General features: G+C 29.0%; 5 protein-coding genes and 1 non-coding gene across 7 annotated transcripts; 3 read left to right on the top strand and 3 right to left on the bottom strand.

Moving 5' to 3' along the window:
• Positions 1-8,863: 8,863 nt before the first annotated feature.
• LOC124937850 (DNA-directed RNA polymerase III subunit RPC5) lies at positions 8,864-14,301 on the bottom strand. Its single transcript, XM_047478180.1, has 11 exons — positions 13,878-14,301; positions 13,624-13,797; positions 13,475-13,546; positions 12,307-12,450; positions 11,840-11,946; positions 11,656-11,727; positions 11,011-11,062; positions 10,069-10,682; positions 9,642-9,851; positions 9,438-9,558; positions 8,864-9,219 (listed from the first exon to the last, which is right to left on the bottom strand). Exons 1-11 carry the CDS (start codon positions 14,262-14,264, stop codon positions 9,148-9,150), a joined length of 2,025 nt encoding a protein of 674 aa, XP_047334136.1. The 5' UTR covers positions 14,265-14,301; the 3' UTR covers positions 8,864-9,147.
• Positions 14,302-16,077: 1,776 nt separating this feature from the next.
• Positions 16,078-16,530, top strand: LOC124939307 (uncharacterized histidine-rich protein DDB_G0274557-like). Its single transcript, XM_047479792.1, has one exon. It carries the CDS (start codon positions 16,078-16,080, stop codon positions 16,528-16,530), a length of 453 nt encoding a protein of 150 aa, XP_047335748.1.
• Positions 16,531-37,058: 20,528 nt separating this feature from the next.
• LOC124940105 (LRR receptor-like serine/threonine-protein kinase HSL2) lies at positions 37,059-40,104 on the top strand. Its single transcript, XM_047480589.1, has 2 exons — positions 37,059-39,675; positions 39,745-40,104. Exons 1-2 carry the CDS (start codon positions 37,092-37,094, stop codon positions 40,065-40,067), a joined length of 2,907 nt encoding a protein of 968 aa, XP_047336545.1. The 5' UTR covers positions 37,059-37,091; the 3' UTR covers positions 40,068-40,104.
• Positions 40,105-41,187: 1,083 nt separating this feature from the next.
• LOC124939914 (malate dehydrogenase, glyoxysomal) lies at positions 41,188-44,191 on the bottom strand. Of its 2 annotated transcripts, none has more exons than XM_047480375.1 (9): positions 44,006-44,191; positions 43,635-43,853; positions 43,205-43,519; positions 42,190-42,279; positions 42,030-42,113; positions 41,911-41,946; positions 41,739-41,828; positions 41,560-41,654; positions 41,188-41,412 (listed from the first exon to the last, which is right to left on the bottom strand). In XM_047480375.1, the coding sequence occupies exons 1-9, from the start codon at positions 44,075-44,077 to the stop codon at positions 41,340-41,342; spliced, it is 1,074 nt and encodes a 357-aa protein (XP_047336331.1). In that variant the 5' UTR covers positions 44,078-44,191; the 3' UTR covers positions 41,188-41,339. The 2 variants fall into 2 exon arrangements, with proteins under 2 accessions (XP_047336331.1, XP_047336332.1); XM_047480376.1 differs by having other exon boundaries at positions 43,635-43,850; positions 44,006-44,190.
• An 8,063-nt stretch (positions 44,192-52,254) lies between these two features.
• On the top strand, positions 52,255-52,608 carry LOC124939306 (non-specific lipid-transfer protein 6-like). The gene has a single exon (XM_047479791.1). It carries the CDS (start codon positions 52,255-52,257, stop codon positions 52,606-52,608), a length of 354 nt encoding a protein of 117 aa, XP_047335747.1.
• Positions 52,609-64,459: 11,851 nt separating this feature from the next.
• Positions 64,460-64,531, bottom strand: TRNAQ-UUG. Its single transcript has one exon. It is a non-coding gene; the product is annotated as a tRNA-Gln (tRNA).
• Between the last annotated feature and the right edge of the window lie 7,558 nt (positions 64,532-72,089).

Below are 72,089 nucleotides of genomic sequence, written 5' to 3'. Positions count from 1 at the left end.
CTCGAATTTGATTTTGACCGAACACGAATCAAACTTTGACCGAGCCACTCACGAGCAACTCACAAGCTACTCGGCTCATTTACACCATTAGCTCATATATAATACTTTTAACCAAATAAATAATTTTGTTTAATTTATTTATAATAATATAATTTTTGAAAATCATTTCAAAATATATTTATACTGAAATATTATTCAATATATAACATCTCTACATTATCAATAGGATTAAAAAAATCCAACCAAATTTTCAATCTCTTAGAGTGGTGGAAAGGAAGTGAAACTTGGTATCAATTCTTTTCAATTATTGTCAAGGATATTTATGCAATCTCATCCTTAAAAGTTATTAGTGAGTCTACTTTCAACTTGGGTAAAAGGATAGTGAATCATTTTAGGAGCAATTTGAATCCTAAAAGGGTGTAAACGTTGGTGTACACAAATGATTAACTAAAAAGAGAATAATTCAATTTATGTAAATACATTCGGATGATGAACTTGAATTGTTTAAGAAAATTGAAAAAAAAAATAAAAAGTGTGATTTGTTTTATTAATTAAGTCTAAATTAACTAATATTTATTATTATTATTATCGAACCCTAATTGTATTATCAATTTATAAAACAAATTTGCAGATGTAAATACGATTGAAGACCTGAATTACATTTTCTTGCCTCCACTTTAGTCTAACTTTAAGACCATACTTATATTTATTCTGGTTAACTCCAATTTTTTTAAGTAGTTTTAATTTTTAATATTAGTTAGTTTTTCTAAATGTTGAATTTTAAAATTAATATTTTATTTTATGATATATATCTTTATTTTTTAGTTTTGTGTAATGTTTAAGTAGTAACTATATTAAATTGTTTTTTATTTAAGTTAATATATTTTTTAGATATCAAAGGTATAATATTATCGAACCAAAATTAAGATATACCGAAATCAATGTAAGGTAAATGTATGAATTTTTGTATACTAAAATTTTCGGTAAGATATAAAGTATGGATAAAAAAATTAAAGTATATTGTACTGACCCACTCTATTCATACCAAGCTAGTCGTCGCCTTGCATTTGTTGGAGTTCCATTGAAAAGTCAAACTCAACCACTACTAGATGAAAACTTAGCAGGTAGATTTCAACAATAATTTTTTTTTTTAAAGTAGATTTCAAAAATATTAGTTTACTTTAAATAAAATCTTTTATTTCTAATTAGTCGTAACTCAATTTTTTTGAAAAAATAATTATAAATATACCCGAATAAATTACTGAGTCACCACAAACTACTTTTGTAATGTACTTATTAAGATATTTATAATCTATTAGTCTCACTTTTATAAGTAATTCTTATTTAACTAGAATGATTTATGTATATAAACGGACAAATATATAAGAGAAATAATTAAACATAAAATAACAAAATAAAAAAATTCTAAAAAGATTCTAAAAAAATAATTGTAAAATATTTTGATGATGGCTATATATATTCAATAGTTTTAAAAAACTTAATCAAATACAATAAAAATAAATTTTCACTCTAACTAAATTTTGTTATATAAAAAAATGATACATTTAAGTTTTTTTTTATTTACAACTTTACAAATAATTTATAAAAAATTAATAATTATTTAAATTTTATTCTATAAATTTTATTGTGTTTAACATGAATTTCATAATATAATAATTGTTAGACAATATTTATATAAAATATATAAGTTTGAGAAATTTTAATCTTGTGTATGTTGTTTTTTTACTTGTTTTATTTTTTTAATATTGTGTGAAGTTGTCTAATCTCACTTTTGTTATAAATTCTCTTGTATAGATTTTTTAGATGGAGATAACTGATATAAAATCTTGTAAATATGGTCATTTTTATTCAAAATTTTAGTTTTTTTTCTATTGATTTAATTTTATTTTTCTATTTTTTTAACGTGAATAATCATATTATCTTAAATTGGCGAAAATAATTTTTGAACGGAATATATGTTTATGTCTTTTATCTCTTGTACATAATTGTTTCAGCTTCTATTATAATCTCTTAAAAATTTCGGAAACAATTTATTATCCATTAAAATCAAAATATTAATTAAAATATATGTGAAATGTCTGTTAAAAAATAATATTCAACCATCTTTTTTACGTGAACACCATAAAATTATTATTACAAAACTATATATATATATATATATATATTATATTATATATATAATTTTTTTAAATAAGTAAAAAAATAAATATGTGTTTTATTATTTGAATATTATATATATTAGTTTATTATCTTTTGTGTATTAATTATATATATATATATATATATAATTAAATTAGTATTAGTATTCTTTAAAATGCAATGTTACTTATAATTTTATTATAAAATATTTAATATGAAAAAAAAAGAAATAATATTTAAATAAAAATCTAATTAATTTGTAATTTAAAAAAAAAATTATTAAAAAACTAATATTCTTTTCAAATTAATATTCATTTTTTTTTTAACCAAAAATTAATTTAGACTTACTCCTTGTAATTGTATGATTACAACCATCAATCTCGGATTTCGATTTTTTAAATCATTTTATAGTGAATTTTTATCCTCGTTTATTATTAATCTTTGGCTCCTTTAAAATATTATTTTACTTATTAGATTTTTATTATAAAATATCTTATAATCTAATAAAAACTAATTAATAATAATGATTAAATAAAAATAGTTAAATTTCTATTTAAAAAAATTATTATTCATTTGTATTTAAAAACTAATTATCATTTTTTATCACTTAAATTAAATTTCAACCTATTAATTTTATCTATTAATTTTATGACTTTACTTCAAACATTCTTCACTTTAGGACTTCATTATTAATTTTATTACCTCACTTTAGAACATTTTATAATGACCTTTTACTCTATCTCATTACTAATTTTTAGTCATTTAAAATATTATTTTAGCTATTAAATTTTATTGTAAATATATTATCATCTTATGAAAAAAATAATATTAATAATGATTAAATAAATAAATAATTAAACTTTTTATTTAGAAAGAATTAGTAAAAAACTAAAATTCATTCTATTTTAGAAAATGATATTAATCATTATTTACCATCCAAAATAAATTTAAGATTTATTAATGTTTTGACATTACTTCAAATATTTCTCAATTAACCTTATATTATCCGTTATTTCACTTCAAATATTTTGTAATGACATTTTACATTGCTCATTACTAATATCCAGATTATTTAAGATGTTAGTTAATTAATAATTTTTTATTATAAAATATCTTATCATTATGTAAGACAATAATAGTAATAATATGGTTAAACAAAAATATAATTAAAATTTTAATTTAAAAAATTAATATTTCATCAAAAACATTTTGACTTATTTGTGACCTCGCATTAAAATTTAAACAATATCTAATTATCTCTCATTAAACTTTACTTTGAGCATTTTATACCGATCTTATCCTTATTTTTGGTCTTCAAAAATTGACCTCTCGTATTATTAATCTCGTGACTAACACTCACTCTCTCAATTCGAACTATAATTCCCCAATTCCTCAAATTATAACTCAAACATATTATTATATTTTATCTTTCAAAGATAATATTGATAATGATTAAATAAAAATATAGTTTAAGTTTTAATTTAAAAACAACTAATATTCTACCAAAAATAAATTTATAACTTACTAATATTTTGACCTCACTTTAAACATTGTTTAATTGATCTCTCATTAGGCTTTACTTCGAGCACTTTGTACCGATCTTAACTTTACTTTTGACATTTCCTAATTGACCACTCATATTACTGATCTCGTAAGTCATGACTAACACTAAATAAAATATATTTGAAATTTTAATTTAAAAATAACTAATATTCCACCAAAATAAACTTAGACTTACTAATTTGTTACCTTATTTTAAACATTCTTTTAAGTAATTTGTACAGATCTTACCCTTATTTTTGACCTTCACACACACATTTACATAGGGACTCACATATGTCATCTAACAATTATTTTTGGATTCACACACGCATTTACGTAGGCCTTCTCCATCGATCACAAATTCACACGACATTAACGTGTCCTTTTAATACGAACAATCATTCTCTCATCCCTCAAATTTGCATTTCACACTCCACATGCACCATCATTTTCATTTTAATATTTATAAATTCGTCTCAATTTAGACTCGAACTCTGGTCTCAAATATGAAATATAAACACTTTAACCACTAAATCATTTGTGATTGTTGAATTTAATTTAAAATTTTATGTATACATAAATATTTAATCATTGTTATTAAATAATAAATAAAATATATAATGAATAAAAGAAACTTAATTAATTATATAAATAATAAATATAAAAATAAGGTAATAAAATATTTTTTTTAATAAATTATTTGAATTTTTGAATTAAAGAATAAAGTAAAAATATTTTTAAAATCTAATACATATAACTATATTAAATTAATAAAATAAAATTAAAATAATGGAATAATAGATAAAAGATATAATGAATAAAATTAATTAATTAGAAAAGGTATTATTTTTTTATTAAATTATTTTAAATTTTAATTAAATACTGAGGTAAAATTATTTTTAAAATCTAATATAAAATTATATTAAATAAAAAAAGAGTTAAAATAATGGTGTATATAATAAAAATGGAGAGAAGATAATATATATATATATATATATATATATATATATATATATTAATCAAAATAAAAAAATCAATTTAATAAACATATAGACTAATAATTTAATTAAAAAAAACTCATCTTCTTTTAAATAATCTTTTAGTTGGTAACTCTTCCTATTATTTCATAATCCTTTTGTATGATTCGTATGTTAACGAATTTCTTAACCCGACCTGTTTTGTCCGCGGTAGTGCGGGACCCATTAATTTAAAACTTTTTAAACTTAAACGTTATTATATATATATATATATATATATATATATATATATATATATATATATAACTAATTTTTTTAATTTCTCTATCATTGTAAACATATTTTATATATAATTTTTTATTTTCTTTTAATTTAGTGAATGATTGCAGTGAGTTTAAATTTTATTATATATATATATATATATATATATATATATATATATATATATATATATATATATATATATATATATATATATATAATTTTCGATGGGAACATAAGACCCTACGGATTAATATATATTTATTTAAATAAATAAGTTAAATTTATTTTAGTGTTATTTATTTATTATTATTATTATTTAATTAATTTTATAGTTAAATATATAAATTTTAAAATTAAACTTTTATAATTTAAAATAAACTCTAGATTTTATAGAGTTAAACTTTATAAAAAATTTTGAGTAAAATATTATTTTTCATAAAAATATATTCATCATAAAATTAAGGAAAAACAGGAAAATAAAGAAATTCTAATTATAATGATCAAACAAAAAGTTCTTTTAATCCAAATACAGCTATGACATTTTAATTGATGAAATTTATTTGATTACAATTATTCTTATTAAACAATATTAATGATTTAAAAATATTAATTTTTTTTCTAGAATTTTTTTTAATAAGAGCTGGATACTAACTCTAAATTCTGAGTTCGGGTCCGTTAGACGGCAAGTTCTGCGCTTTGTTAAATACACTGATAAAAAATTGACCTTTGACGACAAATATTATCGAAGATTGTATAAAATTTTCGAAAATGATCTCGAGAGGAACAAATCTTTCGTTATTAAAATTTGATTCCGAGAGTCGTGTAAAACCTTCAGTTTTACAAATTTTTATCAAAAGTTTTACAAAGAACTTTCGGTTTTGCCTTTAAAAAAACAGAATAAATCTAAATGTTGGAAATGTGGTAATTGCGAAGGTTATTAAAAGAATTCTCTGGTTTACCTTTCCTGAAATTGTTAATTACAAAGGTTTTCCAATAAACCTTCGGTTTTGACTCATCCCAAAAAAAATGAAAAATAATTTTAATTTTGGGAATGATTAATTACGAAGGTTTTCAAATAAACCTTCGGTTTTGACTCATTATAACATTTTTAAAAATAATTATAAGTGTTGTGAACGATTAATTCCTAAGGTTTTCTTATAAACCTTCGGTTTTGACTTAGGTTCAAAACCGAAAGTAATATGAAAACTTTTGGTAATGACCTTTATAAATACTAAGCCCTACCTTTCTCTTCTTGTTTTCGCCTTTCTATTTTCCCTCTCTCTCTCTTCCTCCCGCGCCGCCGCCTCCACTTCTTCTTATTCTTCTCTTCTTCCTCTCTTCTCCTTCTCTTCACCGTCTCGCCTTCGCCGTCGCCAATTCAACGTTAGATTTTATTTTATTTGGTTATGTTAGATTTAGATTTGTTATTGGTTAGTTTTAGGTTTGCTAGATTAAGGTTAGTTTAAATTTGATTTTGTTTGTTAAATATATGTATGATCGATTTTGTTAAATTTTAAAGTATATGTACGTATGATTTTGTTTGATATATGTTTGGATTATGTTATAATTTTTTTGATATATTTTGGATTTCAGTTATTGTGTTTGATTTAAGTTATATTAGATTTGAATTATGGTTATTTGGTTTGATTAGTAGATTCATAAATTTATTAATGAAAAGCATTCAGAATGAGTGAATGGAAGCGTATTCGGAAAACACCAGAGAAACTGTCCCTGCCATTCCAGAACTTGATAGCAGCAACAAGAGCAAGAGTATCAAGTTCTGACTTAAGGTCGGTCGCGGAGGAAGAGGCGAGACAAATAGCGTTGGAATTGGAGCAAATCCGATTGAGGGACACGGAAAGAGCTCAATTGGTTACTGAACTAAAAGCGGAGAAGATTCAAATGAAGCAAAAACTGGAGAATCTGGAACAACAAGTTGATTTCTTCATGAGGCATAATCAACCACCCCCTCCTGCCCCATCTACTAAGTAGATTTAAGTGTTTGAATAATTATGTGTAATCTTTTTCGTTCGACGGATAACATGTTTGGGATAATTGGGTACTAGTTGACTTTTGTTTTTGTTTTAAAATTATAATTATGTTTTGATTTATTAATGTCGTTTATGAATGTTTTTCTATATGTATTTGTTTTCCTTTATTTGAGAATTTCATTGAAAATTTTCGATTAGCCATAGTCCAAACAATGGGGAAAATATGGTAATTGCGAAGATTACCCCTTCCCAACACTTAGAAGGTCAAAAGCGAAAGTTTTTCAAAAACTTTCGCTTTTGACCCTGGAAGAGTTATTTACGAAAGTTTATTAGAAAACTTTCGCTTTTGACCATTCCTTAAAAAAATCTGAAAATTTTTTAAGTGTTGGAAGGTGTATTTGCGAAAGTTTATTGAAAAACTTTCGCTTTTGATCCTAGGAAGAAGTATTTGCGGAAGGTTTTCAGAAACTTTCGTGTTTGACCCTAGAAGGTTATTTGCGAAAGTTTATTAGAAAACTTTCGCTTTTGCCCCTTTCTTAAAAAATTTGAAAATTTTCTAAGTGTTGGGAAGGGATATTTGCGAGAGTTTATTGAAAAATTTTAGCTTTTGACCCTGGAAAGGGTTATTTGCGAAAAAATTTCAAAAACTTTCGCTTTTGACCCTGAAAGGGTTATTTGCAAAAGTTTATTAGCAAACTTTCGTTTTTGATCCTTTCTTAAGAAAATTTGAAAATTTTCTAAGTGTTGGGAAGGGGTATTTGTGATAGTTTATTAGAAAACTTTCGTTTTTGACCCTGGGAAGGTTATTTGCGAAATTTTTTCAGAAACTTTCGTTTTTGACCCTGAAAGGGTTATTTGCGAAAGTTTATTAAAAACTTTCGTTTTTGACTCTTCCTTAAAAAATCTGAAAATTTTCTAAGTGTTGAGAGGGGTATTTGTGAAAGTTTATTAGAAAACTTTTGCTTTTGACCCTGGGAAGGGTTATTTGCGTAAGTTTTTCAGAAACTTTCGATTTTGACTCTGGAAGGGTTATTTGCGAAAGTTTTCTATTTGCGAAAGTTTATTAAAAAACTTTCGCTTTTGACCCTTCCTTAAGAAAATCTGAAAAAAATTTAAGTGTTGGAAAAAGGTATTTGCGAAAGTTTATTGGAAAAGGGAATTGTTTAGCCATGTCGAAGCCCCTCGGCTAGGGTATCCTCATGCACATCATCTCCACGCCATTGGAATTGGACATCATCGTCCCCAAGCTTCCCGTGACTACGGACACTTGTATCACTGCAACCAGAGTTGGCCCCGAGTTTTAGTCTACCAGTTACCGGTAGAAAAATAATAATATTTTTTGTTGTTGTTTTAGGTTTAGTTTTTTATTAAAAAAATTATTATTTTTTATAAAATTTGTAAATATAACTAAATAAAAATATTAAGTTTGTATCTTAAACCACTAAATTATAACCTTTTATGTTTAAAGAATCATAAATTTAATTAAATATTTATGTTTTATTAAATAAATTGCCTTGTTGCCCGAGGACTTACCTGACTACGACAGTCATAGTCGATTAGAGGACATCATCAATAATAATGACTCTTATATTCGACATCATCAATAATAGTGACTTATATGCGCTTGAATTTTGGATGACTTATATGCGCTTGAATTTAGGGGTATTGTTATTGTGATATTATGCTGAATAAAAAACACATTTTATATATTATAGAGAACTAAGTATCGTGAATAAAAATATTCATTTTATATATTATGGTGATGCTTGTATAAAAGATTATATATAATTTAGATTTTGTAGTTGTTTATTAAATTAACCCTGGCTAGTAAAGCCAATCGAAGTCGAAGAAGATCAAACGTGCATTAAGATCATCATCTAAATGGACATTTTAACAAAACACTTAATAAGTAGAGTGAAATAGTATTAAACACAATCGATATAGCCGACATTTCATTCCATTTTTAATGTAAAAGGTATTAACAGCAAAAATAAGAGATCAATTATATATGTGGTATTTCATGACATTGACAACCCCACAAACCTCTTACACAATGAAAGCTACTACTAAAAGAAGTGACCAATTCTTCAGAAATCCTAAACTAAAGCAGCCAAAGTTTTGTACAAGTAGAAAACCAGAATCTCGATATATCCTCCATTAATTGTAAAATCTAACCTAGATAAAACTATCCATGGATTTAGACTTGGGACTTGCTATTTGGAACTTCCGCTACTGTTCTTCAAAACCCATATTGGTCCACTAGATGTGCATAAATCATTCATGACCTGGAGTAAATTGAACAAAGAGTGGGAATGGTGATGACAACAACAAAAATCACACTTAATATTGGCAAATTTATAGAATATTATACAATCTGTGATGAATTTTGTTTGGCAAAATTGTGATTTTCATGATTTTTTGACATTATTAAATTGGTTATTTAAAAAATATATACAAAGTTAAAGTTGGGCAAAATATGATGATAATAAGATTCTTATCTGACCATTTGGTATTCATTGGGAGTAACATCTCTGCCAAGTTGCATTTTTGCAGCTTCCATAATGGTTGCTTTCCTAAGCTTTGCATTTGCTCCTTCAACAATAAGAAGACCAATGACAACATTCCTGTAGAAAGCAACGAGTAATAAATTAACTTGTTCCATAATCACCAGATCAATAGTGTCATAATAAGAGAAATTTCAACTAACCTGAAAGAATCATACTCAGGGTGATCATATGATGTCTTTGGAACATAAACACCATGAATATCTATAGCAACTTGCCCAATCATTTCCACAAGTTCAGATCGAGGGGCGTCAACACCATTTGCTGCAGCTATTGCTTCCTTAGCCATCCCTTTTGGACGAGTAGATTCTGAAACTGCCATTTCACGCAGACGTTGGCAAATCTGTTGAAAGCTGCCCAGGACAAAATAAACCCTTCAAATGTCAAATTCCTTTCATTTGAAGTTATTCTTTTTTTTTTGCATTTGGGATTAGAATGATGTAAATGATTGGAGTTATGTGGTGTTTGGGATTAATTGAAAAAATCCCAAATAAACCAAACCCAAAGTTTAACATAAGCTTAAGATAAAAAACAAAACAAAAAATGACTATCGGAATTCCTAAATCATACCTGCAATGTTTGTGTGTCTGAAAAAGTTTATTGAGAGCTTTTGGAAGCGCTTCTCGTGTCTCATTTGACATTGTAGCCTTGGAGGCTGCTCCAGCTGGATTATTTGGCATGTTTTTGGTGGGATTATTGACTGCTCCAGGTTTATCAGGCGCAGCCTTTGCAGAACCCTTCAGACCAAGCTCGCCCTTCTTTTGGAAAACACTAGAAATAATTGTTTTTTCTATACGCTCCCAATGTTGATCCTGCTCCTTCACAATATTAGAGTGACTTTTAATAAATGACACATCTGGAGCCTCTTTAAATTTCCAGTCTTGCAAGGAAGGTCTCTCAATAGCCAAATCAATCAACGCTTCTTTCATAAATTTCCCTAAAGGGCCTGCCTCCTTTACTTGGTCATAGCTGACAAGAATATTTTTTCTAAACAGAAGAATAACATAGTCTCTAGCTAGAGGTTGTTTATTAGATCCTTTGAGAAAATCCTTTAACAATGAAGTTTTTGTAACCCATAGACCTTGTACCAAGGTAGCATACTTCAGTAGGACTTTTAGGACATCTTCATCAGTTTCATTTGGAGCAAGGTGCTTCAGAGTATCAAATCGATTAATATGAGGTCCCTATCAAGAGAAAAATAAAATAAATTGAACCATTAATCATGTAAAGACAAGTATAATCTGCACCTAAATTTATTCTGATATCCGATTTTATCCATCCATTTGATATAAGTTCGGATAAGTAATGGACCTTTATGATATTACAAAGAAAACCTGAAGAACAAAGTAAAACAATCAAAGAAAATGTAAGGACAAAACCGGAAGAAGGGAAGGAAATCAAGGAAACCTTGATATGGTTCCCAACATAACTTTGACGAATTTGATAACGAAACAAACAAGATGTGCTTCCAACACAACAGTTACGACAAATGGGTTAGTGAAAATGACAAACCTTAGTAAGCCATGTGCTGTAGCGTTCTTCTAGTGGCAATGAAAACATATCCCTGATAAAACATGAAGTAAAGTGATTCAGAACTTTTCTTATTAAAATCAATATAATAATCTTCTCATTTACACTATATTTTGTATCTACAAATTTCCTGACCTAAGAAAATAATGGGGCCAATTTTAAAACACTTTTTTTTGTTACTGGAACTGGATTCCAATTCAGAAACATTTGGAACCTAAACATAATCAGATATAGATACAGAAACTAAATTTTGTTTGTTTCTGTAATGAATCTAGATATAGAAACAGATTTAAATATTGTTTCCAAATGGTAAGTCAATTTGTTCCTTGAGTGAGTACAACCAATTAATATATATAGTGAATATCCAATTCAGAAACATTTGGAACCTAAACATAATCAGATATAGATACAGAAACTAAATTTTGTTTGTTTCTGTAATGAATCTAGATATAGAAACAGATTTAAAAAGTGTTTCCAAATAGTAAGTCAATTTGTTCCTTGAGTGAATACAACCAATTAATATATAAAGTGAATATCCCAAACGAATGATACATCTACAAGCATCTAAGAAAGTATAGTTTGTCAAAATAATAGAAGGAAATTCAATGAGCAACAGAATGAGAATACCTTCTTGAAGGACCCTTTGGCTTGCTGTTGTTATTAACTGATGCAGGACAAAGTGAACCAATGTAGTCACCCCTTCAGGTTGCATAAAAACGAATTTAGTCAATCAATAAATGATATTTACCATATATCACAAAATCAAAGTAAGAACTATCAAGAAAAATTGAGTATCATGATGCATGCATACGGGCTCATAGAAAATTGGATGGCAGAAGCTTCATGTAGCGCCATCTTTTTTAGATAACTAGATGAGTTGTCACTCCTTGCACCAAGATATTTAAGTGCAATCCAGTCCTGGCAAAGAAAGGAAATGAAACTGAAGATGCATCTTCTTGAGAAAAATACAGTCAAAGTTTGCAAACATCAATCTACCAATTTCTGGATGTTATGAATTTATCAATCTATGTACAGGTCACTAGATGATCTTACATTCTAGCAGTAAGCTACATTTCTTTATAATCATTTTGAAGTTTAAAATGACTAAACAGGTCCAAACAACACTTAGTCTTCAAATTTTCAGAATAATATGAAACTCATGATACCTTCATAGAATAAACTACACTACTTACAGAAGCTATGTAACACGAATATGTAGAGCATACAGAAACTAAAAATATCATGCTGAATGGAAACTCGCTTATTTGATGAACCTACAGAATTTTCATCCTTGTCATCTTCTGACTTTATTGCACCTTCCGCACTAGTACTGGCAACATTGACCTTCTTCTTAGATCCACCAGCATGATAATCCAATGACGGTCGCATCTGCACAGCAGCATGCATAGGATAGATACATAGCTGCAACGCAGAAGATAAATTAGACATTTCAGAAAATGTGAGAAGCTGAATTGAAAATATCCAATTCTTAACCATATGTTTCATTGTTTCAATAAGCATTCTCTGACTGTAAACAGATTTGTAGACGCCATGATCTATCATATTCCCTCAGCACATAATATGTTCTCAAGAATCTCAACTCAATTAGCAAGGAAAACAAATTTATTCTTTCAAATATACTACTGATGTTTGAAACACTTCAATATTCAGCGGTGTGTACAAGAAAAGTTGTATGAAAGTCGAAGAAGAAGGAACACAGATTGGAAGAGAAATTATATTAAGAATCTAAAAGGTATATAAATTACTAAATCAAGTGGAAAGTTACTGATATAAACAGCAAACTAATCTTTCTGGAGAATCTTCAAAGGAAGACAAAGAAATCCACAAAAAACAAGTTTTGCTACAGCTTTTTAACTCCAACCAAACAGTTTATATCATGATAATTATAAAAATAATGAGTTTCCCTACAGAAACAGATTTCATGTTGCATCACTTTAGATAATTTTTCTCTGCAACATACATAATTTAGACCTTATCATCAATTACATCATTTAAATCATCAACCAAAATACACTCAGTTTCTGTTTATATATTTATACCCCTTTGTGTTTTTACCCAAATAACTCACTTTAACATAAACCCAAAATAACAACCTTGTTATCCAAATAACCAGGTTTCAGACAAGACCTTAGGAAGTTTCAAACTCTCAATGTTCTAATTAAAAAATGCTCATTTTTTTGCACACGACAGTTTATCACAAAATGCACAGGTACATGTTAACGGTTGTTATATAACAGTGAGAAACTAAGTACAAAAAACATTAGCATCACCATTCCATTGCAAAGGGTCATTCATCATCGAGACAAACTAGGTCTTTGGACAACAGATATTTACATTTCACAAATAATAAACGTAGATCATGAGTGGTGAATAAGGTGAAATCTATTATTGATCAGTGTTAAGAAGTTATATAAGGAAACAATACCTTATTGTCAAATAATAGTCCAACAACATGAGCAGCCCCTGTCTCCTCTGAACTCATTAAAGAAGTCAATGTCTGTGACAATCATGAAACTCAAATATCAAAGGCCATAACAATGCTTAATCCAAAATTCAATTCAATTCAAAACTTACAAGTGTTGGCGGCAGCTTTTGATGAGAACTATCATCGTAATTTTTTGGATTTGTATCAACAGACAAATCAATCTCAACACCCAATTTCGATGAATGCACTCTAACCTCTTCACATCGTTCATCCATATCATAAGGACGCCAAGATGGCCTCAATGGATACTGAAAAACATAAAGCTACAACAAAAAAAAAGTACCCCAAATTACATCATCAATTAAAATAAAACTGCATTTAAAAATATAAACGAGTTGATTACCTTGGTATCAGGATCAATTTTTGGTTTAAAGAAGACATCGATTTCTCTCAAAACTCTATCTTCTTTCTTCTTCTCAATTTCATCTTCTTCCATTATATCGTCCTTCTTTTCTTCGAGTTTAACATCATCAATTTCCATTTTAACTGAATCGTCTTCTGCACACGGCGGCGATTGAGGTTTAATCTCGAGAACTTCATTCTTAGTGGTATGACCATTAATAGAACTGGTGGTGGTGATTCCTTGAGATTGTTCTTGATCAAGTAATTCTGTATCTAACTTCGTCTTCAGCTTAGGTTGCTGTGGTTTTGGTTTGGAGTTTCTTGGAGCAAACCTTGCTCTGGATGGTGCTGGTTTTGGTGCGCCTACTAGGTCATCAAGTTCGTCCATTATCACTCTCTTTCTCTCACTAAAGAAGAAGAAGACGGTTATTATTTGCAGCTCAGTTACGAGTTTTTAAGGAAGAAGAAGAGAAACCTAGGGTCTGATTGGCCGTGGGCTTCAACCGCCGCCAAGTTTTTACAGGGCCCAAAAAAGTAAATTTAATTTAATTACATGTTATAATGATGGGCTTGCGGTAAATTTGTTGTTTTATAGATGAAATTTATTCTCAATATTACGATGTGGGAATAGTTTTTTATATAAAGTTACTTTTTTTTTACCTGGAACTTGATGCACAAGGGCGGATTCATATTCATTACTACCTTAGCTAGAGTGTTCCATTGAAAACTTAGACTTTGTTCGGATTGGGGTTATTGTAATAACTTAGAGGGGGAAAATAAATGATTGGTGATGATTTTGAAGTAGTGAGAATATTTTTGGTAAAATTACTTAAAAGGTGTTGAAAATAATAATAAAATAATAAATAGTAATTTAAAATATAAGGTATTTTAGTATTTTGGGTAATGAATTGAGTGATATGATTGATAAGAGAGGGAGTGAAAAGATGTTTGAGTGAGTTGGGTTATTTAAATAACTCAAACCGAACAAGGCCTTAATTAAAAATTATTTATACTCTATTAGTTTGAAAAATTGAAATTCATTATCTTACTGAATTTCTATAATTTTTAGGACGAAAGCGGAGGGTCGTGTTCTTATGAAATTCTGATAGGCCGGGTAGATTTGTTTTTGTGAAAAAAATTTAGTTCGAATAGATTTCAAATTTTTGCTCGTTATGGGTTGATGTTTACCAATACAGTGATTATATATATATATATATATATATATATATATATATATATATATATATATATATATATATATATATATATATATATATATATATTATGTTAAGAGAGGCTTTCATAATGATCATGCCCAAGGTCCCCGTGACTATGGATGTTTTTTATGTGTAATTGGTAACTCTGTCTAGCCAATGATTGTGATTTTTTTTTTTTAATGATTCATTTAATTAAAAAATTTATTTAAGTATAACTACAAAAACATAATATAATAATGAATATTAATTACACAGAAACACTTAAGTGACTCGAAGATTTTAAAGCAGAGGAATAAGGTCTTCACACGAAGATATATGTTTTCTAGATTTAATCTCTGACATCGAGTCAAAATTTTTAATATTTTGTTAGAATAAGCACTTTTTTGTTTGTAAAGATACTTGTAAGAGTAAAGATAGTTGGAGAAACCTATTTATGAAATTGGTGTTTTTTGGATTTTGTTGTATTGGCTTAATTATAATGGTTAAATTATTGTAATTATCAATTCATAATTTTATATAAATTATGGCGACACCAATTTTCAAATCATGACATAAAAATATTTTCTCTCATTTGGTTTTTCAAGGTATATGTAGTTTTTAGTTAAAAATAATTTTATTTTTAAAATATATGTTTGTAAAAAAAACTATGAATATAAAATTATAAATGACATATTGATAAAGATGGTTTTGGATGTAATCACTACTACCATTCAAACCTATAAAAGATATCTTTGTCACTAAGTTTTGACCATTTCCTTACTTATCTTATCTTTGCAACTTAGATACATATTAATTGAATACAATGAATAGAAAAACTACTTGGTTGCCAAGAAAAGCAATAACCCTAACCGAGTACACACTAGATACCCTTGGCCAACACGTAAATCTAACTCTATAAATTGATAACATTATTATTCTCATCACCAAAACATTACTCTATTCCATCTAATTTCTCTCTTTTTATTCATCATCCAAGTGAAGAAAATGACTTTCATTCATCAACGTCGTCCTCATCATCAACCTGATCAACTCGATATGTTTAGCCATGTCGCTTCGTTTGGCTTGGGATACCATCATCCGCATGCCCATCCTCGACACACCTTTGGCTTCGAACACCACCATCATCATCAAGCAAATGGTCCCCATGCCTTTGGTTTTGGACACCATGGACGTCGCCATCACCATCACCATCGCCATCATAATGATCATGCCCAAGGTCACCATGACTTTGGACACCTTCATCGCGGTCGAGGCTGTGGATTTGACCCTCACGAGGCTGGAGATGATCAAATCTTGATCGTCATGGCCACAAGAGATCTAGACCACCGTAGACACGGTCATCATGGCAGGCACCATGGCCATTGTCATCGCGTTCCTCATGACCAAAACCTAGATTTTGGAGGACAACACCATGGGCATGGTGGTGGATGCCATTAATTAATTATCGATTCGACGACTATGTTTAATATGGCTTTCCTACCACCGTTTTTATTGGCTCTATTATGGATGTGTGCGATGTGTAATTGGTAACTCTAAGTTAGCTCGTGATGTTATGTTAAATAAAGCACCTTTATTTTTTATGGTGCTTGTAAGTGAAGATCAATAAAGAAGCCTATTTATATATGTACTCTCTCTATTTGTTGGTGCTTAATTTGTGGATTTTGTAATACTGGCTTAATTTATAAAGGTTAATTCTAAGTTTCATGCTCCCTTCATAAGTTTATTAAAAATATTATGCCACCATGGGTTGTTGGTTAATAATCAAAGATGCAATTAATTTCATGATTTTATTTTATTTTTAAAAAGAGATATAAAAAAGAAAAATTGTATTAATAAGCAAAATAACACAATATCCTATTTGAAGATGGAGCATACACAAAATAGATAAGTGAGGGGAGAAAAGTGGAAACAAATACAAAAATTCCCACAATACAATAATAAGTCTAATGAAAAATACCATAAAAACAAAATTAATTATCAGTCACCTATTATTAATTTAATTCTCTAATTCAATAACCAATACTAAAAAAATCAATATGAACGTGAAAACAATCGAAGTCGTCATTCTGATTTCTGATGATCACCACCAAATTACCAATACTGTTATCAGAAGTAACCCATCACTAATTAATTTGTTACTCTTGATATTATTATGTCAGAGAAATATAAATTAATTAAGAAAGCTAATAAAATTGTAAAGTTTTTTTTTTTTTTTTTTTTTTAGAGAAAATAAATAACAAACACTTGAATCAAACAATTCTCCACTATAATTAAATTTTAAGTGTCAAAGTCAAGGCTCCTTTTCATCGTTGGCAAATATGTTAGAATTATCCTAATTTAGTGTGTGAGAAATTAAAATTTGAATATGTGAGACGCGTACCTTAATTCATTAATTTGAATCTTCTATTTCCTTATAATAGAAAAAGTCTTTAATTCTCTATTTCTTTAGACTTTCTTTATGGGATGGTTCTTCCAATTTGATGATGAGTACGTCAATGATTTTCTCTCTCTGTTAATGAGGACGCAAAGGAGAATTATCCGTACTTCAAATGAGGACCATTACCGTTACATATAACCAACATTAAGTTAGTTATTATCGTTATGTCATTTCTAATTTAGCCCCTTCATAAAATTAGAAATGTCACTTAGGTATCCTCACTTTATATTCATGACAAATACACCCTGTTAGGATCTAGGTCGCGACTGGAGGACCGGGGTTGGGCCGGTTAGCGCGTCTCACTCAAAGGGTGGTGATTAATCCGGTTAGAGATTAACACCGGGGTTTCAATACTACACAAACTGTCACAAACCCTTGAACCAGGTTCAAGCGCGGAAGAGGTTTGTTTCAGGTTGAAGCAGCACACTTACAGGATAGGTAGAACCGGTTTTGAATAGGACAGGTTTGGGAATTGATGGGTCGGTTTTTGTAACTTGGTGATTCGGTTTAGATAGTATAGAGTCGGTCAAAGCGGTGTAAGTAGGTTAGTACAAATCGGTAAGAGTGTAGAACCAGCAAAAAGTAAATGACAAGACAGGTTTTTATGGATGATCGGAGATAAAACTCCTACGTCACCCCTTCCTCTCGAAACCGCGAGAAGGATATTCACTAAGGAATACAAATACAATCCGATCGAGACTTATTTCCTGCTCGATAACACCCGTACAATTTACACCGAAATTGTAAATACACACTTCAACTTTAGCACTTAGGCTTTTTCTAGAGAGAGAGTACAATCTTATCACTTGTAACTTAATTGTTCACTGTGTCCCCCTTAGAATCTCTTGTGTCCCATATTTACTCTTCTTCAGCTGCTCCTTTTATAGGTGAAATATGCCAACGGTCATATTTCACTTCCTTGAATTTGATTGGCTGAGCAGAGGTTCAGTGATTCAGACCTGACGGTCAACCTTTCAGACCTGACGGTCTGATCTTCCAGTGTGTAAGACAAACCTGCTAGGTTTGTCTTTTACTCAATATGGTAACTGTCGGTTAGACAGTTGTCTGTACTTGGAAGATTGCCTTTCTGATTTATCCTGAAGTGGAAAGATCCTGTAGGACGGTCTTCTGCAGCCTGCAGACTGTCCTCAGACTTGTATGAATATGGAAATGTTCAGTCTGTTCCTTTGGTACCATTCTCAACAGATACCCGAAGTATCTTCTTATGTTGGTCGGTCATTTAACTTAACCGGATGACTTCCGGTTATTGCTTTGGCTTCTGAATGACCGGTTGTCTGGTGTTTCCGGCCTTCTTTGAGCGGTCATGTTTCTGGTCGGTTTGATAGTTTGACCGGTTGAGCTTCTTAACCGGTTCATTGGTTTGATCGGTTGGTTTTCTCAAACCGGTTGGGTACTTTGACTGGTCCGGTTCTTTGTTCCTGCATGAAAGGTTTATTTGTGTTAAGTTCTATTAACCGGTCTAATTTTATCTAACACACCCATAATCTATAAACTTAATTTCACGTTAGATCACATTATTTTGGCTTATATTAAATATGACATTTGCACAATTATTTATTATACTAGTGACCCTAAAAATTCCAACAATTTCCCACTGGGTCACGTGTGTACAAAAATAAATGTATCAACTATAATGCGCCTGAAGTTTTATGTTCATCTCAATCATATGTTGTATAAACTTATCAATTAAACATATCAATATAGGACCAAAGAGCTCGTCGTTGTATTTAAGCACAACTAGACCCAACAATGATCACATAAATCAATACAATTAATTGACAAATCATATCATGAATGTGAGGAATGAAAACTCCATGCAAAGTGATCTTATCATGTCAATTTTCAACTGGTCCTACTTGACTTTAGTGAGATCATACTTTAAACATAATTATACAAAGTGTAATGAACTGAATAATACTTCATGTTTTATCAGAATAAAAAACTTCATAAATATCTATAAAATAACTAAATTGAAAGACAATCAAACTACAAACTTCCACTGAAATTAGAGATCGTCGATCTCTATGATACTCATACGAGCAATATTCTCATGAAAGACATTAGGCGATAAACTCATTGTCAAGGAGTTTATAACTATAGAGTTTATACATAATATTTTATAGAAATCTATCCACTTTGTATCATTTCTTTCATAATAAGAAACTTGATATCTGATAGAATCGGTGCTAACAATAGAGACTAGGGTCTAGTTATTGATAAAAATTTATGACAAACGATTCGATTTTAACTCTGTTAGAAGTTAAAATATGTTTCTATTCTTCACAAATCCTTCGAACTCTTGAAACGGTTTCAAGTGCGGAAGTGTTCGTCGAATTTGAAGTTTTGAACCAATGAAAAATGAATGACAGAAAGTAAAGAACACAAAGAGTTGTTTATGGATGTTCGGAGAAAACCTTCCTACGTCACCCCTTCTTCCACAACCGGAAGGATATCTACTAAATACTCTTAATCGAATACAACTCACTAATCTAGCTAACTCTCTGTTGAACAAAATAATATTTGTTCAACTTACAGCACTGAAGTTTTCTCACAAAAAAGACAGTATGTAATTACAATGTATTCACAACTAGATACTAAGTGAGATATTTGATTTCAGAAACTTTCTTGAATTGAATGAAGCAATTGTTCGACCGTTTTCCTTTGGCTTCCATATATACTTAAAATACGGTCGAATTCTCCCTTTGGACACCATGAGGTACTGGGTAGTACAACAGGAATATATTCTTGAGATCGTGCATTACATGCAATGTATATATATATAATGATGCTTAATTTTTAAAGTGTCTGAATTGCCGGGTCGAGAGCTGTGGTTAATTTGGATATATGCGAGAGTAAATGGATACTTGAGTCGGATTGTGGGTTGACCCGCCCATAAACTTAAAACGGTTAAAAATAAAATTAAAAATGTTATAGGTATGGTTTGAACTTGCAACCTAACAAAACAAGTACAACCTTTTAACCAACTAGGCTAATAACACTTTATATTTTAAATTCAACCCAAAATTTGATAAACGCGTGACATTTTAACAATATAAGTTCAACTTTTTAACTAACTAATCTATATATATATATATATTGATGCTTAATTTTTAAAGTGTCCGGATTGTCAGGTCGAGAGTTGTGGTTAATTTGGATATATGTGAGAGTAAATGGATACTTGGGTCGGATTGTGGGTTGACCCGTTCATAAAAAATTTACCGTAATATTTTTTCACTGTTTTTTATATTATTATTACTCGTGCAAATTGTCACGGGCTCAGTCTTTTCACTGACGATCCGTGCGGCACTAGTTACGATCTTCGCAAGAACGAGTAACTAGTCAGCCTTACTCGACGCAACACTCGGCGTTTAACAGAATTGACACAAGAATTCTAGAGAGAGAGTAACTCTTACAAAGAATAGTATTATATTACTCGAAAACTTGGTGATTTACAATGTAATACTTCACAGATATTTATAGGACTAATTCTAGTTGTTACATTAATTGTGCACTAATTCAGGGATTCCTTATAATTATCAATCAAGGACATTCCTAATTAAGGACATTCCTTTTATATGTCAATTAGTGATGCACTAATCAAGGAATTCCTTTTAACTCTCAATTAGGTGCGCTAATCAAGGACCTTCCTTCCAGCTTCCTTCCAATCTAGAATCTTCCTTGGGTTGGGCTTAAGAGGGCTCAAGCCTCCTCCTCTTCTTGGGCCAGGAGGATTGGGCCGTGACATTCTCCTTAAGCCTCCTCTTCCTGGGTCAGGAAGATTGGGCTGTGACAAAATGCACGGGATACATGCTAGTTTGAATAACAGCATGTGGCAGTTGTTCATTTGTTGAGCTCTGATGCCAGCTGTCTAGAAGACCATCTTCTTTGCTTAGACGCCATCTGCTCGAGTTAGACTTGCACGTCTAACTACGCGTTGACTTTGAGACATTTGCTTATGTGCGTTGACTTTGAGCTGTGCCTGCAAATTAACAAAAATCAAATTATTAATTATGCACTTGGTGAGACTCAAACCCAGGTCACATGTATAACAGGTGTGTATACTTACCACTACACCACTTAAGATGTTGATATTTAAATATATATTCATATATTTGATATGACTAACAATTATTGAACTTATTTTTATTCATTTATTATCAAAAACAATTTCATTAATCATTAAAATCATGTTTGTTAAGTTATTTTAAATAAATCAAAATTTTTAACCCAACAATTTCTCCATTTTTGATTATTTAAGTTAAATTATCAAAATCAGGTGAATTCATGATTTAAACATACTTCAACATTAAAAATCTTAACCCAACAATTTTTCCTTTTTTGATTATTTAAACTAAATTATCAAAACCAGTTGAGTTCATGATTTAAACATACTACAACATTAAAAATCTTAACCCAACAATTTCTCCCTTTTTGATTATTTAAGCTAAATTATCAAAACCAGGTGAGTTTATGATTTAAACATAATCTAAGCATTATCATAATCTAACAATCCTAAAAATATTTCTAAGGTAATAAAACTTAGACTCGAGAAGTGGCTTTGAGAAGATGTCAGCCACTTCAGGTTTTTGATTGTCATATGCCATGTCCGAGTAGCCGGCTGTCCAAATGAAATTTAACTCTTCCAGGTTATTTCCTGTTTTACTTGCATTCAAAGACAATAACGAATCTGGTACTCATTTTTCTTTGGGTCAATGGCTTATTAATCTCTTGGGAATCCATACATTGATTATTTTTATGGATTTCCCATGTTGCATTGTGATCGGTGCGTATGATTTAGGCTTAGCAGACGTCTTCCTGCTAGCAGCTAAACTGTTAACCTTAGAGGGTGGTTTTTGTCTAAAACTCATTGACTTCCTGTCAGGTTTTGATATGCCAGACTTGTTGGTTGTTCCTTCCTAGCTTTCATCCAGCTTTTAGTTGGCGGAACATAACTAATCTCATCCTTTAAGGTTAACTCATCACAGACTGGAGCAGTTCAATTCTTAGTTAAACTCCCTTTGACAAAGTTTATTGACTTAAACTTGTTAGTTGCTGAGTTTAACTTCTTACAGGATTTGTCTGGGCTGACATTGTCAAATCCTAAACCGGATTTGCATCCGTAAGGCCTCAGCACACTAATCTGCTGTCTGACAGCATCTTCAGACTTCGTCTAGGAACTGACTACATATGTCAAATGTTGGTTTTCAGAAAACAGAGTTTGAACCTTTTCCTTGAGCTTCTCATTCTCAGATGAGAGCTCATTCATTTTGTTTTCAAAAACTTCAGAATCATTGTTTTGAGATGAAGAAGAGCTGTCAGATTTGTTTTTCAAATTTAGTTCATCAAAAGAGTCTGACAGTTTCTTGTACTCAATGACCACTTCATTGAGTGCAACCACTAATTCATCTCGTGTAAACTCTTCTAGAGAGAAATCACATACCTCGGATTCCTTAGAGTTTTCTTCTTCTCTTGCCATGAAACATGTAACCTCTTCATCATCACTATCGTTGGATGATGAATCATTTGAGTCGTTGTCGACTCACTTGGCTTTTCTTTCAGCAGGCATGAGAGCCTTCAACTCTTTCTTGTTCTTTTTCTCATCTTTTCTTTTTCTCGTCTCGCTTCGGTATGCTGCTTTCCGCCTTAAAGTGTCTCTTCTTCATGAATTTGCAGATTTTCTTCATGAAAAGAACCACGGCATCACTGCTAATCTGCTTAGCAGCAGCCTTCACAGTAGTGGTAGAAGGTGGCTCATCATCTATGGTAGCTAGATGAGCGTGGACTCTCGCCTTCCACACGACCTAGTTCTCTTTCGACAATATGGGAACATTGGTTGTAGTGGCCATCAACATGATTCAAATTCTTTTGGTGCTTCAGAATAGAAAACGAGGTTCTTATACTAATTGATAGGATCGGTGCTAGCAATAGAGACTAGAGTCTGGCTATTGTTAACAAATTAGAAGTTAAAATTTATTTCTATTCTCCACAAATCCTTCGATCTCTTGAAACAGTTTCAAGTGCGAAAGTGTTCGTCGGATTTGAAGTTTTGAACCAATGAAAGATGAATGACAGAAAGTAAAGAACATAAGAAGTTGTTTATGGATGTTCGGAGCAAACACTCATATGTCACCCCTTCTTCCACAACCGAAAGAATATCCACTAAATACTCTTAATCGAATACAATTCACTGATCTAGCTAACTCTCTGTTGAACAAAATAACCTTTGTTCAACTTACAACACTGAAGTTTTCTCACAGAAGAGACAGTATGTGATCTAGCTAGATAGTAAGTGAGATATTTGATTTCAGAAACTTTTTTGAATCGAATGAATGAAGCAGATGTTTGACCGTCCTTTGGCTTCCATATATACTTAAAATACACCAACGGTCGAATCCTCATTTTGGACACATGTCCTCTTTACGTTGGATGTACTATCCATGAGGTATTGGGTAGTACAATAGGAATATATATTACTCGAGTTGTGCTTGTAAATTAACATAAATCCAATTATTAATTGTGTACATAGACCTAGGTCACCTGTATGACATGCGGGTATATACTTACCACTACACCACTTGAGATGTTGATATTTAAATATATATTCATATATATGATATGACTAACAATTATTGAACTTAGTTTTATCCATTTACTATCAAAAACAATTTCATCAATCATTAAAATCACGTTTGTTAAGTTATTTTAAATCAATTAAAATTTTTAACCCAATAATTTCTCCCTTTTTGATTATTTAAGCTAAATTATAAAAACCAGTTGAGTTCATGATTTAAATATACTTCAATATTAAAAATCTTAACCCAACAATTTCTCCTTTTTTGATTATTTAAGCTAAATTATCAAAACCAGGTGAGTTCATGATTTAAACATACTTTAACATTAAAAATATTAACCCAATAATATCAATATTACTTAATTTTATGGTTGATAACATGTCACAAATTCCGCTACAATAGTGAATGAAGATGTAAGTGTTTGTTTGACACTTCTTTAAAAAAATGACTAAACCAGCTAGCACAAAATATAACTCAAAGTGGATTTCATACTGTTTTGACATCCCGTAAGATCGGAGTCAGAATACTCAATGATCTCAAGACTTTCTGACTTTCTATATTTGAGCATTTAATTCTTAGTTCTTTTTAAATATCTCATAACTATTGGCTACTTAATGCCAAGCAAAATTTATGACAAATATAATGTCACCCAATATAAAACCATAAATAGAAGTTCACAACTTGTGATAAACAACTAATCAATTAAATTCACCTCAAAACTAAAAGAGAGGGTTGTTATTTTATGAAATTATGGTATCACTAACGAGGCGCTTCTTTAAGTCTATAGATGAATTTCTTTAATTTGCAAACCATATTAATTTGGTCTCTCGATACAAAGTTTTCTCATTGCACCAAATTGTTTTTTAATGTCTCTATTGAAAACCCCTTAACATCTATTTTGGAGAACCTCCATATCAAAATATACGAGTACCATAAATTGTCCTTAAAGAGTAATTCAATTAAACTTGATTGTCATAACACGTTTTCACACTTATAACACGTTTTTCACACGTTTAACACGTTTTTATGTTTTTAGCACGTTTAACACGTTTTTTACATGTTTAACACGTTCTCACACTAATAACACGTTTTCACGTTTAACACTTCGTGTTTTTGACAAGTTTAACACGTTTTTTACATTTTTGGCACGTTTAACACGATTTTAACATATTTAACATGTTAACATGTTTTTGTCAAGTTTAACATAGTTTTCACGTTTTTACACGTTTAACATGTTTTAGACATTTTAACACGTTTTTGATATGTTTAACATTTTTCACACATTTTTCACATGTTTAACACGTTTTTCACACGTTTAACATGTTTTCACGTTTTTGGCATGTTTAACACGTTTTTGACATATTTGACACGTTTTTCACACGTTAACACATTTTTCACATTTTTGGCACGTTTAACACGTTTTTGACATGTTGAACACGTTTAACACGTTTTTGGCTCATTTAATACATTTTTAGCACATTTAACATGATTTGGTACGTTTACCATGTTTTTCACGTTTTGGGCACATTTTCACGTTTTTGGCACGTTTAACACGTTTTTGACATTTTAACACATTTTGCACATTTAACATATTTTTGACATGTTTAACATGTTTTTTTACATTTAAACACGTTTTGATAAGTTTTAACACGTTTTTGTCACGTTTAACACGTTTTTGGCATTTTAACACGTTTTTCACGTTTTTGGCACGTTTAACACGTTTTGGCACATCAAATGTGTGAAAAACGTATTAAACGTGTTATAAATGTGAAAAACATGTTAAATGTGTCAAAAACGTGTTAAACTTGTCAAAAACGTAGAAAACATGGAAAACATGTCAAAACGTGTTAAACATGCCAAAAACGAGAAAAACGTGTGAAAACATGTTAAACATGTTTAAAACGTATTAAACGTGTTAAGAATGTGAAAAACGTGAAAAACATATTAAACGTGTCAAAATATGTTAAACGTGCCAAAAATGTGTCAAAATGTGTTAAATGTGTCATAATCGTGAAAAACGTGTCAAACATGTCAAAAACGTGTTAAACATGTCAAAATATAAAAATAGTGTCCAACGTGTCAAAATGTGTTAAACATGCCAAAAACATGTTAATCGGGTTAAAAACGTATTAAACGTGTGAAATGTCAAAAACGTCAAAAACGTGTTAAACGTGTCAAAAACGTGGAAAACGTAATAAATGTATCAAAACGTGTTAAACGTGCCAAAAACGTGTGAAAACGTGTTAAATGTGTCAAAAATGTGAAAAACATGTTAAAAATGTCAAAAACGTGTTAAACGTGCCAAAAACGTGAAAAACGTGTCAAAATGTGTTAAATGTGTCATAATCGTGAAAAACATGTCAAACGTGTTAAAAACGTGTTAAACATGCCAAAAACATGAAAAACGTGTTCAACTTGTCAAAAATGTGTTAAACGTGCCTAAAACGTGTTAAACGTGTCAAAACGTGTTAAATGTGTGAAAAAACGTATTAAACATGTCAAAAATGTGAAAAACATGTTAAACATTTCAAAATGTGTCAAAGACGTGAAAAATGTGGAAAATGTGTTAAAAATGTTAAAAACGTGTTAAACAATAAAAATTTGTTAGATGAGTCAAATACATGTTAAATGAAAGAAATAAAATAAATTTGTTACCCAACCCATATTCAACCCAACACATACCAACTCATATTAGTAAATAATATGGGTTAAATTATGGGTTGGGTAAATTTAATTTGGGTTGAATATGGATTGGGTAATACGGGTTGGGTTTACCCGTTTGCTCACCCCTACTTATACAGCACTTTCATATAGCACATACCTCATTTGGCAAGAAAGAAAAAATATTTTTCTTTCTTGTATTTCTTTTAAGATATATTTTTTCATTTTTGTCAAATAATAATATATATATTATTAATATATATATATATATTATCATTCTTTATTTGAGAGAATCTAATAATTATCTTAATAATTACTTAGTTACAAAGAGAATTTATTTATCAAATAATATTAACGATTCTTATATTTTCGTACTCAATTATTTAATCAACGATCCTTCTATTTTCATACTCAATTATTTAATTATTTGATAAAAAATTATTCAACTTAATGATAGAATCTAAATATCCATAAATATATGATGATAACATCGTAAAGTTTACATTTCCTTACTTTTTTGATATTATTATAATTCAAATATTCATAAATTTAGAGATTTTATATCTTAATAATGATGGCAGAAAATTCAAATATCCATAACCTTAATTAAATATATATCTTTCCGATTAAAATTTTCAAATTTAAAAAATGAATCTTCATCAAAATGATTATCAAAACATCATAAAATTTAATTTAAATTCAAAATATATTAATCTTAATGAAAAAGGTATCTTTTCGATTAAAATTATCATAAATCCATACATATATCTTAATTCATTGATATGAATTTTCTCTTTCCTTGTAATAGAAAAAGTCTTTAATCCTCTCTTTCCTTAAACTTTCTTTATAGAATAGTCGGTTGAGTTTTGGGTTCATATTTAATTAGAGTTTATATATTGTAATTGGGTTTTAAGCCTTTATTGGACTTAAGAGTAGTAGTTTAGTCTTTTGGATTTTGATGTACTCCTATAAATAGAGATATTGTAACCTAGGGTTACTTGGACCATTATTTCATGGAAAATTAATAGAATGGACGTCTCCCCGAGGATGTAGGCATTGTTGGCCGAACCTCGTTATATCTTGTGTTCTTTATTATTCTTTACCACTTTATCTCTATATCTTTTTTTATCGTGTGTTTAAATTATATATTTTCTCAACAAGTGGTATTAAAGTATGTTTTGAGAATATTTATCCTAATATATTTGTGAAGATATGATAGAAACCTAACCACCATTGAAGAAGTTGTTGGATATTTGTGCTTTTATTGAAGATTGTTGGTTATTTGAGAAAACGACATTGGTTGCAGAAGATTTAGCCGCTATGAAGATTTGAGTCGAAATCTTCAATTGCTAAGAAGATGTCAACAGTCGTTAAAATATTTCTTAGTTTTGAGTAACAATGTCTTGAGAAGAAAATAGAAGAAGACAATGGGTCTTTTGTTCTTCTCGAAGGCGCCAATGGGTGCAGGTGACGAAAAGTCGTTGTGTAGGCAACGCCACCAGAATGAAGAAGATGAGATATATTCTTTTGACTTATTTTAATTTAGGACATATAGTCTATTAAAATATAAAAAAGAAAAAAATATATATATATCTCCATTTATATTCCATATATAATATAATATAATATAATATAATATAATATAATATATAGAAAGAAGCCAAAAATCTTTAAAGCGGTCAACAACTAAAATTTTTTCATCTAAGACTTTTAATTTAAGTCTGGTTTATTTTCACAAAATAGGTTTAAGACCTATATGATTCCAATTTTCACAAGTAACGCCTTGTTTGATTTTAATCAAATTCTCAAAGTTTTGTCAGCTTTGATCTTGGATTTGTATTGAGGCTTATTTGACTAAATTTCTCAAAGATTGAGATTTATGATTTATCTGCTAAGAGATTTGATATTCGTCAATATGAAGATTGAAAATTGGAGTTGAAAAAGAAGATGGAGTTCTTATTTGATGTTACAGATTGTGGAAGAGAGTTAATGCAACATGTAAAGGGTTTTCTGATTAAAGAGGGTGGCTTTAATGTTTGTTTGCAAGAGTGCGATTTTGATGTGTGTATAAGGGCCGAATTTGGATTTGAATCAAACATTGTGAGTAGGTTTTGATTGGCAATCCCGGTAAGTGCTGGTGCAATATTGTCAAGTGAGTGTTGATGACTTAAGGGTTCTACCAAGAACAATAATTTCTAAGGTATGAGTTGAGGGTGCATTAATCTATATATGGTTTGTTATATTCTTTCTATGCAGAATTTGGTTAGAAGAATGTGGAGAACAAACGATACATCTTCATGCTTGTTGAAAATTAGTTGGAGGTTTTATTATAACCGATTGTTGTCTTGGCATACATGAGTGACATTATTTCACTATGTCGAGGGCTTTGACTTGAAAAATTCTCAGCTAAAATAAGTTTGGAGAGATTTTTCTTTAGAAAACGGTTATTGAAGAAGTCAAAATTAAAAGTGAGGTAGAGAGAAAATCTAGCAGAAGATTTTCGCTTACAGTCGCGCAGGGTTCATCAAATTGACGATCGGAGGTTCAAACAGAGTCCGATTGCGCTGAGATTTTTTCGAGAGGGTTGGTAACTCATTCCTCTACATTTTCAACAGTCGGATCAAGGTTTGGACGTCTCGATGTTTATTTTCTGGGGCTTAAAGTGTCTGCATAATTTAATTTTATTTGACTTGTTTGGGACCAAAAAGTTTGTATCTTTTTTGTTTGACCTTTTATCATATTATAAGAGCTAATCAAGATGAAGACAATGGTGAGATTATGTGCTTTACACTTGATAAAAACATGATCGAGTATGGAAAGTTGTTATCAAAAAAGTGTTTATCGATGACAACATTGTCGATATATTGACAGGGTAATCCTTCAGGTCAAATTGCAAGATTGCATTGAGTTGACGGGTAATTAAGGATTGACAAAATTCCAGTTAACACATAATATGAATGAACGACCAGGAAGAGGAATTGTAAGACTAATGAAAGACACTTATAAGTTGAGGTGGAGACATCTTTAGAGCAACTCTCAAACGGCCAAGAAGAAATTATTGCATTATCTTCTAATGTGAGAAGATAAATAAAAACTTGAGTGGGATTCCTAGTCATGAAAAAGAGGCTAGATGGGAAACTCAGTTAATTCGAAGGTGATGATTTTGTTATTTTTTTGTTCTATCTTAACGTCTATACATTGTGGATTATATATTAGACGAATGAGATGATTGAGACCTTGAATGAGATTCCTAGTCATAAAAAATGGGCTATATGAGAGGTTTAATCAATTCAAATGGAAGGATATTCGCAATTTCTTTTGAATAAACTATAGATGATCATTTGAAGCATTGGTGAAGACAATTGAAGATAGATGGTGAATATTGAAATAATATTCTTGGATTTCTAGGCGTTTTTAGATTCAAGAAACTAGCAGATTGCAAGCTAATTTGTTCAATGAGAAGTATGAGGTTCAAGTTGGTTAAGTATGCAACGTTCAAGGCAAGATGGGTGACATATACTTTGTCAGATCTTGAGCTAGAGAAAAGAGATGTCGTGATAGCCTAATTTATTTATTATGAAGTAGACGATAAAAGTTCGTCTTGGGTCTTCTAGATTTCAATCGGTATTTTATTTTGAGGAAGTAGACAATGGAAGTTCATTTTGGGTGTCCTCGGTTTTTTTATAGATATCTGATTTTGAAAAAGTAGACGATGAAACATCGTCTTGGGTCTATTCGGTATATTGGTTTTAATCGATTGTTGGACTTGAAAAATAAGACACTCAGTTTGTGGCAAACAAAGAATAAAGATTATTTTGACATAATAAAGAATTATTAATTCTAGTTTCCGCATATTTCAACGGGTATGAACAAAGATTGGGAAGAGATGTTGAATGTCTCTATTCGCTGAAGTAGCGTAGTTGCCAAAATTATATGGTATTATAAACTCTATGATTTTATCTTCTAAGGGACTTTTGAGCGGAAATAGAGGTATAATGATTTATCTCGTGAATGGCTCGAGTAGTGAAGATTGATGTGTGGCTCATAACATTTTGATGACGCGATATACATGATGGTGAAGATTGTTATTCTTCTAAGGGCTCTTGAGTGGAAGTGGAAGGACGAAAAGTTATCTGATAATGGCTCGAGCAAATGTGAAGATTGAAGAGTTGAACCCACTTATTCTGTGATGGCTTGACTTTTGTCATGGTTGAGATTGATGGGTACGACTCGTGTATTCCCTAAGGGACTGAAATTCGTCAAGGTGAAGATTGTTGAAATTGTAATTTATTCATCACATCTCAATAAACGCGGTATTCGCCCAAGGTGGAGATTCTTAGGTTTGGGGCTCATATTTAATTAGAGTTTATATATTATAATTGGGCTTTAAGCCTTTATTGGGCTTAGGAGTAGGAGTTTAGTCTTTTGGCTTTTGATGTATTCCTATAAATAGAGACATTGTAACATATGGTTACTTGGACCATTATTCCATGGAAAATTAATAGAATGGACGACTTCTCGAGGATGTAGGCATTGTTGGATGAACCTCGTTAAATCTTGTGTTCTTTATTATTCTTTACCACTTTATCTTTATATTTTCTTTTATCGTGTGTTTAGATTAGATCTTTTCTCAACAAGTTCTTCCAATTTGATGAGTACGTCAATAATTTTTTCTCTATAACCAACATTAAGTTAGCTGTTATAGTTAGATCATTTCTAATTTAGCCCCTTCATAAAATAAAAAATATCACTTAGATATCCTCACTTTATATTCATGACAAATACACTCATAATCCATAAACTTAATTTTACATTATTTTGGCTTATATTAAATATGACATTTGCACAATTATTTATTATACTAGTGATCCTAAAAATTATAACAAAGCAAACTAGCAGCATATTGGTGTGACCAATCTCTTCATTTAAGAAGGGCTTTATTGCAATGTCTTTAAAAAGTCACTCTTATTAAAAGAAAACTTTCTCTCGGTCGAAGATTTCCTCACTATTTCAGTAATAAATAATAAATGTTGCGACAATAAAAGGTGGATACTAATTCATTGTCCTATTTTTATTCTCTCTTCTAGCTTAGCGGCAATAAGAGGTGGATACTAACCCTAAGTTCCTACGTTCGAGCCCGTCAAACGACAAGTTCTGCGCCGAGTTAAATGGTTATGTGTTTACGGACTACATACTTAATTCGTTGTCCCATTTCAACCCCACGAAGGTAGTCTAGTGGTAAGAGTCGACTCGTTTTGAGTTTAAGTGACGGACCATGGCTGTGGAGCATGCTAATTCTCCTTTAATTCTCAAAAAAAATATTACGATAAAAAAAACACAAAGGGTAAAAATAGTATAACTCTTAGGGTGTGTTTGATAACCCTGGAATTGGCATTGGAATTGGAGGGTCCAATTCCAATTCGTATGTTTGTTAGACACTTTAATATTAAGAATTGGAATTGGAATTAGAATTCCAATGGAATTCAATATAGTGTAATTTAATAGTTCTCAATTCTAATTTTTTTAGGTCGGAATTATAATTCCAAATTAACACGTTTTTCACGTTTTTGACATGTTTAACACGTTTTTCACACATTAAATACGTTTATCACATTTATGTCACGTAACACATTTTCACACGTTTAACACGTTTTTGGCACATTTAACACATTTTTGGCACGTTTAACACGTTTTTCACGTCCTTGACACGTTTAACACGTTTTTGACACGTTTAACACGATTTTCACGTTTTTGACACGTTTAACACGTTTTCACATGTTGGCACATTTTGCACGTTTTGATACATTTAACAAGTTTTTCACATATATGACACGTTTAACACGTTTTTGACATGTTTAACAAGTTTTCACGTTTTTGACACATTTAATACGTTTTTAACATATTAAACATGTTTATCATATTTTTGGCACCTTTAACACATTTTTGACACGTTTTTTTACGTTTTGACACGTTTGCCACATTTTTTACACGTTTAACATGTTTTGGTACGTTTAATAAGTTTTTCACATATTTAACACGTTTAACACGTTTTCATGTTTTTAACATGTTTAAAACGTTTTTAACACATTAAACACGTTTATCATGTTTTTGGCACGTTTAACACGTTGTTGACACGTTTCACATGTTTTTTACGTTTTTGACACGTTTGACACATTTTTAACACATTAAACACATTTTTGACACGTTTTTCACACGTTTAACACATTTTGGCACGTTTAATAAATTTTCCACTTATTTGGCACGTTTAACACATTTTTGATATGTTTAACACGTTTTCACATTTTGACATGTTTAACACGTTTTTAACACATTAAACACGTTTATCATGTTTTTGGCATGTTAAACACGTTTATCATGTTTTTGGCACATTAAACACGTTTTTGACACGTTTAACACGTTTTTCACGTTGTTGGCACGTTTAACATATTTGATAAATTTTGGCACATTTACCACATTTTGACATGTTTAATACATTTTGGCCCGTTTAACACACTTGTGACATGTTTAAAACGTGTTAAATATGCCAAAAATGTGTTAAACATGCCAAAAACGTGAAAAACATGTTTAACGTGTCAAAAATGTGTTAAACTTGTCAAAATATGTTAAACGTACATAAAATGTGTTAAACATGTTAAAAATGTGTTAAACGTGCCAAAATTGTGTAAAACGTGTCAAAAACATGTGAAACGTGTGAAAAACATGTTAAACGTGTTAAACATGTCAAAAATGTGTTAAACGTGCCAAAAACGTGTTACACTTATCAAAACATGTGGAAAACATGTTAAACGTATTAAAAATGTCAAAACCGTGTTAAATATGTCAAAAACGTGTTAAACGTGTTAAACGTGCCAAAACGTGTGAAACGTGTCAAAACGTGAAAAACGTGTTAAATGTTCCAAAAAACGTGAAAAACATGTGAAAACATGTTAAACGTGAAAATGTGTTAAACATGCTAAAACGTGAAAAACGTGAGAAAAATGTGTTAAAATGTGAAAAACGTGTTAAACGTGAAAAATGTGAAAAATGTGTTAAACATGCCAAAATGTGAAAAACGTGAGAAAAATGTGTTAAACGTGTGAAAAATATGTGAAAAACGTGTTAAACGTGAAAATGTGTTAAACATGCCAAAATGTGTTAAACGTGTTAAATATGCCAAAAACGTGTTTAACGTGCCAAAAACGTGAAAAAATGTTAAACGTGTGAAAAATGTGTTAGAGATGTCAAAAACGTGAAAAACGTGTTAAATTTGTCAAAACATGTGAAAAAATGTTTAACGTATTAAAAATGTCAAAAACGTGTGTAAACATACCAAAAATGTGAAAAATATGTTAAACGTGTGAAAATATGTTTTAAGTGTGAAAATGTGTTAAACATGTCAAAAACGTGTTTAAACGTGCCAAAAACGTGTTAAACGTGTAAAAAATGCGTTAAGATGGTTAACATGTCAAAATCGTGTTAAATGTGTTAAACATGTCAAAAACATATTAAACGTGCCAAAACGTGAAAACATATTTAAGAAGTTAACATTTTGAACTGATATTTTATTTTACAAACATAGAAATTGAAATTGAATTATAATTCTATAATTTTCCTAAACATAAGAATTGAATTGTAATTCAATGCCAATTGTCATGGACCTCCTCATCAAACACACCCTTAGATTAATCACCCAGATGAGGTTTTTATGTAATCACTCTATAGAACTTAGTTAATTAATTTGTATGTAACAAGATTTTGTTATTGACTAGTCAATTTTAATCGGTTCACCAAATCGATCTGGTCAAATCAAATGGATGAATCTACAATTTAACTCTTTATTTGAGAAAATCTGAAATTGGCCAACAAAATTATAGTTAAAGGGTGGGCATGACATATTATAACAAGTTCAGATCTTAAATATTTTTTGGGATCAAAATTTGTATCATAATTTGACATGAATGTAAGTAAGATGGTTGATTTCAACAGCTGATATAAGTTAAAGGGTAATAACAAATATTGAGTTTTGAGAATTGAGACTGTCTTTTGGGGAGATGTATTTTAGTTTTTCCTCCATATCTTTTTTCTTACGCGATTAATTACTTTAATTTAAAGTTGTTTTCAATTGGAAAAAAAAGCAATGGGTTTTGAGACTTCTAGAAAACAGATAACCAATATTTTCTCATTATTTTTTAGGTATGTTTGATATTGTTATGTAAAGTAGATAAGGTATGATATTAGTTTTTCATATTTGTAAAACATCAAGAATAATTCCAGAGTAATTTAATCCGTGATTTTAATTTGTTACAAACATTTTTATATATATAATGATGCTTTATTTTTAAAGTGTCTGGATTGTCGGGTCGAGAACTGTGGTTAATTTGAATAAATATATGAAAGTAAATTGATACTTTGGTCGGATTGTAGATTGACCCGCCCATAAACGATTAAAAATAAAATTAAAAACGTTATATGTATGTTTCGAACTCGCAACCTAACAAAACTAAGTATAACCTTTTAACTAATTATGTTAATAAGACTTTATATTTTAAATTTAATATCAAATTTGATGAACGCGGGACGTTTTAATAATATAAGTTTAACTTTTTAATTAACTCATCTATGTATATATATAATGATGTTTAATTTATAAAGTGTCTGGATTGGCGAGTATAAGTTCTACATTTTAACTAACTAATATATATATATATATATAATGATGCTTAATTTTCAAAATATCTCGATTGTCGGGTCGAGAGTTGTGGTTAATTTGGATATATATGTGAGAGTAAATTAAAAATGCTATCACATTTTCACCGTAATTTTTTTTTCTCGGTTTTTATATCATTACTCGTGCAAATGCACAGGCTACATGCTAATTTGAACTAATATAGTGAATTAACTTACCATTTTTAAAATCCACAATTCAAATTTCTTTAATTCCCCACATTTAAAACAAAACAATGAATGATGAAACACTACAACTCCACCTTCCCGCTAACATTCAAATTATGAGGAGGGATACGGGGAGAGAATCTGGAGAGGAAATGGGGAGGGAATGAAGTGTCACCACTTCAGTGGCTGAGAAAAGGATAAATGGTAAAAAGAGAGAGAAAATTTGTTATTTTTTCAATGAATGAGATTACGCCACGTCATTTTCTCTCAAATTCTTTTTTCTAAATTATATTTCTTAATCATTTCTCTCAAATTATATATTGTTATGATGAATTTCAACGAGTAATGATGGCTAGAATTTAAATAGATTTGAAACACACAAGTATTTTATCAATTTAAATTGAAAAATATCTCGAACATAGAATTTTGATATAATTAAAACAAATAATAACAAGGAATATATGACTTATTTAAATAATTGAATAATCTTATTAATATTACTGATTTTTCATCTTTGTTTTAATTTTTTTTAATTGCTAAAGTTTATTTTGTTAGATTTATAACAAAGTTGAAAATAGTTTATACATGAATATGCATGATTGAATATATATAGTCGAATATAAAAAAAATCATAAAATACATAATGCATAATATTGAATATTAATCCCAATTCGCAATTGTCCTAATTTTATTAGTTTATTTGAAAATATTTTAAATGTGAAAATGAATAAAGAAAAAAAGAGAAACATGAAAAATTAAATAAATAAAAAGAGTGTAATAATAGCAATTAGACATATAACTAAAATAGAAATAAATTAGGATAGTAAGGTTTTCTTATAATACAAAGATCTCTAGAATTTTATGGGGAATTAATTAAAAAAGGAGAAAAACAATTAAGGGTAATTAATTTTTGATTTGACTCAAAATAAAAGGTATTATTTATATCAGTTAAAGTTAAAATAAAGCATTAAATAGAAAAAAATATTAATTATTTATTTAAAAATGATTATTTTAGATTAAAAAACAATTTGACAAAGTTGTAAATATAGTCAACGGGGAATTTGATGAAATGAGTCTTAATCAGAGAAACACCTAATAAAAATGGCACAAATGATCACTTCTCAATTTTGGGACGAAAATATAAAACTCAATTCGTCGAATGTGTCCTCGTGTGACCATCGCAACGAATTAGGGTTTCGTGCACGCGATTATTTTCGCCATAACACAAGTGATGTGATCATTTCCGCAAATTTTATTAGGCGTTTTTTATCCCATCCAATTTTCCGTAAAAAACAAGTAGGACCAAGCAATAATAATGGAAAAGCAATCCTTCTTCTTCTTCTTTCAAGTGGACATATATTTGAAAATAAGTAAACGAAGAAGAAGACTCAAAATCCACCGCCATTAACAACCAAATGAGAAACTCAAAATCCTCTGCAACTTTATTAACCGTTTTACTCTTACTCTCTACTCTCTTCCATGTAAGATCTTCAATGAAAGACGCAGCTCTTCTTCTCCGTGTCATCAATGGCGGCCTCGTTGATCCAGATGCCAGTCTCAAAAATTGGTCCTATTCTACTAACAATCCTCCCTGCGATTGGACTGGTATCACATGTAATCCGCAAACAAACGACGTTGTCTCCATCTTCCTCGACAGTTTCAATCTTACCGGCTCTTTTCCAGCCGATTTCTGCAGGATCACCGCGCTTCAGAATCTCTCTATTGGAGATAATAGCTTCAACGGCAGTTTATCATCGGATTACTTCTCTCTTTGCTACAGTCTCAATTTCATGAATCTATCCTCTAATTACTTCATCGGAGAGTTACCAGAGTTTTCCGTCGTCTTTTCGAACTTAACCACGCTTGATCTCTCTTACAACAGCTTCTCCGGCGATATTCCGAGGAGTTTTGGACGGTTACCATCGCTTAAGGTACTTAGTCTCTATGCTAACAATCTTAGTGGCTATTTTCCAGAGTTCCTTACTAATCTCTCTCAGCTGACACGGCTTGAACTTGCGTACAATCCTTTCGTTCCAAGCGCTCTTCCTCAATCCATCGGAAAACTACTGAATCTCGAACGGTTATGGCTTACGCAGACAAATCTAATCGGCGTTATTCCGGATACGATCGGCGATCTTGTTCAATTGAAGAATCTCGACCTTTCCGTCAACAATCTTACTGGCGATATACCATTGAGTTTTAGCAGATTGAAAAACATCGAACAAGTCGAGCTCTATAAGAACAATCTGTTTGGCGAATTGCCTGATTTTTTCTCCAATTTATCATCACTGCTTCTATTAGACATTTCCGAGAACAACTTCACCGGTAAATTACCATTAACTCTTGCCGAATTGCATCTGGAATCACTCAGTCTGACTGACAACAACTTCACCGGCGAGATACCCGATGTTATCGCTTCGAATCCGAATCTCTCAATGCTAAAGCTATTCAACAACAAATTTACAGGCGTATTGCCGGCGAAATTAGGTGAGAACTCCGACCTAAGTGATATCGATGTCTCCGGAAATGAACTTGAAGGTACGATACCGATGAATCTCTGTAAGAGGAAGAAGCTCGCAAGACTTGTCCTGTTTAACAATAAATTCTCAGGTCCAATTCCTGACTCGTTCGGCGATTGCGATTCTCTCTTCTACGTTCGCGTCCAAAACAATGAACTATCAGGACCCATACCATTAGGTTTCTGGAGCTTGCCTGGCTTTCAATTCCTTGAATTGGAAAACAATGGTTTCGAAGGAACAATTCCACCACAATTTTCCGTCGCCAACGGCTTAACCACGATGTTGATTGCCGGTAACAGATTTTCCGGCCAGCTTCCGCCTGAAATCTGTAATTTATCGAAGCTTGTAGATGTCGATATGAGTAGAAATCAAATCTCTGGAGTATTACCTGCTTGCATTACTAATTGGATAAACATAGAGAATCTTGATCTGGAAGAGAACAGATTAACAGGTGAGATTCCGACTACTATAATTAATTGGAAGAAGCTGGTTTGGATGAACATCTCTAACAATGATTTCTACGGCGAAATTCCAAGAGAAATCGGACTTCTCCCGTATCTAAACTACATGGATCTCTCCAGGAACTCATTTTCCGGCAAGATTCCACCGGAGCTGACTAAGTTGAAGCTCAATGTGTTCAATCTCTCTAATAACAAGCTCAATGGACAAGTCCCCATCGGCTTCGACTCCAAGTTCTTTGCTTCAAGCCTAACCGGGAACCCGGGTCTCTGCGGTCAGAATCTAGAACCACTTCCCAAATGCAATCAACAAAAATCCAAACCCTTAAAACCCCATTTGGTGGGGCTTGTGATAGCCTTCTCCATAATACTCATCATATTAGTTTTATATCTAGTGAGGTCCAAATTGTTCAAACTCCTCTTTCGCAAATTGAAGCCCTCTCTAACGATCACTTCATTCCAATGGGCTCAATTCAGTGTCGAGGAAGTGTTGGGATCATTGACGGAACGAAATCTCATAGGGGAAGGGGGTTCTGGTCAGGTGTATCGGTTACCGGTGAGGACAGGACAGGTCCTGGCGGTAAAGAGGCTACGCGGCGGCGGAAACCTAGACATGGATGCAGATGAGGTTTTCCGAACGGAAGTTGAGATGCTTGGGAGAGTTCGGCACGGGAATGTGGTGAAATTGGTGTTTAGTTGTATAGGGGAGGATATTCGATTGTTAGGGTATGAATACATGGTAAACGGAAGCTTATGGGACGTTTTGCATGGAGAGAAGATGGTGTTGAATTGGCCGGAGAGGTTTTCGGTAGCGATTGGGGCTGCGCAAGGTCTTTCGTATCTACATCACGATTGCTTACCGGGGATTATTCATAGAGATGTTAAGTCGAATAACATATTGCTAGACGAATATTTCAGGCCGAAGTTGGCTGACTTCGGCCTCGCCAAGACGGTTCGTCGCAACACCGATGAAGAGAAGCAGATGTCTCGTGTTGTAGGCTCTTGCGGCTACATTGCTCCAGGTTTGTTATTTGAGAATTAAATCTAAAATAACCAAATATCTAATCTTTATCGTTCAATCTTATTTATAGAGTATGCATATACATTGAACGTGAACGAGAAGAGCGACGTGTACAGTTTTGGTGTAGTTTTGATAGAATTAATTAGCGGGAGAAAACCAAACGAGTTATTTGGGGAGAATAAGGATATCGTGAAGTGGGTTAGAGAAGGCGCGATGTTATCTTCGGGAGATCTAGACTTGGGGTGGCTAGTGGATAAGAGGATGACACTTTCGTCGGACAATGAATATGAGGAGATTGAAATGGTCCTCAAAGTGGCTCTTGGATGCACCTCGGCTTTGCCTAGAGATAGGCCTTGCATGAGACGAGTGGTCGAAATGTTGAAGGGGCGTTGATGAGATGAACATAGTGTAGGTGAGAAAGATTTTCAATGATTTTCGACAATGTTTTACCTCAAATTGAGTTTAGAAAAAAGGCGAGACGAGGTCCCAATTACGGACCTCTCATAGTTAGGGACAAAAAGATAATATTTAAAAAAATATTATCTTTTTGTCCATAGGACCTCAAGTTGTATAAACTAGTAATATAGGAAAAATGTGTTATAACTTTTTATTTCTAGGAAAGTATAAAAAATATGGTCATTTTTCATTTCTTTTTTCTTAAAGAAAATTATGGTTTATAGTTTTAAAATGTTTTGAATGGTCTACACTCATTTTACTTATTTGGGTAAGATTTTTACTATATTAGCTAACCTAATGAAAATAGATATAGTTTTAATTTTTTATATAAAAAAATGTTTTGAGGTCCCAGTTTTAAAGTATTATTTTATTTTACAATTTACAATTCTGTCGGGCTCAATAAGGGATTTGATTGTTACTTTGACAATAACTTTTAGTATTTTTTATTCCCTTTAAGAAATGTCAGTTAGTAATAACTAATACTTTGTGGTGGTGAAATTGAATATAACTTTAATAAAGATGTTAAGAATTTGTAATTACTAAATAATTATAATCAACCAAATTAGTTCAATCTAACCTTCAAACTCATAAAAAATTTGGTATATCAATATTCTAAAAGGATATTCAATTCAATACCGAAAGTAATACAAACAAGATCAAAATTTTAGGTTGAGTTTTTTTCTTTAAATTTTTTTTATAAATTTGTCTGACCTTTATTTTTATAAATTCTGTTTAATCTACTAAATATTAAAATATTTTTATTTTATTTTAATAAAAATTAAATTTTAAATAAAGAAACAATATAATAATTTAACAAATTAAAACCCAAATATCTCATTTTTCATCAAAATTGCAAATAACCCATATGAAACAAACTCTTGGAATTCCTTATTTTAATTTTAAATAATTTTTTTATTTTAATAATTTATCTTAAACAAGTTACTAATAACCCATTTTTTTTTTTTTATCAAAACAACCCATAAGAACTCTAAAAAAAATGTAACATTTCATTTTAAATCCATTTGAGGGAAATAAAAGGAGGGTCAACTAAGTCTTGTCTTGTCTCAACCTCTTTTGGAAATTTTATTTCATTTCATAAACTGACACACAACATTTTATTCCCATTCACCCAAAGTGATCTTCAAACACTAAAAAACAAACAATTACTAAAATCCAACCAAATGCTGCTATTTTGGAAGGGGGGGGATTTCATTTCCTAATAAAAGAAACTCCTTTCTGAATGCTTCCCTCTAACTCTTTCTTCACCTTCTCCAAGCCGGCCCTGTTAAGAACAAACTAATCAGACCACCCTTTTGTCTCTTTATTACATTAATTTCAGCAATTTTCAATACTTCAGGAAACAAAACAACAAAAATGCAACAGTTTGATGAATAAACAAAACAAAATATAAAGAATCTTATTAACCAACCTTTCGTAATCATTCAACGGTCCGAGAGAGTATATCTCATCAATTCCATTCCTCCCAAGCCTTACTTTCGACGCAAAGAAAGAAAGCTCAGTCACCTGTAACACCACCACCCCATCATCATCATCATCAAACCGATACCATTACCATCAAAAAGGAGTTAAACTGAAAACCAAACATGCCTGAGAATCTACGAAAGCACATTCAACCACACTCGCATCGCCTCTCAACCCCCTTAAGCATGCATCACCAAACTTAGCAGCAGCATATGCCTGATTGTTCCATTTTAACTCAAATCAAGTAGAGCAAAAAGCCTTAGCTAGTTACTTTACATAAATCTATAACTTTACTTACCATTGATAATGTAGCCGATCCAGCCCCAGCTTTTGCCTGAAGCAAAATCCGTATAAAAAAAACTGTTACAAAATTGCATATAAAATTGATGAAATCTGATTCGATCAACCTGCGATTACCTCTACAACTTCAGTTCCACCGTTTTGTATACGGTTGGTCAAGTATTCAATCTCTGATTGAGTAAAAGAACATGGAGGCTTAACCTGTATCAAAACCAATTTGGTAAAGCTTTCATCTTTTCTCATAAGCTATGATTATTGATTAGAGGTTTTGAAGAACCTGAGAGAGAAGAGGCAAAATTGTAATTCCAGCATGACCTCCTACAACTGGCACATTAACATCCCTGGGATCAAGTCCTAACACTTCTGCCTATATAATTATACACATAAAGTAGTTAGTGCAAATAGAAAAGGTAATATGAACACATTGAAAGCATCTTAAAATATAGTTCTAAGAGCTTGTTTGATGTGGAATCCACCATTGACAATCCCATCAAACATCATTTTTTCAATTTCATAATTCATATCATCAACTAAAAATATTAAAATACCCTAACATTATTATTTTGATAACATCTTAAAGTATTAAATACTAAGAATATTTGGTCATTTGTCCAAATAAACCACTTCTACACCAAACAAATATATATATATCAAATCATCCAAGATCAAACAAGGCCCAAGTTATCCAACAAAAGTCTGTTCAAAACAAAGCTGGCAGTCTAAAGCAATCTTGGCTCCATAAAACAGTACATAATTCAATGAGATGGACAAATAAGAAGGACAAGGAGAAACAAGCTTAGTGATGAGGATTTTAAGATTGATTCAGAGCAAGTGGTTAATAATTCACCATCCCATCAAACATCACATTTTCAATTTCATTGCTCAAATCATCGACTAAAATAGCCTTACTTATAACACTTTAGAATATTAAATACTAAAGATAATTTAGTCATTTTATCCGAACAATCAAACAAGGACCAAGTTATTCAGCTAAAAGTCTTTCCAAAACAAAGCTTGGCATTCTAAAGTAATGTTAGCTCCATATTTCAATTAATGTGATGGGCAAGGAGTAACATGAGCAGTGACATGAATCATAAAGTTGATTCAGAGTTAGTAATGGAAGAAAAATGAGATATGAACTTGTCTAATTTGGTTTTTCAGTTTGGGAGTTGATTGGTATTTGACCATAACCCTAATGTTGAGGTGGTCACATTTCCCCTATTTGATCATATGTAAAGTTATGTCAAGTTCAATGTTTAATTACTCTAGTAAACTCCCAAAAATTATCATACCACAAAAGTATTGGCTCTGACTACATCAAGCATGGTTACTCCAAGTAGTCGTTTAGGATCATATGTGCCAGCTTTCTTGAAAACCTCGGCAGCAATAGGAACAGTTGAGTTTACAGGATTACTGATCACATTAACTATGGCTCGCGGGCAGCACTTGGCGATTCCTTCACAAAGAGTCTTAACAATTCCAGCATTTATGTTAAACAAATCATCCCTTGTCATTCCTGGTTTCCTAGGAACTCCAGCAGGAATAATGACCAGATCCATACCCGTCAGAGCATCTTCCAATTGTGCTTGTCCTAAAAAACCACGAACCTGATGATACCCAAATACCCAAATCAGGAATCATGAATGAAAACAAACCAACAATCTGAAAAACGTGAATGAGAATGGTAGCAAGGGAAAGCAAAAGGGAAAAGAGAAATATTACCACAGCACTAGTGTCCATGTGACTTATATCTGAAGTTACACCAGGAACATTAACAACATCATAGAGGTGAAGAACAGAAACCAATGGATTTATCTTCATTAACAAAGACAATGATTGCCCAATTCCTCCAGCAGCACCCAAAATCGCCACCTTGAAACCAGGAGCAGCACCTTTTGCCCTGCAGAAAACTCGACCCAATCCAGAACTCTCTTCCATCTTCTTCAAGATTGAGTGAGAACAAATATACACAATGAAAAAACAGACATTTCTTAGGACCCACTCTGTGTATAGATAGATTACCACCTAATTCTTATTCTCAGGATGATAATCGCCTACTAAAGCTTCTAATTGAGAAATGGATAATTGGGTACCTGGAGATTTGGAGGATTAAGATGAGCGGCGATTCTGGATATGCGTTGATTGATCAACATACTTGATTCCATGTCGCCGCCGATTCCAAACAATTATTGAAGAAGAAGAAGAAGAAGCAGCAGATATCAAGTTGTTAAATTTGATCTAGAGATGTATAAATAGATGGAAAAAGTGCTTAGACTCGAAAATTGGGAAGTGTGCAATTTTATCTATCCAATAATAATAATATTTATTCAATTTCTGGACAACTACAGGACTAACCAGATATGAACTTCTATCCTCGGTTGATGTTAATTAATTGTGAATAAATAGAATTTAATCTTGGAAAACAAATATAAAAAATATATTTAATACTATTAAATTTTGTATTTTATTATTTAAAAAATTTATATATATATATTATAAATAGAAAAAAAATCGTTTAAATACAACAACAAAAAATTACATTAAAAAAAAAAATTACTCAATAAGTTATCGATATCGTAAATTCTCAAGAAAACATTACTCCCTAATAGAATTTTCTAAATTTTCTGAACGAATTTAATAAATCGTCATAATAATAATAGTTTATAATTGAGATGGTAACCCAAATATGTAGTTCTATCATGTCAGTCGCATCAATTCATACTTTTTAGTTAGAAATTATCTAAAGACTCGAGCATCACCCAATAAATCTCAATAATACTTCATAAAATACTCTAAATACTAGTCACCAATCAACAATGCAAAAATAAGTAAGTTGTTGATTCAATTTTTTCGTGACATATACGATAACGATTAGCCATAATTTAATTTTTTTATACACATCATTTGTTAGAATTTTATCATTAATAATGCTTCATCTAAAAAACGATGTCTTAAATAAAAAATTTTACTCTCAAAATTTTTATAACAAAAATTATATAAAATCATTTTAACCATAAAATGTCCTAATCTTCGTATAGCATGACTATTAAATCTTAGCAAATAAGCTAAAAACCAATTAGGAGCTTGTTTGATATTGAGTTTTAAGATTTAAGAATTTTTTCCGTAAAAGAATATTGTTTAATAAAAAGTCAGGTTATTTATTAATTTTATAAGATAAATTTATAAAACATTTTTTTTTTATTTAAAATTTTAAGATAATAAAAATATATTTTAATTTTAATTAATAAATGAAGCGATTTAATTATTAGAATAATAATATTATTATAAAAAAAGATTTTAAAACATTCTATCAAAATTCAAAATGAACTAGATAAGGAGCATGTTTGATCATTAAGTTTGTAGATTTTTTTTATCATATTAATATTATTTTATTATTAAATCACATTATTTATTAATTAAAATATTTTTATATTTTTTACTAAATTTAAATTTTAAATAAAAAAACATTTTCATCAATTTAGAAAAATCTCTAATTGACCTATAATTTTTTAATAAAATCTAAACAAAAAAAAATGAAAATAAAACCTGAGAAAAATAATAATGGCATTTCTTAGATAGATTGTTTCAATGATTTGTATTCATAATGATTTTTTTATATTATTTAAGCGATTGTTTATATAATATATAGTTCTTAAAGTTGCTTATGTGATAAGGCCCAGTTAGGCAAGCCAGCCCGTTTAGTACTACACCTTCCCAGGCCCTTTATTCTTTTTTTCTAAAACATACCTAGCAAAGTTTGAACCTATAAGCACAATAAATATAACAAACTAAACTAAATGCATGTTTTTTTAAATATAATAAAAAATATTATATATTTTCAATTTAATATAAAATATAAGAAGTTAAATAAAAAATAATAACAAAATTATTTTTATTCACCTATGCACTCTAAAATTCCTATTAATACCTATGTGTGATTCTTTTGCATATTTTAATATAGGTTAATAACTTTTATCTTCTCCAAAGAGAATTAACCACGAAGATTATCATTTTTACATTGGTTGATATAATGTTGCATCAAACTATTTTGTTTGTTACCATGTTATATAATGATATTATAAAATGAATAATCATTTTAAGTAACGGTAAAAACATAATAATATGAGAGAAATAATTTTAATATTTTTTTTCCAAAAAGTGCAATGAAATTATTGACTTAATTTTCGATTTCTTATCAATATTGTATAATGGTAAGAATATAACATTCACAAGGATCCACAGTTACATCTAACTCATCATTTTTGTTTTATTTCAATATGTAAAACTTTTATTTTTATTTTTTAGCCGGATTTAATTCTTGAGATGGCTAACTGGCATTACCTCTTTAAATTGGAGCATCTTTTTATAATGAAAATCAAATATGAATTTTTTTGTCTTGTAAAGTAAGATTCTTGTTATTTAAGATTTTTTTTTTAAAAGGGTTAAAATATTAAAAAAATGAAAACCGTTTATGACATGGATCAGGGAAAAACATAGGTAGTAGACAATAGGAAAAAAATAAAAAATAAATAAAATAAAAAATTAACGTCCACCAATGTCTTGAAAAAAGGGATGAACTCCTCAAACAACTCCACAAACTTTCCATAATGAATCTCAAAGAGTGCCATAATAATGACTTTATAGATTATACACACTAGTTGATTTAGTTACGCTATATCTATTGTCTCGATTCAAACCTTCCAACAACTACCGAGAACTTGTGCATCACCCACTATATTTCAATTATATTCCAAAAAAGACTTCAAATACTCGTTATCCCACGATGATGCAAAAAAATGTAAGACGCCGATTCAACCTCTATAAAATACATCCGACAACGACTAATCCTACTAACTTTTTTTCATACATATGTCATCCTTCAAAATTCAACCATGAACATCACTCCAAAAGCAAACTCAGAAAATGTCAAAGCGAGACATTTAACCATGTACGGGGCATCATCCCAAAAGCTAATTGAGGTTCTGTTCCCAAGGTGAATCTGAATTGCTCGTAATAACTCTTTTATAAATAATATATTCCATTCTAAATGTTACCGTCCAAAGGGCGATTAAACTTTTTGGTGAACCAACCAAACCATTCCTAACTATATTTATATCTAATCAACGACGCTAAAAAACTATTCGACTTAGATTCAACTCTACCGTATAATTTTGAGAGAATGATTTTGTTAAAAGAAACAAGATCCCGAATATCCAGACCCTAATACTTATATCTCTTAACCTTATCTCAACTAACCAAATGGCCAAAAGAGGAATTAGACGACCCAAAGGAATTTATACAAAATTTTCTTCAATTTCACCGCCACACTCTTGGGGATAACGAATAAAGACATCATAGAAGTAAGAATAGAGGTCAAAACACTCTTGATGAGAACCAAACAACCTCTTCAAAATTATTTTACATTTTTTTTAAATTGATAACTTAGCTTCCATCCAAGTGATGTTTTGATTTTGTCTTAGGAAATGTTAAACATAATGAGTGGTGAATGTGTTTTTAAGTTGCAATTTTTTTTAAAAATTTGTAAAAAAATATCAACAATATTTTAAAGAAGAAGGAGAATTTAAAAGTATAATATACATAAATTTATTAGCTAAAGACATAATGAGCGGTGAATGTGTTTTTAAGTTGCAATTTTTTGTAACACATTTTTAGATGAAATTTAGAATTTTATTAATAGATAATTAAACAACTTCTTTTTAATGAACATCAACAAATATAACAGTTTCTCTCGTGAACAACTAAAGTAAATGTCAAATATAAAATAAATAAAAAACATATTTGTGTTATTGAAAGTCGTAATTACTACAACTAATACAAAAAAAATCTCAATTTATATTAATCCAATCTTATAATTAATACTTTGCCAGTTGACTACTTGACCGTGATGTGTCACATACTCACTCACATGAAAGCTACCAAAATGCATATGAAAGATACTTGTAACTGTGAAATCTTATCTAGATGATCATGGGTACAACACTTTGTAAAATAAATATTCAATTTATAAGAATAAGATCAAAATTAACCAATTTTCTATTAAACTAACATAGGTTAATTTTTCTTTCTCGGATAATTCCTATTTTTTTTTATAATTAATCTCAAATAACTTATTTTTTCTATTTCAAAAAATTCCTAAAGAAACCCATGATCAAAGAAGGATATCAAACATCTCCCAAATAGAATGATAAGTAGATTATCCATCAATTGATCATAAGAAGAATAGGATAAGAGTTCTTGTTCTCAAAAGATCTTTTATTACTCCTCTCCTTACAAACAATTCACATGATAATAATATAGATGGTGAATCAACATTTACTTATTTACTTACCTTCAATCTATCAAGTAACTTACAAAAATGGACATCACCCAATTGAGCATACTCAATCCAGAAGAAATTTCGTAACTATTACTAAAGAGAAGTTTGACAATAAATGAGACGAGCACTATTTACGGAAAAAAAAAGTTAAAAAGAATGTAAAAGAAAAGAAACAATTTTAGTTCATAAAAGTGACCCGCGCTACTATTGATCTTCTAATCCAAAAACATATTTATGCTTACAAAACATAAAAGAACTTGATTTGAAAAAGAAAATTTGTTAAAGAAATTTGCACACAAAAACATTAAAATACAAAAGCAGTTAAGAAACCAAAATTTAAACTTTTAAATAAAAAAAACATATAACATGAATTAAATAGGACAATTCAATGAAAATAAAAAAAAGTTAGAAAAACAATTATAAAAAAATAAATTTGGTTACAGAGTTTAAATTCTAATTGATTAAATAAATATTAAAGTCAACTATTATCTCTCTAAAATAATTTATTAATATATTCTTATACAATTATGATTAAAGAAACTTATTGTTTATTTTAGAGAGATAAACATTAAAATTAAGGAAATAAAAAATTATATAAAGTTATTTTAATTAAGGGATAAGGATAAAGTTAATTTAAGAATTAGAAGTATTAATTGAAATAATATTAAATTCATATGTACTAAGACATTGAGTTTTTTATAACTTGCTTTGGTTTGATTTGATTTGGTTTGGTTTGTTTTGTTTTGTTTGGAGGAGTTTGTGAAACTTTATTTGATTGGTCTTGATTTTGGTTATTTTGGTGAAATAGATAGTTGAATTTGGTTTGGGTTTTGGAAGAGTTTGTGAAACTTGGTTTAATTGGTTTTAATTTTGGTTGTTTGGTTGAGAATAAGGAGTTGAATTTTGGTTGTTTTTTGAAGGAGTTTGTGAAGTTTGGCTTGATTGGTTTTGGTTTGGTTGTTATGGGTTGTTGATTTTGGTTGGTCTAAATCGAAGAAGAGTTGTTTTCCGGGTGGATGATCAATGAATTTGGCAGAACAGAAATGAACGAAGAGATGAAGATTAAGAATGATGATTTTTTTTTTCTGCTGCTGCCTATAAAATTGTTTAGTTACATTAATTATTTAATGATATGAATTGCCGTTATATTTACAAAAGCGTACTTAAACTCGCGCTTGCGTTTTCTAACTCACAAATTCTCGATGCTTATTGTTGTTGTACCGCGAATTGAGATGAGATGTTATAATATAAAATAATATATCGATAAAATATTATCATAATATTTATGATAATGTCAATATTATATTATTATATTATATTAATTTTCTTTTATATATATATATATATATATATATATATATATATATATATATATATTATTAGTTATATAAGTATAAATTGTAAGTAGGTATTACGAGATATAAATTATATAGGTTATTATTGTTTGGTAGAGTATAAAATATGTATAAATTATATAAGTTTTATTATTTTGTATTTTGTTAGTGGTATAAGAAATTAATACAAAGTTTAAAAGACTATTTTACTCTTATATTTGTATAATTTTTTTTTTTTATTCTAATATTTATCTTAGGTATTTTATATTATTAGTTATATTAAAATTAATGCAAAAATAATATATAATTATCATATAAATGCATTTTTAATATAAATAATATAGTTTGCATTATTTTACATATAATTTCTTATAATTTAACTTAGATAATAATATAAATAAAATTTATTTATATATGAATTAATATTTAATAATAATTTTTTAAATTTATGTATTATTATAAATATTTGTATATGTATAAAAATATTAATTGTTTGTATAAAATAAATATTAATAATAATAATTTTATAAAATAATACTTGAAATTAGAATAGTATAATTATAAATTAGTTTCAAAAATAAATTATATAGATATAAGTTGTATTAATTAATAATAATATCATTAATTTATATAATTAATTATAAATATCATTTATTCATAATTTTATATATGACTAATTATAAATACAATTTTATTTTATAAATTAATTTTATATATGACTATTATTTTTTAAAATAATTATTATATTTAATTATATATAAATTTTTCACATTTAATTTTTTATACTTAAAAATATATGTTTTTGTTTATAGAGATAAATAAAATATATAAAAATTAATTAAAAATAAAAATAAGTAATTACGTATTTATTATTATTATTATTATTTAAATTAGAAAATTAAACATAGTTAAATATAAATAAGTATTTAGTTATAATTTATATTATTATTATTATATTTTAAATATAATAAAGAAATTAAAATTTTAATAATTATAAAACTAAAGGATAGAAGTGAAATATTAAACCATATATATACTTGTAACAAGTCAAAATAGTTAGAATATTATACCCATTTGAAAGTATAAATTATACCTAAATAATTCTGTAGATATAATTAATAATAAACTAAATAACAAATCTAATTTATTATAGATATACTATATCTACATTCTTATACTTCATAACAAACATAGAACTTATATAACCATAATAACATTAATGGACCATCTTTCTCTATTTATTTTAATGTGACTATCTAAGAAATAGAGGATCTTATACTATTACTTAGATGACATCACCCAACTCGACTCAGTTTTTGAAGACTTACATAACAAATGTGAATTTTGGGTGAATGTTTATAACAAAAGTGTGAATTTAGGGTGAATATATTTTTAGTTATTTTTTTTTTTATCAATTATCATGAAGTGTGAGTGTATGTAAGAAAATGATTAATTAATTTATCACCTAATAATATCAATTAAGTAATGATTAAGTTTACATTAAAAAATAAATAAAATGAAACTAGATGAAGAATAAAAAAAATTGAAATAAAACATAAATATTATGAAAATAAGCTATTGCATAGTATATGCATGAAGGGCAGATTTATGTAGCCGATAAAGAATAATTCTTCTTTAGGGTAAAATATAACATTAACTCATAATTTTTAAAATATTTTTAATATAATTTACTGATTTGTTTATCTAATTATTAAAAAATAATAAAATATATCTTTATTCATTTATTTTATTCAAAATTTTCTAATTATATTTTAAACCCACGTGAATTTTTGTAATTTTTGTAAGCCCGCACTAACCCTGTATCCCGAATATGTCTATGTATACATACATCTCACCTCTAATAAAATTTTATACTTATACCAGCTTCAAGATAACTCAAGATAACTTTCCTAAGACGTTTTATAAATTACTTTTAGCAATTCAACTATCTTAAGCTTATAAAATATATCTATTAATTAATTGAAAGACTACTATTTCGTATAAAAAAAGTATAAGATTTTTCCACTCATTTTATAAAAGCTACACAACCTATTTTCATTTTGTAAATATTAACTTACTTAATTGTGTATTATTCATATCTAAGATATATATTAACTCTACAATATATCATATATATGTATCAAAATAAATCATTTACCAATTATTTGTAGATTAATTTCACCATAGATATTTGTGATCTTCACATTAGATATGAATTAATGAAAATTTATCTAATGCTGTAAAATATATTTGGAGATTAATTTACTTTAATGAAATTACCATTTTTTTTTAATGTATTACCAAACATTTTATAAATATATAGTAATTATTAAAAATCACTTAAAATTCCATAAATGCAAAATGCTAATATATATTCTCAGCATAATTCTTTAAGGGTCTATAACTAATATAATATTAATTTACCAAATAACATTAATGTATTGTAAATTTGTAATGAAATTTCTATTTAAAATATTACCAAACATTATATAGATATATTGTAATTATTAAAAATCAACTTAAATTCCATAAATGAAATATGCAGATATTTTTCCTTAAATTTTATAAAGGATATTCTTGCGCTAATATCACTATAAATATATCTAAGAGGAAACCAAAAGACTCATCACTTGCTATTCCAAAAACTAAATTCTTTGAATCTCAAGAAGTAATGGCCAGCAACAATGTTTTGGCTTTCTTATTTCTCGCAACCATTGTCGGGACAATGGTAGGATGCATTGATGGCCATCTTACCTGTCACAATGTGGTTTCGAGAATCAAACCATGCCTCCCATACTTAACAGCTAAAGGACCGGCTTTCGTAGCCCCAACATGTTGTCCAGCGGTCCAAAGTCTAGATAGGAGAGCTGGTCACCACAAGAAAGACCGTGTAACCGTTTGCGAGTGTCTTAGGGACCTCGTACTTTCCGGGGAGTACAAGTTTAACGTGTTGAATGCAATGACTCTTCCTTCTATTTGTCATCTTAAAACTGTTATCAACCCTATCATTGACTGCCCTAAATAAACGTATATATAACTCTCTTAGAATCATTTTTATTTTTCAAAGTATTCTTAACATGTTTTATTATGTAAGTCAATTTGTGTATCTAATTTGTCTTATGTTTCATGTAGATTTGAAGGAGGAAGATGTGGGGGAAAAAATGACATAGGTGAAACATGGATGGAATGTACCCTTGGTGATTTAGTTATTTCTAAGTTTTCCATGTAATCTTTACTTTTTATTTTATTTTATTTTTAAATTTAATAATGATATCGGCTACATAATTTCTATTCCAAAAGGCAAAATAAATAATATGTATGGTTTGTTAGAATTTTCAACACTAATGATTATTTCATAAACCAAAAATGCATTGGATATTGGAGATATATAGAAAGGCAATCACCATCTCATGCTAACAAAGAGAAAGTCCAAAATCTTAATTTATCTTCATCAAATATAAATATGTTCTATTTAAGTTTTTATTATATCCAAATAAAAATACATTAAGAAAATAAACTTAGACAAAGAAATAATCAAAAATATATATTTTGAATATGATTCAAATCTTGAAACTTAAACATATATTGAATATGTTTCAAATGGGTCCAATTATTCCCTTGAAGAATTAATACCTATACTTTAAAGTTATTTTATATTTAAAATTAATTAAATATATGTAAGATATAAAATAAAATAAAGAATAGTTATAATTTTAAAATAAATAAAGGGAAGGAAAAATATTTAAAAATCAAAACTATTAATATAGGAGTGTTAATGTTTCAAAAAACAATTCTAACTCTTTTTTTGAAGGAAGGGTAACTATATATTTCCACTAATCTTAAATAATAGTGATATTGAACTAAATTAAAAAATTTATGAAATAAATTTTAAACTTCATAGTTTTCAAAATTATGATTATAGTATTCTTGAATTTAAGATTCATTTTGTATTTTATTAGCTTTCAAAATAAACTTAGTAAATACATAGAAAATTTTGTATATTAAGTAATATATATTTATAATTATAATAGTAACAGTAGCTTAATAGCTTAATAAAATTAATTCTAGATAAAATTATATATATATATATATATATAATTATAATAGTAATAGTAGCTTAAAAAAATTAATTCTAAAACGTTCTATTATTTTCACTGAAAATATTTTAAATTAAAAAGAAGTTTGTAATCTATTGTATGGGCTCTTTGATTTTGACATCTCTATTTTTTTCATATTTAAAAAAGCAAGTTGTATGTTATAGGAATAGAGAAGTAGTCTTCACTAAATTTTAAGAGATTTTGAGAGTCTAAAAGGTTTAGATATAAATTACACTAGTTAAAATTTTTTTTTTTAACTCGCCTCTTAATTGTAATTTTTAATTATCTAACAAAATAAATCAATTTATTTAAAATCAAATCAAATTTAGTATGCTTACAAAATTGTAAATAATATCCTCTTATATCTTAGCGGTAAAAATATATGGATATTTACAACCTCAGGCGACACGTCTCATCTGATTAAATTGTTTAAGTATGTTTACGAGTTAATTATGTGTTTAACCCGCGAGAATTAATTACACTATAAAAGAAAAGCGGAAAAAATTGCAGGTAAAGAGACACACTTTGACTTAGGGCTGCAAATGAATCAAGCCGAGCTCGAACTAGCATAAGCTCGACTTGATTAATTATTTATTAGCTTGACTCAAACTCAAGTTCGAACTCGAACGAGTTTATAAATTTGAGCTCGAGCTCTACTCGACTATTTATCTACAAGCCCGGCTCGACTCGAAAATTTAAACTAAAATTAAATTTCCAATCTCGATCGAATTCGATCTTGAATTCAAACCAAAATTTATTTTCAAAATAAAAATATCAAACTTCCATACTCATTCAACATTAAAAACATAATATTTTAAAATGAAAAATTAATTAAAGCAAATCAATATTTAATCATCAATAACAAATAACATAATATATCGATCTAACAAAGCCAAATTAGACATTTTAATTGAAGTCTATTGAGAGAAACTAGTTGATAATCAACAAAAATATTACTATTAACATAATAATTAAACGCTTATAAGGTCTCTAAGTCCTCTCACTATGAATTCTCGCAAGTTGAATATCTTTAGGCATAATAGTCACCCGTTTGGCGTGGATGGCGTAAAGATTAGTGTTTACAAATAGACTAACTAAATAAGCCTCAACTGCCTCCTGGAGAGCAACTATAAGGCGAAGCTCTGAAAAATCTCAGATCTGTATTGAAATCTTGTGCAATCTCACGAACAAATTTTTAGAATGGAAGTTTACAGATCAAAATCTTCATACTCTTTTGGTACTTATGGATCTCTCTCAAAGCAACTGTTCCTGGCGAAACTTACGAGGCTTCTTCACACCTCCAGTAGTTGGAGAAGATTTTATATCCGCCTTCATCGCTAGTTACTTCCTCAACTCCTTGTCTCCAATCGATTTCCTAGCGAGGTATGTTTTGTGTACGCCATTTGAATAAATGAGAGATAATATGGAGAAATGAAAAAACTTTGTGAATGAGTGAGAGGAATTGAGTAAATGAGAGTTAATATGGGAAAAAAAATTAAGAACTCTTGTGAATAAGTAAGAAAAATAGTAAATATGAAAAGTCATGTAAGATATGATGATATATTAAAGAATTATGGTTTTTCTTTTTAACTTTTGAGCCATAAGATATAATAATGTGAATTGTGGGTGTGCCATATAGAATTTGAAAAGAGAGTGAAGAAAAAATATTTGTTTTAGATTTTATTTTTTCATATTAAAATATATATATATATATATATATTATTAGATTTAAAAAAGCTCGACAAGCCATCAAGTTAGTATTATATGAGCTCGACTCGAACTTGGTCAAAGTCAAGCTCAAGTTGAACTTTGACCAAGCGACTTGCGAGCAGCTCACGAGCGGCTTGACTCATTTGCAACCCTACTTTGACTACTTACATTAAAAAAAGATAAAAAGAAACTAGTTCAGGATGATAAGAAATTTGAAGTAAAAAATATTACAAAAAAAGCTTGGATATTTTATAAGTGTACACTTTAGCTCTATCATTAATAAGATTGTCTATAACCCACCAAAATAGTTCAGTGATAAGAGTCGGCTTAAGAGATCAAAAGATCACGGGTTCGATTTCATCTGAAAGCACTTTGAGTTTAAGCGAGGGACCATGTAGGGTGTCATTCTAGTTCTTCTTTGAGTTTAAACAATTACAACTCTTTAACCAACTAGGCTAATAACACTTTATATTTTGGGTTGACCCGCCCATAAACTTAAAACAGTTAAAAATAAAATAAAAAATACTATAGGTATGTTTTGAACTCGCAACCTAACAAAACAATTACAACTCTTTAACCAACTAGGTTAATAACAATTTATATTTTTAATTCAACACCAAATTTAATGAACACGGGATATTGTAACAATATAAGTTCAACTTTTTAACTAACTAATATATATATATATAATGATGCTTAATTTTGAAAGTGTCCGGATTGCCGGATCGAGAGTTGTGGTTAATTTGGATATATATGTGAGAATAAATGGATAGTTGGGTCGGATTCTGGATTGACCCTCCCATAAACTTAAAACGGTTAAATAAAAAATAAAAAATGCTATATGTATGTTTTGAAATCGCAACATAACAAAATAAGTATAACTCTTTAAGAACAAGTGCATCTGTTACTCTAAACACAATCATCTATGCTATATTAGATTTTTTAACAAAAAAATCTTCAAAAAAGACCATACATCAGTTAATCTAAACATTAATTCTAAAATAGAAAATTCTAAAATTTTGGCTCTCCTAGTTTAAATTTAGCATACCAAATACAAATTCTATAATTTTTTAATAATTCTTTCTCTCTCCTCTCTTTTCTATAATTTTTTAATAATTCTTTCTCTCTCCTCTCTCTTCTCTACCATTCTTTCTCTCCTCTTTCTCTCTTATTATAATAATAGATTTTGGAGGAAATAAATATTTTATAATTTTGTAGGATAGAATTGTAAAATTTAGAGTAGCAGATGTATTGACCAGTTAAAATTTGAGATGCTAAAGTAGGTTTATGTTGTTTTAATGTATTTTAGATACTCAGATTTAGAGTAGCTGATGCAGTTGCTCTAACCAACTAGGCTAATAATACTTTACATTTTTAATTCAACATCAAATTTGATGAACGCGGGACGTTGTAACAATATAAGTTCAACTTTTTAACTAACTAATATATATATATATATTTAATGATGTTTAATTTTAAAAGTGTCCGGATTGCCGAGTCGAGAGCTGTGGTTAATTTGAATATATATATGAGAGAAAATTGATACTTAGGTCGGATTCTGGGTTGACCCGTCCATAAACTTAAAACGGTTAAAAATAAAATAAAAATGCTATAAGTATGTTTGAAATCGCAACCTAACAAAACAAGTACAACTTTTAACCAACTAAGTTAATAACACTTTTTATTTTTAATTCAACGCCAAATTTGATGAACGCGGGACGTTGTGACAATATATTTTTATTTGTGTGCATCGCATGTGATCTTCCTAATTATAATAAAAGTGCTATAGTAAAACAACATCTATCGATCCACACTAAACATGGACAAACAATCAACAATAAAACTAATATAGAGTTAAAAACATTAATATTATATTATTTTAAATATTACAACGATACGTTATTAACATGTAAAATTGTCACGTTTAGATACTTGCCAAGAACTTAATAAAATGTTTAAAAATTCAGTTTTATAATAAAATGACACTATGCCGTTTTAATTTAGTTGTTTTTCTATTTGTTAGGTATTGTTTGAAACTCAGTTGGTGTTTACAATAAAACTAAAGTATGTTTAGCTTTGTTCCTTGAAACTTATTTTCTCTTTTTGAAATTTTTTTAATAAAATATTAATAAATCTTTTTCCGATAAAAAAAAATGTTTAAAAATAAAAGTAAGAAAACTCGAGTTAAAATTATGAGTTATTAATGTGAAAAATCATTAACATCATAAAAAGTGACAAAAAGTGACGTTATCAAAGGATTGTTGACACCCATTTATAATATTTTAAAATAAAAAAAAATAAAAGATTCGATTAATTCTTATGTCAGTTTTTTATTTATGTTTTTCAAACACAAAAAAATTTATAAGAAGAAAATGGTAAGCTTGTTATTTAATTGAAAACTCGGTTAATTATTATATCATTTTCTTAAATATGCCTGATAAGCACATGTAAACATTTATAAACAAAAAATAGAATAAAATAATATTTTATTGAATAGCATGACTTATATAATCGTGCAAACAATGTATCTCTTCTACTTTTCCATTTAGAACTACATTTATTTCTAATAAAATATCAAAATTTTAAATAATAGATTGATCAAATTCACAAACAAAATTGTTCTTTAATAATATGCTAAATCTCTTTTTAAATATTATATAAAATATATTGTTTACTCCCATTTCCAGAAATTTTCATTCAATTTATATAATTCAAAATAAACTTCCTACACATAATTTATTCAAATTTATACTACTATTACTATCAATTAAAGTCCTTATAATTTTTCAAACAAATTTACTCCCACAATCTATTATATACATCGGACTGTCTCCACTAACACAAATTTGCACATATATATTTCATCATCACACTATCTCTTCAGACACATATAATTCATTCAAATTTATACCCACATAACCGTCCCCTCAAACACACATGATTCGAATTAGATAATAAGTAATTGGCATTTATAATCATTAAGATGAAATATCATCTTGTATAACTTTTATAAAAAAATCTTAAATTCTGATGTTCCAAATTTTTAATTCAATTTAGAGCACCAATTTGACCCTTGCTATATTAATATATATAAATTAATAATAATAAGCACTAATACACAATATCTAATTTTAAAATCATTGATAAATCTTAGTGACTAGACCATTTTAAATAATAATAATAATTACTATTATAGATAATATTTTCAACCGGAATCCGGGACCCTATATCATAATTGTACTAATAATTAATTTCCATTGAAAAAGTCTTTTGTCTAAAGAGTAATTAAAAATATGATTAAACAACACGCATCTTCAAGAATTCAATCTTCAATGGCTGTCATATTCAGTCCAATATTGGTTGAGTGGTGATGCATCATTCACAATAACATGATATATATATTATATAATATATATATATATATATAAGTATATGCAAATATACCACCAGTAAACTATAGCGATTGTTCATAAACTAATCGCCAACAATCGGCAAAGGTGTTCTCGCTGTTACCTTAATTGGTTTCGATTAGTTTCTAATATGGCAAAGAAGACTATCAACGGCGGCGCCGGCATGAAGGAAACGAAGTTGGGAAAGTACGTTAGAGCTTCGTTTAGAGTTCTAACGAAGGCCAAAAACTTATACCTTAAAGGTATGACGGAGTGCACCGGAAACGTCAGCTTTGCTAGCGGCGTCATGGGTTTTCCGGCACATGTACCGCCGCCGTCTGAACTTCAGAGGAGTTACAGTGTCAACTCCGATTCCTCCATCAGATCTGCTAGATCCAGTGGTACTAGTAATGGAGGAATCTCGAGGAGGTCGTTGTTGTCGTCGTCGTCGTCTTCGTCGCGAGGTCAAATGAGGCCGGAGATGGTGCGTCGGAGCCGGAGCTTGGCGGCGATTGGGAGAATAGATGAAAATGAAGTGTTTGAATTTGAAGGGGATGATGATTGTCATGATGATGATGTTACGGTCAAGAAGATGGACTTGGTATTTATGAGGACTAGAAGTTGTAATGTTTCTCTTCCTAGATAAATTTATAGAATAAATTGAAAAATGATTATGTTAAAAAGCTTATGTTTGGTGTGTTCATAATGATTTTAGGGTCTTATTAGTAACTTTTTCTATAAATAAAAAGAAATATGTTCAAATGATATCATTCTCTCAAAAGAATTTGTTAACTATTGATGGATCAAATAGATACATAGATTAAGTTGTGTTTGTTTAAATATTAGATAAGGGTGTGCACTATTGATGGTATAATTAATGGATGTTAAATAATTTAGGACTATAACACAACAATCAAGAACAACCCGATTCATAGTAAAGATTATTCATCAAATAAATCAATTTCATGTAATTAAAAATCTCATAACTTATTTTTCTCTTTAATCTCGAATTATATTGAGAAACCAAAATGATAAATTTAATTTAAAATAATTTTTCACTACATTTTTCGACACCTAATTTATCTCACAAATAAGAAAAAAAAAATTTATTAGAAGAACATTACAATTAGAGATTTTTTTTTAAATAGTTTCGGTGTTTGGTGACGCATGAAAAATGATCTTAACAATATATTTAATATGCTCGTCAAATCAATAGTCTCTACTGCGTATGTTTTGGCCATTATTTAGAAATATTTTTACCATCTTATTATTTTTAAAACTGTATTCGTGCTAAATATCACCTATGTCATATCCTATCCTAAGTAAGGGTGACATGGAAAATCAAAAATAATTCTAAGTAGATTAAGATTGTTTATTATGCCACGGAGTACGGACTAATTCTTTGTACATTAATAAACAAAAGTTTCGTTTATTTGGTATTTTTATATTATAAACAAAAATACATGAACAAGTTAGTTTTTTATAATTACAAATTTATTTGTGAATATAATTAAACAAACTTTACATTTTTTTTTTGGGTATTTTAAAATAAGTGTTATAATCCAAACAAATATGTGAAAATGTTAAAATATAGTCTAGACAAAAAAAATGTTTTGGTTTATCAAAAATAATATTTTTAGTCTAAAAATATTTATATATAGATCTTAATGCTAAATTAAAACAAAATGAATTAAATAAATTAAATATACCCAAAGCAATGCTTGATGAGCCGGTTTAGAAGCGCGGGTTGGATGCAGGTCATGGACTTGTGCTTGGGCTCATGGACAATTGGGCCAGGTTGCGGTTCGGTTAGTGGGATTGGATCGCATGCGTGGTTCGAGAAGAGCGAGCCTGGTGACCTTCTTCTTCCTCTAGTCACCTCTAGAAACAAACAACAAGCAAGATTTTGGGGATCCAGCATCGGGTCTCCTCCTTCGTTTCCAGGCAAATGAGAATGTTCCTCGTACTACTACGAGGAACACTTTGATTCATTCAAGCAGGAGAGGCCTTAATGAAGCATAGCCAAAAAAATTCAACGGTTGGACAGAAAAATGAACAATAAATAAATGATGCCAAAAATCGAAAAACACAATTAACAAGAAATAGCTAAGTTGTAAGTAAAAAATTGAGAGTTTTAAAGAAAAATTTGTAACTAACTCATTGATAAGCTCCTTGGGTACGCCATTTATTAAGCCATGACTCAAGAACGGCTAACCTGAATCCCAATTTCAAAATAGATTATGGGCTTTTCAATTCTAAAACAAATTGGTGAATTGAAAAAAAAAAAAAACTAAAAAACTAACAGTTCCTAAATAAAAAAGATAGTGAATAACAATATCAATTTCAGATATCAGACAACAATTAAACACAATTTAAAAAAATAAATAAAAACAAAGAATTTCGAAACAAATGTTGAGTTACATACTGAATTGGACTTGTAACTAGCACTATTTGAATCTCAGAAACCATAAAATTATGTCTATATATATATTAAGAGTAATAATAAGTGAGCAAAAAATTGGTAGTAAATGAGACAGATTGTGTCATCCAGTCATTTAGGAATATGATATATTGTATTTTTTTATTCTTTAATTTTAGATTTTTCATGTGACCATAAAAATATTTCATAATTTCTTTTCTTATTAATTTTTATTATTAAAAAAATATTTAATTTTCTTTCTTCAATTTTTTTTATTAAATTATTATAAGTAACTTTTTAAAATTATATTTAATTATTAATTTGTTGGTTATGAAAAATTGTAAGTTTAAATATGAAAAAAAGTTAACTTAAATGTATACACTTAGGCCTTGTTCTTATTTAAGTTTTTTAAATAATCTAACAAAATCAATTATCATATCACTTCCTTTTTTATTCATCAAATCAATCAATTTATTGACCAAAATATTAAAATACTATATATTTTAAATTATTATTATTTATTTTATTTATATATATGAATACCTTTTAGGTCTTTTTACAAAAAAACATTATTATTTTCTCAAAATCATCACCCATAATCATTATTTTCTCCTTTCAGGTTATTTAAATAACCTGAACGAATAAGGCATTGTATATTAAAATATTATATATTTTAAATTATTATTATTTATTTTATTTATATATATGAATACCTTTTAGGTCTTTTTAAAAAAAAACATTATTATTTTCTCAAAATCATCACCCATAATTATTATTTTCTCCTTTCAGGTTATTTAAATAACCTGAACGAATAAAACATTATACAATTAACTTATTTAGATGTATATACCAATGAAATTTCATTTAAACATATATTATTAAAAATAGACTCAATTAGTATTTTAATTATAATTTTTTTTAATTATAATTAAATTTATCTTATATATATATATAATATATATATATATATATATATTTATATAATATATATATATTTATATTTTCCTTATATTAATATTGATTATAAATTATTTTAAAATTGTTTAGTCCCAATAGTTGAATATAACAATGACTTATCATTTCGACAATTAAAATCCTTCAACAAAAAAATAAATTAATTAATAATCAAGAATTAAATAATAATAACAACTCACTCATCAAACAACAAAAGAGTAATAATCAAATATTAGGCAAAATAATATTCATTACTACTACTATAACTATAAGTCATAAATCAAAAATTAAATAAAAATTTATTAATTTCATTTTTGTTCATATTAAATTAAATAAAAAAGAAACATTCACAAAAATATTAAAGTAAAACACAAAATTCATAAATAAGTTGCTATTTTTTTTTTAAAATGAGAATATATGAATTAAAATAAATAAAAATTAATAAAAAAGGAAGATGAAATAAAAAGAAAAAACTAATATAAAACTAATAAAAAAATTAAGAATAAATAAATTTAAATGGTTTAATTAATGAAAAAGAAGGAAAAAGAAAATATATTAATATTTAATTAATAAATAAATAAATAAATTAACTATGAATAATAATAGAGACTAAATAAGTCTATTTTTGATAATATGTCGGTTTAAATGAGTTTTTATTAGTACATACGTCTAAGTTAGCAAGTTATATCCGTATGAGCTATTTAATATTCTCGTAATTTAAAAAAAAATTCCATTTAGTCTATTAACTTTACTCAACTAACTCCACTCATTTTTGTTATCAACCAAATAGAGTCGTGACTTATCTTATCATCCTTCAAAACTGAAAAATGACCATTTTTTATTATTATTAAGAACATCAAGATATTATAATAGTTTGTTAAAAAAAATCATTACAATAGTACCATAATTTCAAATTGTAAGAGGACTTTAAGTATATACTTAATTCAATCTCTAATGAGATGGAAAGATCCAATTTCCTCCAATGTGTTTTATAGTCATAAATGTAAATGATTATTATTTAAAAATAATCTTATACTCTTATAATTTGAGAATTAGCTAGAACTAATTGCTATATTATCAATCAAGAATGTATAAACAATATTACATAAGTTTGATTTAAATAAAAAAAAACTAACTAGGATTAGATAAATGGGACAATAAATTAGTGACCAAAATCACAAATTATTCAAACATTTCCCTTTCCTCAAATTTTAGGTTATTGCAATAACAATTGATTTTAAAAATAAGTTGTTAGGCAATCACAGTCTAATCAATAACTAAGAAAATATGATATTAATTATTAAATTTAAGAAAGATGATAGGGAGCATTAGGGAAGTTACTCTGGCAGGCAGTTATGTGAGTAAAATATTCGGAAATTTTTTTTAATAATAACTAATAGGAAATTATTATTTATTTATTTTGAAAAGGTAGGAAATTATATTTATTTATTTTTATAAGAGTATGAAATTATATGTTGAACTATACAAAAATCATAAATTAATTTTTATCCTATTTGAAAATACTTTTATATTCTATTGTTTATCTGTTTTTAAATTGTATTGTTTCTGTTTATATTATTTGTTCTTAATTTATCGTATCTTGTAATTTTAATTTAATGTTAATATGTGATAATAATAATAATAATTATTATATTTATAATTATATATGTATAAAGGTTAAAGTGTGCGTGAAGATTTTCTAAAAGGGCAATGAGCTCTCCGACTGAATTTGTCGGCTTCCCACACTCAACCTCATATATAAAATGTTATGATTATAGAATTGTGAAAAAAGATCTACAACGGGTTGTTTGAAATTATTAAAGATTTTACGATTTCTCTTTAACCAAATTTTCCACCAAAAAAAATTAAAATATAAGATCATTATTTCATACTCACAAATTTAACTAACTCAATCCAACCAATGAATATCTGTAACTCTAAATAAGAATTCAAATATCTGCGACATGCTTACAATATAAAAAAGGAGACGAGGGACATACAAAAAATTCTTCTTTAGAGTGCGACTAAACCACACAAAATATCTGCGACATGCTTACAATATAAAAAAGGAGACGAGGGACATACAAAAAATTCTTCTTTAGAGTGCGACTAAACCACACAAAATATCTGCGACATGCTTACAATATAAAAAAGGAGATGAGGGACATACAAAAAATTCTTCTTTAGAGTGCAACTAAACCACACAAATTAAATGCATAGTCCGCAAACACTTAACTAGCCCACAGGTTCGAATTCAGGAACTTAGGGAGGTGGATTCAAAGTCCAGAACGAGAGAGATAAAAAAAGAGGTCCTACCGGGAGTCGAACCCAGGTCGCTGGATTCAAAGTCCAGAGTGCTAACCACTACACCATAGAACCTTTGATATTGTTCTTAATATTGTGTTTATATATTGTTTATAAATTTTGTTTTACATTTTGAAAAAGACTTAAATTATATTTTATATGAATTTATATAAAGTTTGTATTTTTCTTTAGAAGATTTTAAAATTTCAATTAATTTTATATGAATATTTACCTTTTGTTTTAGATTTTTATATGAGTATAAATTTCCCAAGTTTGGAATCACTTTCTGGTCTAAAGTTGGAACTGGAGGTTTAGAAATCCAGAAATAATTTATGGATATATTTTCAGTTACATTTGATATGAATAATGTAAATGAAACTTATTTTTAATTTATAAATTTTATTTTTAATTTATTAATTTGTTTGATATTATATTAATTTTATATATTCATTATATTATTTAATTAAAATGATAATATTTTATTATAATTCAATAATACTATAAAAATAATTTCTTTTTTAAGATAATCTTACATTATATTAGACTATCTACAACACAAGAGGGTATCAAATTTTTTCATTTAATATTCTGCCACGTCAACTTAACACCTATTTTAATACCCATTTTTTAGCATATCCTACAGCAGAGTGTTCTTTAAGGTATCAAAATTACTTTTTCATTTTCTCTCACTTCCACATCATTTATACATAATTTCATTTTTTTAACCACAAACAATATTATTTATCACTTGGCAAATCAAACATACAAATATTATTTAAAACGAAGAAGAAAACAAACACTCTAAACATTGGTAATTTGTTAAGTAGTGTTTTTAAAACTCTAATCGAAAGAAGTTGTAGTTGTGTGAAGGATTCATGAAAGAGTTTGAAGATTTCAAAAGAAAGGTGATACAAACAAGGATGATAATATGGTGGAAAATTTTAGAAATTTTTTGGTGTCCAAATGACACAAACCAAGTCTCTATTTATAGATCTCGAAAAATAAAAAATAATGATATATATATATATATATTTGATCAATTATTATTATGCAAAAGTGTATTTAAAAAAGAAAACAAAAACAAAAAAAGTAACCACCAGCACTGCCACTTGGCACGCTGTGATTGTGCCACATCAAATTTGGTCCCGTATCAAAATTTGATACCCATATTTTAACACTTAATTTTGATACTCTGCTGCACCATTTGATATTATTTTAACACCCATTTGATACCTTATTTGACACTCAGTTGTGAGTGGTCTTAGAAGTTTTTAATACTATAGTATATATATAATAAATACTTGGAAGATTATAGATACACATCAAATAAAAATAATAATAATAATATGTATTCAATTTTAATTTTTTTTAATAAATCATAAATAATATATTAAAATAAAAAATAAAACACTATTATTTCATATTTTATTCACTTCGGTAAAACAACGCATCTTCTCACATATCTCATCACATATTTTTTCTCAATAAACCTCTCATCTCGTAACCTTACACCTTCATTTTGGTCAAATAAAAAATCTCAAACATTACAAATCACTTTTTACCCTCATTTTAGTCAATTACTGCTCAATCGATCTCTAATTTCGTGACCTTAAAGCACTCAGATTGACCAATCATCTCATTCCACATTTATCTACCAATTAAAATTGAATATTTTATCTCGTGACCTTAACTTTCACTTTGGTCAAATAACTAATCTTCTCACAATCAATATCAATTTCTTTCCCAATCGACCTCTATCTATTTACCTTACTTTCACTTCGACTAATCAAAAATCATGTCATTACATATTTATCCACCAATCACAATCGACCTCTATTATCTCGAAGACCTTACTTTCACTTCATCAAATAACTCATTTTCTAACATATTTTATAATATACAACCTGATATTCTTATCCTCACTTCGGCTAACCATACATCTATTCCACGTTTATCCACCCAAATTGACCTCTCATCTCATTACCTTAATTTCACTTTGACTAATTAATCATCATTCCACATTTATCCATCAATTCACAATCGAACTCTCATCTCGAGACCTTGCTTTCACTTCGTCAAACAACTCATCTCTTAACATATTTTACAATATGCAACTCGACCTTCTTTATCCTCAATTAGGCTAACCATCCATCTCATTCTATATTTATCCACCCTAATAATTGACCTCTCATATGTGACCTTACACTTTCACTTCGGTCAAATCAACCATCTTCAACATCACCAATCTTTTTTACTCTTCACTTTGGTCAATAATCCCTAACTGACCTCTTATCTCGTGACCCATGTCCTCACATATTTTACAATATAGAACCTAACTTTTTATCCTCACTTCAGATAACTAACCATTTCATTCCAAATTTATTCACACCTTAATCAACCTCTCATATTGTGTGACCTTATACAATTTTATTTTGGTCAAATCAATAATCTTCAACGTTACCAAACTCTTTTACCCTCACTTTGACCCATCAATTACCCAATCGACCTCTCATAGCGTGACCTTACTTACATCGATTAACCAAAATCATCTCATTCCACATTTTTATCCCACTAATCTCAATCGACCTCTCATCTCGAGACTTTACTTTCATTTCGATCAAACAATTCATCTCCTCACATATTTTACAAAAAACAACCCGCCATACTTATCTTCACTTCAACTGACTAGCCCATCTCATTTCACATTTATCCTCCATAATTGATCTTTCATCTCGATACATTGCTTTCACTTCGTTAAACAACTAATCTCCTAACATATTTTACAATATACAACTCAACCTTCTTTATCCTTAATTTGGCACCCATTACATTAATAATATTTGTTACCCTCACTTTGGCCCAATATAAGCATTAAAAATCAACACTCTAATTTATAATATTAAATAATTATTTTGATTTATTTTTAAAAATTAAAATAATTAAACTCATGCACAAAAATCCATTTAAAACAACTAATTATGATTAATTATTGTACTAATTAATCAAATCAATTAAGGGTTAAAGAAAAAACAAAAAATAAAATTATTTTGGATAAATGTTGCACCCATTTTATCCTAAAATAATTTTAGAAAACAATAAATGGACAAAAATAAATAATTTAAAATTAACTGTTTTATCCATTTTATTTAAAACAATTATTTATTTAACCCTAAAAATATAAAAAAATATATATATATATAACATAAATTGGTAAAATATTTGTCATATTTATTTTAATATTTTGTGTATTTAAAAAGATAAAAATTAAAGCCTAAAGGGTGAAAGAAAAATCAATTTCAAACAAACCTTAAAGGTTTTAAAATAAAATTAAATTTGTAATCGGGTGTAGCAGAAAATAGAAAGAAAAGTTGTAATAGGAACCGCGCCAATCAGATAGATGTTGGATTCTCATCCAACGCCCAAGAGCAGGCTGTATAGCCTATTGTAGCGGAAGGAGCACACGCCCGAGCTGTAGGGGATCAGCTAACGTGGACGTTAGCTTAGTCCATCCGATCTTTGACGAAACGCTGTGTATTGACGAATCGTTGACAGAATGCCTCGCGAATGCTGGACGCACACAAAATGACACTATTTTGATCTCCGACCTTCTTCTTCATCGCGACGCCGAACAGATAAGGATGAAGATCTATTTTGATTTTGCCAACTTAGAACTCAGCCATTAATCAACCATTTCGGTTGATTTAAAGCTTGAAATAATCACCCTACCACGATGATCATCTCTCCCTATGAAAAAATGGATGATATGTCTCTATTCCGACGACTTATGACAAGAACAAACAAAAGTAATTAATGAATTTTGGCTTATTCTGGCCACTTGAAGCTTCCACTAACACTAGACAGCTATAAATAGACCCCATGAGTACTTTCCAATCCAAGGAATTAATCGCTCTCTTCAAATCGAAGAAAATTAAAAATCCGTCATTTAAGCTTGCAACTTTCAGATTTTTCGAATTTATGTTTGAAGCCTTAAATCTTGGGTCTAAGTATGCCAAAAGCTTCCCTAAGGATTAAAGAGTGTTCTCCAATCCTTGATAAGGATCCAATCACCCTCTAATTCATATTTACAGTTTGAAATTTAAATTTTTATAATTCAACTTGCATAAGCTTGTATGTTTGTTGTTTATGGTATTTTATGGTTGAATAATGATTCTATGATCATTTAGAAATTATCTGGATAAGATAGAATCGATCAATTGATCTTAATAACAAAAATACAAATTTGAATTTTTTTTAAATCCAAAAATCAGGTTTTCTGTTCTTGGGCTAATTATGTTGAATCACAACCCATAAAGATTCTCAACGTGATTGTAATGATATTGGATAAATGTTAGGATCATGTTTGATCTATCCCGATCATGTTTTCAAAATCAAAATTTTCAAAATAATTAAAATTTTTGAGTTCTTTAATTAGTTCAAACAAGCAGTCAATGTTCTTATTTTGGTAATCAATCAAGTATATGTAGTATACGAAAGCTATTGGATAGCTCCTTACACTTCAAAACAGCTTTAAAATTAAAAACTCGACTTTTTATCGCAAACTGTTTTGAAGAAATTGATCATCAAGGTTGATTCATACCTTGAGATGATGATCAATATGTTCATGGGAGTTTTATGAAGCTACCCAAACTCATGAATCAAAGAATTAAAGATAAAAAAATGAATTTTAAAACCTGCACTTTTGTGTTCTTGAGGACTAAGACTTGTTATCATAGGAATGAGAGATCCGACCGAGGATCCTCGGTCCAGACCGAAACCTAGGACCAAAATTTTTTAACATAGAACCAAGACCTAGGACCGAGAATTTTAATAGGATCGAGAGGTACGACCGATGTTCTTGAGCTAGGATCGAGATTCGACTGATGTTCTTGATCTAGGATCAAGAAATCCGACCAAGAATTTTCATCCAAGACTAAGAGGTCTAACCTAGGACTGAGACTTTCGGACCTCAGGACTGAGAGGTCTGACCTTAGGACCGAGAATCCCAACTTGGGATCAAGAATCCTTAACCCATGACCGAAAGCTCCCGAACCTCAGATTGAGAGACTTAGCCCAAAGCTATCTCATGACCGAGAGGTTTATACACCTCGACTGAGGGACTTAGCCACAACCTAACCCAAGACTGATGAGTTTAGATCGGTAAGATCATCCAAGGACCGACAGTTCTTAGCACCTAGACCGAGGGACTTTAACACTCAAACCGAAGACCCCAAGACTCGATTGGGAGGCTCCTCAACCTAAACCGAGGGTCTGTTGACATTGACCGATAAAAACGAACCTGAGGGTCTGTTTGGTTCCACTTTTCAAAACTCAAAACTATTTTTTGTAATTTTGGGAACCCAAACCATTTTTCAAAAATCCCAAAAAATTGAAAATGGTTTCAAAATTGGGTTATTTCCACAAAACAATATTTTGAATGAGGTCTATTTGGTATTTATTTGTAAACCCTAACACTCTTAAAATGACTGATATTCTTAAGTATAATTCTCCCTAATTATCATCAGCAACATGCATCAACATTTTAAATATTGTTGTTTCAATATTTTAAATAACGTTAAAACCTAAAAGCATGACTAAGACCGGAAGAATAATCGGTTAAAACTAAAATGTTATACAATCGATTTTCAAAATCCAACTTTATAAGTAGAGACCATTTTAAAACGAGTACCAATGATGAAGCGCGAAAGTTCTCTCCCGAGTATCACCAAACTACAAACAAAAAGAAAACTATGGTCAATACGTTTGTATACCTATGCCAATTTTTTATTGATTTCCAAAAAAATCAATTGGTTACTCTATTTCAAAGTAAATAATATTCTAAATTAATTATGTTTAATTAATTTAAACTAAATAATTTCCTAAAAATCAAATTGTGATTTAATTATCATAAATCCCCGAATTATTTAAAATTGAACACCAAAATTAATTACTTTTCATTAATTTTAAAAGCTATCAGGAATTAATGAAATATTTTAAAAATAATGTTTTATTTTTAAAAAAAATCCTGACACGCAAACCGAGGTTGAATTTCTCGAACCTCGAGCTTTTCACGGAAATTGAAACAAAAAGGTTTTTCTAGGGGTTATAACTTTCTAGCGACTCTATTGGGGATTAAATGTTTAACTCAAAAACATAAACTTGGCTTTTGAAACGTTTGTATCACGTTTTCCATATAATATGCTTGTCTTAAAAGTTACAACACCTTAAAAGACACATAGGTTTTATCCTTAATTAGAGCCTTTATATGTAAAGGGTACATCACCCTTGTGGAAAATGATAATGAAGTTAGGGATTTGCTCTCATGGTATCCCATCATGAAAATGATCAATACATGATAATGATTTTGGGATTAGAATGTGTTATGTTCTACTACACTTATGACCTCTACAAACATTTTCGTGACTTTATGCCCCCTTATACGGGAAATGTCATTGATATAGATAGGCCATTTGATCACAAAGCCTGTACGCGTTTAAAAACGTTTGCCCCAAAAAACGATTTTCTTGACTTTTAAGAAATAAATATAAAATATAAAAAATCTCTTTAAAAAATTTTTGAAATAAAATTAAGTCAAATTGGGGAATTGTTTAAAAAACAGTTTATGACTAAAGAGTCGCCACCTAAATTTTTATAAAATTAGGAAAAATAAACTATTTGGCATGTAAAACAATAACGCTTTTGAAAAGAAATTCTTTAAGGGTTCAGTGCTTGGTTACATGTGAAAAAAGGTTTTTGGCGCTATGTCTCACATGCCCGTTTAAAAGAAAATAGTCTCTACTTCAACAATTTTGGCCTTTAAAAATATATATTATTATTACACTTTACATTTTGTATCCTATCTTGCTAAATCCTAATGCTAAGGATCTACCTTATTAATGTTTGAATGAAAAAAATAAAATATTATATAAATAACCATATTAATCGTTTCAATTCATTCAAAGCATTAATTAAAAATGAAGCATAAAGAATAGTAGAGTTTATAAAATGATACTTAAATCATAATCCTAGACATTTTTCTAATCATGCTAAGCACAATTAAAATATTAATAGGCATGCGTTAAAATATTAAATTATAATCAAGTAATTTACATTATATACATCAAATTAGTTTTAAGATTTTTAGAGCCCTAAAACAAAATAAAAGATTAAATATGAAAAAAAAAATTAAATAATGATCAAACTAGTCCTTAATTCCAGAATAAATTTTAATTTTTCTAAATATTACTTCCTTAATTAAATTTTTGTATGTTTCATTATTTAGTTATTATTTGATTATTCATGATTAATATCAGATAAAATAAATAAATAAAATAATAGATCTAAATGACTGTAAAAAAATCTTCTGTTAACAATAACAATAGCTGACATTTGCTATAAATAATGAAATAATAGATCTAAATGACTATAAGAAAATCTTCTGTTAACAATAACAATGGCCGCCATTTGTTATTGTCAATTTTTTTTCTTTAATTTATATTAAACAATATTGTGTTGGTTGAGATATTGAAATCACCACTTGTTGTTCGACCTAGACTCTTGTCTGGAGTACTAAATGCAAGAACAAAACTGTATCGATTCTATCAGATATACCCCAGTCGTTGGAAGAAAAATGGTG

This window comes from Impatiens glandulifera, chromosome 5 (assembly GCF_907164915.1).
Source record: "Impatiens glandulifera chromosome 5, dImpGla2.1, whole genome shotgun sequence".
NCBI classification, from domain to species: Eukaryota; Viridiplantae; Streptophyta; class Magnoliopsida; order Ericales; family Balsaminaceae; genus Impatiens; species Impatiens glandulifera.
Note: the sequence above shows the minus strand (reverse complement) of the source record. Positions and strands in the feature narration are given on the sequence as shown.

What these genes read in the sequence shown, in the direction of transcription:
- LOC124939307 (XM_047479792.1), top strand. Translation starts at nt 16,078, where the DNA reads ATGACTTTCATTCATCAACGTCGTCCTCATCATCAACCTGATCAACTC.
- LOC124937850 (XM_047478180.1), bottom strand. Translation starts at nt 14,264, where the DNA reads ATGGACGAACTTGATGACCTAGTAGGCGCACCAAAACCAGCACCATCC. An exon ending in AAATTGATCCTGATACCAAG is followed by an intron (nt 13,798 to 13,877) that starts GTAATCAACTCG and finishes TTTTTGTTGTAG; the next exon opens with CTTTATGTTTTTCAGTATCC. An exon ending in CCTGAGTATGATTCTTTCAG is followed by an intron (nt 9,559 to 9,641) that starts GTTAGTTGAAAT and finishes TGCTTTCTACAG; the next exon opens with GAATGTTGTCATTGGTCTTC.
- LOC124940105 (XM_047480589.1), top strand. Translation starts at nt 37,092, where the DNA reads ATGAGAAACTCAAAATCCTCTGCAACTTTATTAACCGTTTTACTCTTA. An exon ending in TTGCGGCTACATTGCTCCAG is followed by an intron (nt 39,676 to 39,744) that starts GTTTGTTATTTG and finishes TCTTATTTATAG; the next exon opens with AGTATGCATATACATTGAAC.
- LOC124939914 (XM_047480375.1), bottom strand. Translation starts at nt 44,077, where the DNA reads ATGGAATCAAGTATGTTGATCAATCAACGCATATCCAGAATCGCCGCT. An exon ending in ACATGGACACTAGTGCTGTG is followed by an intron (nt 43,520 to 43,634) that starts GTAATATTTCTC and finishes GGGTATCATCAG; the next exon opens with GTTCGTGGTTTTTTAGGACA. An exon ending in GTGCTTTCGTAGATTCTCAG is followed by an intron (nt 41,655 to 41,738) that starts GCATGTTTGGTT and finishes GTGGTGTTACAG; the next exon opens with GTGACTGAGCTTTCTTTCTT.
- LOC124939306 (XM_047479791.1), top strand. Translation starts at nt 52,255, where the DNA reads ATGGCCAGCAACAATGTTTTGGCTTTCTTATTTCTCGCAACCATTGTC.